This window comes from Pseudoliparis swirei, chromosome 15, assembly GCF_029220125.1.
Source record: "Pseudoliparis swirei isolate HS2019 ecotype Mariana Trench chromosome 15, NWPU_hadal_v1, whole genome shotgun sequence".
Taxonomy (NCBI): domain Eukaryota; kingdom Metazoa; phylum Chordata; class Actinopteri; order Perciformes; family Liparidae; genus Pseudoliparis; species Pseudoliparis swirei.
In genome coordinates, this window is record NC_079402.1 from 6,809,339 (window position 1) to 6,881,427 (window position 72,089).

Genomic DNA, 72,089 nt, shown 5'->3' on the forward strand with positions numbered 1-72,089 from the left:
GAGTCGGTGTGTGTGTGTGAGAGAGAGACACCAAAGCACTTTGCAGAGATTGCAGGCAGCTGCTGGGAAAATACCTTAACGCACACACACACACTCAACAGGGCCTTTGAACAACCAGATGTGGTTGTGCGGCAGGTTGTGAGCAGCAGTGTACCAAAAACAGGGTGAGAGGAGGGCTGGGACTGAAGCTAATAGAATACAGATTTGCGCAACCTGTTTCAGCCTGAGGACACACACACACACACATGTGCAGTCGTCTTGAATGTAGTGAGAGGTTCTTAAAAGGACTCCTGTTAATCATATACAAGCAACGTTTCAGTTGTGGTATCATAGAATTGAACTCAAATCCTTCACTGTGTGGGTCTTTGGCCCAGCACAAGTGATATGTCATTATGGAGAGGCCACAGCTCATTGCCACCATACTCCATAGATAAAACAATTCCATTTTATTAATCAATACCGACTGAACCTCGCTCATTATTACATTTTCTGTTATAAAAACTTGTGAAACAACATGGTCGAAACCCACAGCCAGCGTGGTCTCTGAAGCGACGTTGTGACAGCATGCACGGCCAGCGTTGGTCAGCTCGCAGTAAACGTGCTGGCAGATTAGCCCGCTAGCCTTAGTGCTGGCTCGGTTACCCCCACGGGTCACATTATCCTTGCTCTGCAGGGCTTAGTGGTCCCTCGAGAGGCTCCCAAACTGATGGATGTCTGTAATGGAGTTTGGGTAGAAGAAAAAAAATACCTGCTTCATTATCTCCTTTAAATTAGACTTACCATGGGGGTTGTTATTATTCTGTTTTTAATGAAAGAATCTTTGAATATCTGTCAAATACAAATACAGTATATACAGTGGAAAGTCATCTTTTCATGCACATACTGCATAATCATTCAGTCATGTATATCCATTCACTATTAACTAATTTGTACTAATTGTATTGTATCCACTTCATTTGTAATACAATGTTTGGTCAATGCTGCTTTTTATATATGTATATACAAATACAGTATATACAGTGGAAAGTCATCTTTTCATGCACATACTGCATAATCATTCAGTCATGTATATCCATTCACTATTAACTAATTTGTACTAATTGTATTGTATCCACTTCATTTGTAATACAATGTTTGGTCAATGCTGCTTTTTATATATGTTTAACATGTATTTACTCCTATTTTGTTCTACTTGTGTATATCAGCCCTGTCTATTCGTCTAGCTGTGTTGTCTTTGTCCCAAGCTATAATTTCTATTTTTGTAAAAGTGCATCAAGATTTGGACTCAGTCGTTGTATGTGCAGGCATACGTGGCCAATAAAGCTGCCTTGTCTTTGATGAATCAGCTTTGCTTGCTTCAGATCTTGATTGGTTTTACATTTTGCTTACATTTTGATTATAATAGGATCACATATGCTTCATCAAAACCTAAAACAGGTGAAGGGATGAAGCAGGTTGATATACAAGCATGTTTCCCTGTCTGCTGTGCAAAGTTTTAGTACTTTTTTTTCACGCATTGTTATGCAGTCCCCCTTAACTTGACCCTTGACCCTTGGCCCTGTACCATATTTACCATCGCTATGTGCACTCACTCCAAATGCAATAGGGGATTAATCCTGTAATTGTCAGTTGTTTTCAACAGAATTATTCTTAAAAACAACACAGGATGAATACAAAATAAAGTGATAAGTAATTTTTTTGGTCGGACTTTAACAGAAAAAAGACTGTGTTCTTTATCATTTACATCAGGATATTTTATTTGTGAATGTTCACTTTCAGCCTTTTTTCACACTGAACAGGGAGTCAGAAAACAGGTAATAAGCATCTCTTGGATTCTGTCGCTCGTGCACACACACAAACACGCACAGACACACACACACACACATACACACACCTCTTTTTCGTGTATACATGTACGTCTCCTTTCACACGTCACCTTTCAGTCGAGGACAAAGCGGTGTAATTAAAAGTCCACACAGTCAATTAAGACTTATTTTGAGGTGTGCGTTCACAGAGCATGGTTCTGGCAGGGAGACAGTTTAGTCTGTGTGTGTGTCTGTGTTCGTGTGTGTGTGTGTATGTGTGAAAGAGGGGGGGGGGGGGGCAATGAGGTGAATTTCCACCTTTTCTTCTGTATATTTCTTCTTCTTCTTCTTCTTCATCCTTCTCTCAGCATGGCTCTTCCTTTCCATCTCTTCTCTGATTCCTGAAATTCTGTCCACTGCTCATCCTCCTACTTGTACATGCATACACTCTGCTTTTCCATCTTATATGATATGATATGATATGATATGATATTCCTTTATTCGTCCCACATGGGGAAATTTCAAAAATCACAGCAGCGGTGCACATCAGAGCATCAATGAAAAATAAATATTATAAATAAATCAATTTAAAAAATCTTCCTCTAAATATAATTTTTTTTCTCCAGTCCTTTTCCACATCATCGTTGCTCAGAGCAAGTGGTCTGGAAGTCAAGAGATGGAGCACAAAGAGCGAGATGATAATTATATATATATATATATATATATATATATATACATACACGCACACATTAAACACATTTTCACTTTGGAGGCTCAGATGAACTCCCACTGACATTAATTACATGAACGATAGCAAAGAGAACAATGTAATAGCAGCATGAGCGGATGAGCAACAAAAGAAGACAAAAGCTGTGAAAGTGAGAATCTCTCACCTCAACAGCCTCTTTTTAACAGAAAAAAAATGGTTCACATATCTTATAACAGTCATTCAAACTTCAAATGATTGTGAGAAATGCATGGAAAATGTTTCTGTAAATCTTAGCAGAAAACGTAACATATTTTTATCTGACTAAAGCTTGCCTTTGAAGATATTTTTTACTAATTCGGATTGAATTACACTTTAAAATAAATAGAAGGTATGTACATATCAAACAGAGTTGCGATGTGCAACAATAAATGCAATATGTGATTCCTCATTTCCTTAAAAAAAAAGAAAGTCCATCAGCCTCGAGGTCTGAAAAATAAACAGTTTGAACAGGTGAGAACATTTTCTTCTTCGCTCGCTATTACTTCCTGCTGTGAGGTGGCAAGCTGAAACACACCTTTGGGGGAAACTTGGCAGAACCGATGAAGTAGGCGTGAAGGTGGGAGAAGGAAAGAGTTAAGGAAAGAGAGACACCCTTTGAGAGCATTTTCACCTCTGATAAGGGAGCAGGGTGAGATAAGAGGCCGAGTGAAGATCTGAAGATTGAGCAGAATAAATTGTGTGAGCTGATAATTTGATCTCTTCCTGGGAATTACTTATTCCCCCTCTATTAGCATGTTGTGAAGTTGACAGAGAATAATTGTCCACAACGCTCACCTGAGTGGAAAACTGTTTATTACACTCCAATAAGAAGGTGACACCTTTTACCTAAATAAACCGATTTCTCACTTCGTCTGGGAATTGTTTGTTGAATTCTTCTTCCATTCAATGCCAACTTGTCTGCTGTTTTGATCCACAGAGCTGACACCCTTCGGCATATATCTCTACCGCACCAATATGGTATTAGCACTGTATTATAGAGTGGTCCAAAATGTGCAATCAGCACTGTACTTGTAATAAATATAGTGGTATGACAATGTAATTATATGGTATAATAATGTCGTTCTAATGGTATGACAATGTAGTTCTATGGTATAATAATGTAGTTCTAATGGTATGACAATGTAGTTCTATGGTATAATAATGTCATTCTAATGGTATGACAATGTAGTTCTATGGTATGACAATGTAGTTATATGGTATAATAATGTCGTTCTAATGGTATGACAATGTAGTTCTATGGTATAATAATGTAGTTCTAATGGTATGACAATGTAGTTCTATGGTATGACAATGTAGTTCTATGGTATAATAATGTAGTTCTAATGGTATGACAATCTAGTTCTATGGTATAATAATGTAGTTCTAATGGTATGGTAATTTGGTTCTATGGTATGATAATGTAGTCATATGGTATGATATTAAGTTATATGGTATGCAGGGACGTGCGGTCAGGGGAGGCAGGTGAGGCAGAGCCTCACCTGTCATCATGAGTAAAAAAAGTTTTTAGAAAAAGTTAAACAAAATAATAATGATAACATCAAATAAATATTAATATTTGTCCACCGATCTTTATGTATGACTAATTTCGAACATTTTATAGTCAAAATCGCTGAATTTGCCTATTTCCTGTTCAAATACAAGATGAAACGATAGTTGAGGCAGCGACGAGTCGAGAGTTGAGGCAGCGACGAGTCGAGCCTCACCTCTGATTGCGCAATCCATCACAAGCTGGGTTGATGCATGCAATTGGCCCGTGCGGGTTGCCGTATCTCTGCATGTCGCCAATATAATGTTTGCAGATATGTTTATCTGCCCTGATTTTCCACAGTCTGGCTAAGGTCTTTAACCATTACAGTTTGATGTTTGTAAGTGACATATTTAGTTTTGCTGATGGGAAATAAAACCGCACTGAAAAGGTGCAGGGTGAGGCAGGTAATACTCTGCCTCACTGAAGGGGGCGCTCCTGAGCCAACGGTTACTTGTTGCTGCTTCTTCTACGCTGAGGCGCCAGGCGAGTCAAGTCCGTTTGTTTTTGTATTTTGCTACGTCAGACTGCCAACATGGAAGAGGATTATATATCTAAGCATAAAAATGTCTCAAAACTGGACTTTCAGTCAAAAGTGGACGTGATTAACACAGGTAGACCAACGCCGGAGCTAAAAGGTTTGCTTCAAACTTTTTCCTACTTACCTTACGTATCTGTAATATGTACCGTGTGCGTGTGTGCGCTTGTGTGTTGTGTGGAGAATGCTGATGAGACATGAAATAACCAGTAGCCAATTGAATAAGCTACCCTTTTGGGTTTATATATTTGTAAATCTGACACTAAAGGAGTCAGTGCCTCACCAACCATGAACCTCACCGCACGTCACTGATGGTATGATAATGTAGTTCTATGGTAAAGTAATTTAGTTATGTGATGTGATGTGTGTGCTATTGGTATATGTAATATCATATTGTAATCCATATTGTGTTTATTGTAGCTCTATAGTGTGATAATGTAGTTCTTCAGGGTGATATGGATTTCTGTAGCTTAATAATGTAATATTTCACGACAATAACATGTGTAATACTTACATTATATTAAATTACACATTGCATAAACATATCCTACAGTATGATTTATCTCTAAATAATGAGGAAGTTATATCATACGCTCATGTCATGTCAGTCTGTGCCACTACAGTAAAACATTATGATGTATGCAATGCTTTGGTCCACTTGACATAAGACATATTCATCACTCAGTCAGTCTGTCAAACAGAACTTTATTAAACCACAGACACATTACAGGCTACAGACCATCTGTGTGTGTGTGTGTGTGTCTGTGTGTATGTGTGTGTGTGTGTGTGTGTGTGTGTGTGTGTGTGTGTGTGTCGTGTGAAGTCCATATGAGAGCTTTAATAGAGTAGAGTGGGGATCAAAGGGCTCTTCAGGCAGCCACTGTGGCCTGGTTCACCACCAATACTGACACAGGGAGATGGGAGAGAGTGGTGAGAGAGGGTGAGGACAATACCCGGGCACTTCATTGACACGTTCAACCACATTTCTGGTATACATATGTCTTATTTTCCCTGTTACACATTTTGTTGAGGGAAAAAGAATGTCTAGTTCAGTAAAAAGATGATAACCAGATGGATAAACGGATGAATATAATACAGTTGAACAATTCAATTCAGTTTATTTGTAGAGCCCATTTTCACAAATTACTAATTTGTCCCAGAGTGCTTTACAATATAGATATCCCTGTCCCAAAACCTCACATTGGATCAGGAAAAACTCCCAAAAAACCCTTCACAGGGAAAAAAAGGGAAGAAACCTTCAGGAGAGCAACAGAGGAGGATCCCTCTCCAGGATGGACAGCTGCAATAGATGAAATGTGTACAGAAGGAATCATACACAAATTAAAACACAGTAACAACACAAACAATGAATATGACAGTGTATGAATTGTTGGTAGTCGGCATATTCCACGATCGAGACCTCCACGATCCATCAGGCAGATGGAGGTAGAGAGGAGGAGTGGGCGGAGTCTCAACAGGGCCATGGCATAGTTGGTAGTAGGAATATTCCACGATCCAGACCTCGATGATCCATCAGGCAGATAGGATCTATGACATAGATAGGCAGCCTATAAGCCTATAGCAGCATATCAAGGGGCTGGACCAGGGCAAACCTGATTCAGCCCTAACTATAAGCTCTGTCAAAGAGGAAAGTCTTAAATCTACTCTTAAATGAGGTGACTGTGTCTGCCTCCCAATAAAATTGGTCCAAGCACAGAACTCTGTGACTAACGTTGGTTGTTATCGAGGCTTCATCATTTACAAATACAAACTGAGATCGATCTGATAAATAGGATTTAAACCAACTTAGTGCGGTGCCTGAAATGCCAATCGACTGCTCCAGTCTCTGTAATAGGATGTCATGGTCAATAGTGTCGAACGCAGCACTAAGGTCTAACAAGACCAGTACAGAGATGAGTCCTTTATCTGCTGCCATTAGGAGGTCATTTGAACACGGTTCATAACGACAATAACAACATGCATTTGTGTTGTTAGAATTCAATTCAATTCAGTTTATTTTGTATAGCCCAAAATCACAAATTCTCCTCAGAGGGCTTTACAATCTCTACAGTTCCATGTCATCCGCAGGGCCATGGCAGGAGGCTTAAGAATTGACATGAATTAAAAGGGTCAAATTGAAAAGCATAATCTCAATGACCAGCTACGTTTGAATATCATCACGCCAATCCTGTCACATCATAAGGTAAGCTGGTATTGGCTCCAAAGCGTGTGTTGAGAAGAAAAAAAAGATTCCGATGAATTGACTCACATAGTTAAAGCCAAATTCATGTCTTTGAGAAGGTGGTCCTCTAAAAGCCTTAAGTTATAAAATGATCTAAAATGACATGAAAGAAATACGCATGAAAACGTAGTGAAACACGCAAACCTCATTATGGACCTTATATGCACAATGCACAATGTTGTGCCCCCCCCCCCCCACCCCACCCCACCTCACCTGACACACACACTCATCAAGCCCCGAATGAGGGAGGTCACCTGTTTTTTTTTCACGCTTCGTTTCCTGTATTCTGATGAACTTTTATGAAACAAGTCATGGTGAAAAATGTTTTGTTCATGTTATCTAAAACACTAAATGAAGGGCGTCAGGTTACATTTTCAAAATAAATGTGAAAAATACAGATTTCTTGTCATGTTCCAATTGTTGAGCACATTCAAAACATTCCCCGCATATCTGTGTTCTTGAAAAGCCGTTGTGTTTCACTCTCCTCTGACTGGCACACTGCTCTGTTATGTAAAGGAGGCGGGAACAAAGCCAACAAACACCAATGAAAAACGTTTCTCATCCAGCGGGACCGTGAAGGAGTTTTAACCCTTTGTAGAGGGGAAGTTGTTAGCATTAACGCTAGCTTTTTAGATAATTAGCAACATACATCTGTGCCCTTATAACTATGACAGAATTCCCAATTAGCTGTATTGTTAATGTTGGCTGAAAATTACAGAATATACCTTTGCATTTTCTAATGGTCTTTTTTGCTTTTGATGTAGCTAAGCTAGCACTTCCCTTTTTGTGCAAAGCTTAGCCAAACATATCCGAGACTGATCTCTGTCCCGGATGCACCAAGATGAAACTGATCCATTTCATCATCTGAGATCAGAATTATTTTAATATCCCATTTGCAGGGGCTCAAAAGGTATCGGAAGCTGCTTTGCTTTACTCTTGGGCCGATATTGGCATGAGTGTTGCAGTTAAATTGCTCTGAACCAATATTTTGTTATGATCATAATAAATAACTAGAAGGGCACTCGGAGAGTGCAGACCTCCGCCAAGGCCATTTCCATGAGTGAAAAATAATGTGTGTATCCGCCACGTGATTATGATCCGCTCTACCAAGTTTCATGAAAATCAGGGCCAGTAGTTTTTTTCCGTAATCCTGCAGATAAACAGACAAATGAACAAACAAACCAAACTGAAAGCAAAATAAAAATAACACAGAGCTATAGTATTGGGCCAAATGCCTAAAATATCTTTGTAAATCTTGCTGCAGTTCATGCCAGCCACCAAAAGCGGCAAAAAAAGGTCAAAGATCAATAAGGGGATTTTTGCAGAACAGAGCTGACTGAGGGTTGTGAGAGTCTTTGCTTCAACACACAGCTACAGAGAGAGCATGCATCCGGCTGAATGGTGACCAGATGGGCACACAAATGTGCGCGTGTGTGGCACAAGTTCGGTGTCCAAAATAAATGCTTTGAAAATAATTCAAATGGGAGACAGATTTGATGATGCTGACGTTCTGTACAGTGTAGCTCAGGGGTGTTTTGTGTGTGTGTGTGTGTGTGTGTGTGAGAATGTGTGTGTCTGTGTGTGTGTATTTGCACGCTTATTTGCCTGTATTTGTGTTTGTTATGTTGAGCACCGAGTGCATATCTCAGTGGGGTTGACGTCAGGTGCAGCACAGGTGGGCAGCAGGGGGAAGGGATGAAATGGTCTACAAAATAAACACACCTGATCTCATGGACTCGTAACAGAATGTACAATATATATATTAGTTAGATTGAGTTATTCTTAGAGATAAATATGTTAAGTTTATCCTGCGCATGGTACAGCTCGCTCTTAGTGTTTTGTGGTATTTTTAAGGTATTTTTGATAATGGTTATCAATTCTCCATGAGCCATAAGTTAGCGTGGAAAAGGTGATCATATACTTCAATTTGACCAGTACTTTGTTTCATAAAAAGAAAAAAATAATAATACAACGGAATACATTTTACAACTATGATAAACAAATCCTAATGATGACATGAACATGGCATATTAAATATGAGGCTGTATCGAACCACCAAGAGTCTTTTTCACTTGCTGTGTAAACTTGACAACAGTAAACAATGAACTTACGGAAGTGAAGTTGCTTTTTTTTTAACAGAGGCATGTGTAAGTGTTTTCTTCTAATTTTGTTTATCTGTGTGTGTGTGTGTGTGTGTGTGTGCTACAAGGACAAACAGTGCCCCCTGGGGTTGAGTCTCCTTCTAGTCTCATCTTCTGTTATTTCTTCCTCTTCAGCTTCCCATCTTCCTCATCTTTCCTTCTTCATAATTTCCCCGCATTCCCTCCTTTTTACTCCCTCTCCTCCTCGGTTTCATCATCTTTTCCTCCATCATTCACAACCTCAGTCCTTGTCTCTCTCTTCTCATACCCTCCGTGCCCCTTCCCATTGATGGTCGCAATGGAAGCGGAGGAGAGGGAGTGACATGCTGAAGTTGTGAGGCAGAGTGAGAGCCAGACACATATTAAGAGAGAGAGAGAGAGAGAAAGAGGGGGGGGGGGAGAGGGAGAGGGAGAAAGAGAGAGAGAGGTCATCTGGCCAAAGAAAATCCACCTGCACCACTAAAATAAACATTGTCTCACTCCTCCAATTTCCACCTCATTTTTACTCCCCCTCTTCTCTCCGACTGCTACTCTCAATGTGTCTGTGCTTGTGTGTGTGTGTGTGTGTGTGTGCGCGCGCGTGTGTGTGGAGTAAATGGAAAGGAGGGCTGAGCAAATTTTCCCTAAAATTGAGATAGGTTCTAATACATCACACACAGAGGTTCTGATTAAAAACAGCCGAATACACCTATCGAAAAGAGGGTCAGAGACGAGGATCTAATGGAGGAAGAAATTTAACATTTTACCACTGTGGCAGATAGATTGAGGAAATGTTTCATTCAGAGAACTTAAAATACACTCAGCACCAGGCACGTGCACAGACATTTTGGGGGGCAGGTGCTCAAACCTAAAAAAAAAAGGGCACCCATTGCCAAAAAAAAAATTCTGACAAAGTTGAAGCATAACACCAATGATGCTGTCCTCGACCTGCGTTTCCTCTGGGCAGGATTAGACCGCTAACTTACATTTTCTTGATGAATAAAGATGAATTATTATATAGCAACAGGACAAGCGTTTTGATTGGATAATGGGTCGTCATGCCAGCCACTATCGCCCTCCTCGCCAGTCTGATACAGATCCGTATTGCCCTCTGACCTCATTTTCAAAATGAGCGATATGGATCGTCATCAACAGCCAAGAAGAAATTCAGAAGCAGTGAAAATGTGTTATTGAAAATGATGAAGAGGAGAAACTATAGTTTGGATCACTTGTGTTGTTACTTTACTGTAAATTAAATCTATTTTAGCTGAGCTGTGTTGTTCGTTTTCTATAAGATTGATCGTTGTAAGACTGGAACAGACAAAACAAAGAGATAACACATAAAACAATGATGCACAAGGATAGCATGACACCGAGAGCTAGCATAGTTAGAATAGTTTAGCTCCTATTTTCTGGCTGTGAATTCTCGTGACATTTATAAACATACTTTCAAATATGTCTAAACAGCATTTATACAACACACAAAAGATTCTCTCTCTCTCTCACTCAAACATGACATCAGTAAACAGCTGCAAGGCTTTGAAATCATGGATTTCTGAGTTTTTGTTTGTATATTTTTTTTAGGACACGTCGACCAGTTGTGACGTCATGTTTCCAGCAGCGCTAATGTTGTGGTTGATTTATCACAAAACAACGTTGTGAGCGCCGCGGAGCACGTCGGGGTGAAATTCTCACAAGAACTCAAATAAATGCCCCGTCGGATATCAAATCACATTTGGGGGGAGTTTATGACAGAGAGAGTAACTTTTATTCTTAAATACTGATGAATGAAAAAAATGTGTCTCCAGCAAAAAGCGCACTTTTCTCATCCAGAGCCAAAGGGCTGGTGCTTGAGCACCACTAGGGCTCTATCTGTGCACGTGCCTGCTCAGCACTAATGGGATTCAGACAGAAAGGAAAGGAAGAAGAAAAGGAGGACAGTCAGAAATTTAGATGGAGTCGGTCCAATTGGTGGGCTGGTCTCTGCTGGAGGAGTTTCTGGTGGTCCTGGATACCGTAAACCGTTTAGTCTCATTTCACCCTTATGACGAGCATTCAGAATAGCTATATAGAAATAGACAATCTTCTCCCTGATGGTCTCGTTTACCAGATCCGATAGACGCATCATTAAAACATTGAGATGTTTCACAACCAGTTTTAATTATCTCTCACAAACTTTAAATACAGGCTGAATATTAATCTTTTCCAAATAAGAACACTTGACCGTAACTAAAAGAGCACTAAGCAAAGTGTAACAGAGGAAGGAGAAATGAGTAACTTGGCTGACAAAAGAAAATGAAACTAAATGACAGCAAATTCACTTTAACAATAGGAACCAGGAGAAATATGGAGTTTAATTACATCATTTTAAATTGTTGAATGGTAACAGAAGCTAAAATAAAACCGACAACCACTTTTTTCAAAAAGCTGGTATTGTCCTAAAAAAAAGGGCTAAAGGTTAGAAAGCAAGAAGGAAGTAAAAAGGAACAACAGCAATAACAATAAACATAAACTAACGCCAGTCACACTGCAGAATAGAAATGTGGATTATTGTAGGACGCCAGATTCCACCGCTCTGCTTTGTCGTTACCTCTTCCTCTGTTTACGTTCATCAGCATGTAAACCTCCTAACAGTCCTGCAGTGAACACCCATGTGCAGTTGGGGTGCTCTTTTGACATATTTTGAGGCACTGAGGGAGACAGGCAGTGATGGAGGGAGGTGAAAAAGGAGGAGAAGGAGGAGGTGCAGCCCCCCACCCCATCCTGCCCTTAAATAAATTCCACTGGCGTCTTGTACATTTTTATTTTTGTGGCGCTGCCGCTGCTGCTTTTTTGGCTGCGGGCCCCATCTGTCGGCCAGCTGCTAGATGTTTGGGAGGAGGAGGTGTGTGTGTTTTTTTCTCTCCTCTTAACCCTTCACACACACACACACACACTAATACGGGAGGGATTAAACGCTATTGGATGGGAATGTTTTCAGGTTTATGAATATGCCTAACGGGCGATAGAGGTTTAAATGAGTAGGAAAGGAATCCAGAAGAGCGAGGGGGAGTAGGTGAAGGAATGAAGAGGGGGGTGGGAGTAGGAACAAGGGATGAAGGATGAGCAAAAGATACTAGTTGAGTTAAGAAAAGAGGAGGGAAGGGTCAAGAAAACAACTCAAGAGGATGAAGAGAGAAGAAAGAAAAGGAAAATGTGGAAGGGGTTGAGGAAAAGGGATGCTAGAGGAGATGAAAGAAGGAGCTAGGAAAATGGGAAAGAAGGGAGAGTGTGAGAAAAAAAGAAAAGGGAGAGAAGAAGAGGAAGGAAGGAGGGAAAGGGCTGGAGACAGCAAAACAGAAAGATGATAGAAAAAAAGGGAATGAGTGCGAAGAGAGAAGGGATGAGGAAAAAGAAAAGAAGGCAGCAGCGAGGAGCGAGAGGAAGATGAGAGGAGGAAGTAAGAAAAAAAAGGGAGTGGGTTGGGGGGAATGGATGGATGGATGTGTTTGGGCGTGGTGCCAGTCCCAGGATGGGGGGACATTTGGGCAAGGCATTAGGGGGGAAACAGAAACAGATGGTTTGTGAACCTTTTATTAGGCGTTGCTAAAGTAAAAAGAAAATCACCAAATAAACATGAATCAAGCGCGGCCTGGAAACAGCAGCTACTATCTGTCGCTGTGTATTGTTTTAAGAGGTCCTTTTTTGTATTTGTCCTTTTTTTTAAAATATTTTACCGATTTTTTTTCTGACATGATGTTGACTGAAGCGCAAATAGAGCACACACTTGTACTGTATTTGTCTTACGGGGAAGCTGTGAGACAAATGAGGAGAAAGACGGTTTCAACACTGGAACCTATTTCCCATAATGCAACCAGATATTATCTTTCTTTTTTTTCTTCTACTCTTTTTAAACTTTGTGAAACAAGCATCTTGTTAAAATGTGTCTCACGCCCGAGCCGTACAGACCCTAATGATATCCCTATGATATCATCAGGTTTCTTGACAGAAGACCCGTACCGTGTGCCCAGTCTCCAAATGACGAAAATGTCATCACTCACAAGACGCAAATAAGAATCATCCAATGGGAACGTTTGAATAATCACCACGATTCCCTAAGAGATGACCCACACGGGTTATGACGGACTTTCCACAAACATTTTCCGCTATTCAGATTGTGCTTGATTTTCCAAAGTGGGGCCGCTGCCCAAATACGTCCACTTACCATACATGTCCTCTTTGAAAAACTGCTCTCAACTGCAACAGAAAGGAGGAAATTGTATTCAAAGTCGTATCTTTACTCATACTTTTATACTATTTTAGTGTCATATACTGTTTGAATGACATGCATCAGAAAAAAGTCAAATGTATGCAGGGAATTTTCAGAAAAATGTCTGTGTTTTTTTTTTATTGTTCTTCTTTTAAACAGGTTTTTTGATAAAAGCTTCTGAGCTGTTCACAATGAAACAATATGGGTGTTTGGGTCACTGAAGGATATGGTCCCATAAATAGGAAAACGCACACACACACACATACAACCCCCCCCCCCATACACACACACACGCACAAACACACACACACACACACACACACACACACACGAACATACACAAACACATTTTAAAAAGAAAGAAAGAATCGCCACGAATGGATTATATCAGCCCACTGAGGGAGAGAGAGGATGTTGTGTTTTAGAATGTCCGCTCAGTAAAAGTAGGTCACAAACACGCACACACACACACACACACACACAGTGTCTGACCTGGACCTTAAAAACATAGATTCACAAAGGCTGTGCTGTGTTGATTTCTTTCTCCGTTATTTGCCTTTTTTTGTCTTTATTTCCAAAAGATCATTTTGCACTACAAGCTCAAGCTTCGTGTGTATGTGTATTTGTGTTTGTGTACGTGTGTGTTTCTGAGTGTGTCTGTGCGTGTGTGTGTCTATGGCATGTGTAAAGGGGACATTTTCATATTCATAACAATTTTTTTGAAAGTTGACATTTCCCAAAGTACTGTCACTCCCTAAAAATGCTCTGACTTCAAGTAAAAGTTGTTATTCCAAAATGATGTCTCTCCGTAAAGATGTCGCTTTCCGAAATTGTCATGACTTCAAGGAAATATCCCCTTTTCAAAAATGTCCTCACTCCCAAAGTCACGAAACAGTTCACAGTTTAAAAAAAATAATATTCTTTTGTATTTTCTCTTCCATAATGTCTCAACTTTCCAAACCTACAGTATGTAACCTCTCACCCTAAAAAATTTCCTCAGTTCCCAGAAACGTCCCCCAACACCAATTATCTGTGAATTGTGTCATTGTGCTTTTTGATTTGAAGCGTTTGTAATCTGAGCAAACAAAAAAAGATAAACTAAACCCATTTGCACATTCTGGACAAACCGAATCCTTGATCCTCTATATCGGTTGGAGAGTGACCCGGCCAAGAAGAGTCCATGTTCGATTCAGCAGACATTACATTAGACACCCACATCGGCTTTGGCACCAGAACACAGCAGGTTCTCTGGCTGCGTAACAATTTCACATAATGTAGTTCACCGACCAGCCTTTGTGAACCTTAAGCGGCACCTACACACACACACACACACACACACACATACAGCTACCTACCAGCCCTTTCTTTAAACATATTTTGCTGGTTTGAACGGTTGGACTTTCAGCATCATTTTAATTAGCAATTTCCACCGAGAAGAGCTTAAATGAATCATTAGTCAGAATTCCGTATGCAGTGCCAGTTTTTTACTGGAATAAAAACCCCAGGGGCACCAAACTGGCATTACCTAAACAGTCTTTTTATTTTAGTTTTCCGCCTTTTTCTTTTCCCTGCCTCTTTTTCACTTAACACAACTCCCCCGACTGAGTGGGAGACAGGCCCTAATTGGTGGAATATTAGAAACCATTATTCCTAATTAAACATCACAGAACACACTGTCAGAGTTGGATTGGCGGAGTGATTTAAGACGCGCTGAACCTCTGGCTCCGTCACAGAGTCTATTAGTGGAGACGGACGGGGGGAACGCGACAAATTGGCAAGCAGACGAACAGGCACAACAAAACTCTGCCAGGGTTTTCGCAAGAACAGGTGCGACCGTCTGCGTTTGTGCGTGCACGTGGGACCCTACCGACGAAACACAAACGTGCACACCTTTCTTCATTCCTTTGATAAGGCGACAGAAACAGTTTAGATTTAGTACTTCAGTATTCATGCGTTAATTATCATTAAATCAAATGAGAATCTGTTTCTTGAAAGTGGTCCTTCTTGAATTATTACCAACCGTGCAGTTTTTAGCTGCTTTTAGCACCTCGTTTTGGTTTTCTGGCTCATTTACGTTACTCCTGGTTGAGATCTCAGCGTTTCCAGCATAAAACCGTCCTGGTTGATTTGGCAATGCCATGGTAACAAAGAGTGCAGTTTGCAGAAAACACTCCTTGAGCAGCTACGTCGTCAACGGGTGGAGCTGTTTACAGTAAAGCCAGCCGTTTTTTCCCATCACGCCACGATCAACCGCCATCTGACGGTCTGTCTGTTTGTCTGGTTTTGGCGATGTGCGGCAAACATGTTGTGTTTCGCTATTTTTAAATGTGAAACAGCAGCAGTGCATTAGCAGCGACTTAATTACTGCGTAAAGAGAGTGAACACAACACCGTAAAGCCGTAAAGATTCGGTCAAATTCCACATATGCATCGTTTTCTGGATACTCTCACGCGAGATATTTCAATTGTTGGACTCCGACACTAACAATTAAGGACTCTGATAGTCATAACTGAAATTAATATAATATAATGGCTAGTGCAGGACCATAAATAGTATCACGTCTTGTATCAATGACCCCAATGAAGACCTCCGTCGGCCATTTTAAATACATTTTGCAATGTAGATTAAAAGCTATTGTAATTTTGCACAGATCCTTCACTGTGCCATTGATCATTTTTTAAGGGAACTTGGATTTTATTTATTTTTTCGACCATATTCCACATTTCACAAGATTAACCAAGCACAGTACACCTTAAGGATCCAAAGAGCACCTGTATGTGATGAACACAAAGATTCACATAGTCTTCCCTAACAAAAACAAAGTTTGATTTCAATAAAATCAATAAAAAAACGTCACAAAGAATATAGTTTGAATTGACAAGCGAAAGCGTAAAATTACTTCTCGGCACTAAACTTAAAATATTTGGCTTAAGAATGTGTCAATGGTACAACTGAACAATCAAAATGCTATATATCCATCCATGCATTATCAATACCGCTTCATCCTCATCAAACATATGAGAACTTCTCAGTGAGAATTAGGAATAGTGTTACGCACATTTTAATAACACTTGGACACACAGTGTGAGTTTGTCAGTAAAAAGCGTGGTTGTGCTTTAAGAAAAGAGAACATGGACAGAAAGTATACGTCCATGCAGGGTGTTGTGATGCTTTGGCTGTGTGTAATAAGCGAGCTGATGTCGTCCCAGTGTTGATGATGTTCAAACTCTCCTTCTGCTTTAGTGTCCCCCACGTCTCTCAGGCGCAGCGTGGCGCCTCCTTCATGATTTCAGGTTTGGGTTTATAGGTGCTTTACGACCCTCAGACCTGCTGTCGCACACATTAAACACAGACGCGCACGCTCGTGCTCTCTGCCATACACTCGCATGTGAATCTGGCACAAAAACAGTGAGGAAATGCAAATGTTGCCGTCATTATCATTCCACACCACGGTTTCTTCGAGTCTTTAACGGCACACAGGGCTTGCCGGTGGAATATGCACTGGGAAAAACTCGATTTGGATATAACGTCAGAATGAATGACAGCTTTATTGCAAAGAGAGAGATCAAAACATGTAGTAGATGAAGAAAAACAGGCAAGTGATAAGCAAAGGATGTTATCTACTGCGGGTCATTACTGCTTGTCAGTGCAAAAATGTGAAGGAGCTTCCACTCGTCGATAGAAGTAAAATACTTCTAGTCACATCAAACCCAACGCCATAACATCCTCTACCTGTCAATCAGACAGAGTGTCTTCCTCAACCACCTTTCACCTTCCAACAGTCTCTTTATTAATAGACCCTTGCCAATTAACATTCATGAGCATCGGCAGTAACGAGCATCCTCACTGAAGAGAGCTTGATACGTTTTATGATGTAAAGTGGTTGAATGCTGATTTATCTTATAATATGCAGACCTCCAGACTGCAACCAAAGCAATCAGATGTGCTTTCTGGTTTTTTTGCGACGGAAAACTTCACAAAACAAACGATTTAGCTGTTACAGTGTTTCCTAAGATAAAGCAGTCAAGTTCTGATTATTTAAAAAAGAAACCTGAGGGGGAAGTAGAGGACGCTCGATCTATTACCTTAACCCTCCTGTTACCTTAGGGTCAATTTGACCCCATTCAATGTTTAATGTCCGTGTTCTTTCGGGTCAATTTGACCCCAGGCTGTTTTTCACTATCAAACATATAAGAAATATCAACTTTTTTATATATTTAAAGGGCTATTTAGGTAGTCAACAAACAAACATAAAGTACCTCATACTTAAACTTGGAAAACAATATTAATTCTAATAATTTTTTGGAGGTTTTAATTGCTGGGGTCAAATTGACCCCGAGGGTAAAATATGTCAGTAAATATAAAGGTAACAGGAGGGTTAAACATTAAATGGGGTCAAATTGACCCTAAGGTAACAGGAGGGTTAAAGCTGCTACAAGGAACTTTTGTGTGTAGATTTTAGCGATCCTTGTGGTCAAAAGTAGTAGTGTTTCTGAACCGCAGAGTCTCTTTAGAAAACCTCTGATTTTACTGCAGCCAGGTCTGACCTGGTTCTATTGCGCCTCCCTTCCTTCCCAGCCCTATATCCGGCACTATTTCATGCATTCATTATTAGTACATTTTGTGAGGTAAAAATTACAATATTTCCCCCTGAAATGGAGTCAAGAAATTGTACTCTGAATTGTAGCTGAATCTTTGAGGAAATGTACTTTTCACGACTGAATAATTATGAATTATTATTATATATGCTTTGCGAAAAAGGTGTGCGACCAACCGTGAAAGTTGGTCGCTGGTGTTACCAGTGTAAAAAGTTAGTCTGGAGCCTAGATATGGGCAGAATACCCTGTGTCTGGAACACACACAAACAGACACACACACACACACACAAACAGACATGCACTCTGCCAACCATTCAACAGGTGCAGGTTTGTGGTGGAGATGGTGTGGGCGTTTGTGTGGGAATGTTAATTTCCTGCTTTTTTTGTGTGTGTATAAAATTGCCTGCTGAAAGCCAGCCAGCTGATGTCAGTCTCTCTCTCTCTCTCTCTTTCTCTCTCTCTCTCTCACTCTCTCAAACACACTCTCACAACAGACACTTAAACTCCGCTAACACTTTTCTTTTTCCACTTTTTACTCACACATTATAAACAGGAGCCTTTCACATGGATCTGGCATTTCTCTACCTTTTATAAACACACATAGCATAAACATAAATTACCTGCTCGCTCTCTCTCACACACACACACACACACACACACACACACACATACACACTGACGGACCAATGTTGTTGCCAAAATTCCAATAACCCAGGCTGCTTTTTAAACAGAGCGTGCTGCATTAGCGTCCGGCTGCGTGTTTTATCACGACTAATAGTTTGAAGGTGAATTACTGAGGCAGCAGTAAGCAGTCCGTAGTTATCATTTAATTTATGAGTAGACTTAAGACTTTCCTCTTTAACAGCACTTATAGTTAGGCTGAATCAGGTTCACCTGGTCCAGCCCCTAGATATGCTGCTATATGCTTATAGACTGCTGGGGGACGTTTAGGATACACTGAGCTCCTAACTCCTCTTCTTACTCTCTCCTTATGGATAACTTTAAATCTCTTCATTGCACATTATTAACTCTACTTCTTCCCCGGAGTATTTGTGCCTTCTCGCTTCATAGGGTCCATTGGACCTGGCTCCCGGGTCCTGACCCCTTGCCCCTGCTTCCTGCATCCAGCCACTGGCCTGGACCTGGCCTCCTTCCCAATAGCCCTGCCTCCTTTTCTGTGCCTCCTGCCTCAAAGGCCAAACTCGTTGGTCTTGCCTCTTTCGTGATGCCTCCTCTCTGGTGGGCCTGCCTCCTGCCTCCGTGGCTCTGCCCTCTGCCATGGTCCTGCTGATGCACCCCCCCCCCCCCATCCCCTCTCTGTTTTTGGGCTATACAAAATAAACTAAATCAAATTGAATTATTACCTCAAGCTGTAACTGCAATGCCAAATGAAATAAAGTAAGACTGCTAAATAAGGTTGCAAAAAGAAGTGTGATTGTATAGAAGTCTTTGATAAAATGCTTCTCACTTGATTTATTCCCTCAGTAAACATTGTAAACTTAAGTTTATGGTCTCAATCTCTAGTTTCAAGTCTTCTCCAATAAAGCATGTTGTTGATTTAGTAAATGATGGTCTATTAGAGTGAAATAAACCATAAAGCAGAGTATGGACGGGTCTAACTTGTTATCTAAATTGTGATTGACAGATCTAATGTAAATCTTAGTCGTAGTGGATTAGATTCTGTTAGCTATTTTATAGTCTTTACAGTCAGTAGATTAGCTGTTTGGGGTGAATCAAGAGGACAGGCCTATGTTCTCTAAGCACCTATAATTTGTTTGCCTCATCTTTGGCCCATGTTAAACTCTGTCCATAACTTTTTTAGATATTGCGGCAACAATGTCGGAAGACTGGCTAGTACTCAGCACTAGTGGTTAGCGGTGACATCATTATGCATAATAATTATCATTCATGTTCTTCTGTTTGTTGTAATTTTTGAGCTCGTGGAGGTACTTACCCGAGGGAACATTGGGCTAACGGAACATGGACACACACCTTAACTTTGCAAGAATAACGCAAGGCGGAAATTCGAAGTTCAGTCTGAACACACCGTTACAATTATACTACATTGACAAAAGTATGATATTTTTATTATATTAGCACTAGCAGTAGTACCTACCTGGAGTGGGTATACGTTGTACTAATATTAGCATAAGTATCAGCTGCAAAAGTAGAGTAATAGTAGTAGTAAAAGCTTTAATAATTTATTTAAATGTTCTTTACTTAGTAAAGAAAGTACTCAATAATGCTTAGGTTCCTTCTTATGTTCAGGAGCTGATGTGCTTGTACTAAGTGAATAATCGCACTCCCGCAACTTGATTCTCCCTATCTGAATGTAATCCTCTTCCGCTTTCTCTTTCTCTCTCCACACGTTCACTTGAAATGTAACATATGTTAACTTCTCAGTTGTGATTCTCACGGCCAAAAAAAAACATATTTCAGTCACATGAACAAATCAACAACACACCAACTATTGATTTCCTCTTGGCAATGACTTGTATGTATGTTTGTGCACACGTGTGGTTGTGTGTGGTTTGTCTTTCTGTGCTAGTGTGGACCAACCCTTGGCAGAACCTTTGTTGTGAGGAACTTTTTACTTATGAGGACATTTTGGCTGATACACACACAGGAATAGACTAGGATGAACTCTGATGGTCCAAGTTTCCAAGTGTCAGAAGATGTCATCCTAGTAACATCAGAAAAGTGTTCGTCCGACCGTGCTTGTGAGCTTTCCCCTGTTGAATAAACCATAGTACTGCATGCAAAATTTGATTTCGACGGCAAACCAGCAATCCAATTTTCTGAAAGGCTTTAGTCATGTGAGAACAGGAATGTGAGGCTGCATGGGAACAAACACTTAACAGCCATTATATTGTAAAGCAAATTAAATTAAAAAAAATATTTAAATTTAAAAAAATCATATGCTACCGGCCACGAAAGATAGCTTTAATCCTTTTCCTATAAATAATGTTCTACATGTCTTGACAGGCTGGAGTTTGTGTATCCTAAATAAATACAATAATTAACCATTATTAACGTGAAAAAAAGTATTGCTTATAGCTTCTACTTTACCCTCTGAATGTATGCCCTTATGTCTTGTGAAAGATGAAATATTGCACTGACTTTTCAAATGGTAATTTTTGGGAAAAGGGAAGTTTAACTATTATTAATAAATGTAACCTGCAAGATTCTCTGTCATGGTTTTATCTAGTCCAACTGCTTTCCGACTTCCAACCTTCTCCTGGTCATTTCAGATGTCATGCTTTAATGATTTCTGGTCATTCAAGACCTTTTTCCTCACCCACCCACAGTTAGTTTTCAGTTTTTTTTCCACCATAGACCATCATCTTATCAGTCTCCTGCCCACTGCAATGTATCCAATGTGTTTGACAAATCTAACTCGTAATGATTCTGTCTATCTGTGTCCTTGGCATATCTAGAGATCTGCTGCCCTGCATGGTGTTGATGGGGACCCGAGGATATGCAGTGTTGGTGCAAATTAACTACCAACTGATTCAATATTCCATTCCATTATCCATACCGCTTATCCTCATTAGGGTCGCGGGGTGCTGGAGCCGATCCCAGCTGACATGATTCAATATTAATGTATTAAAAAAAATAAGCAAACGTTTTGTTCAAGCTTGTGAATGTCAGTGTTGGGAGTAACGCGTTACACTGACATAACGCGTTACTGTAATTCCACTACTTTTAGCGGTAACGAGCGTGTAACGAAGTATTTTTTAAATCAACTAACGCAGTTACAGTTACTGAAATTTAAATGAGTTCGTTACTCGCGTTACTCTCTTTTGTGAAAAATGAACACTTGCAGACAAGAAGACAAGCTAGGCTACTTTAGCTGCTTCTGATCTGACATCGCAGGACCTTGGTGGCGCAATGATATTGTAACGTCTCGGACGTTATGGACTGATGACACGGAGACGGGACGACGGTATTATTCCTCCCTTTATTGGGCATTCACCAACACAGACAGCTGCTCCTCTCAGCTCAGCAGCGCGAACATCAACAACAACGGTTCCCGTCAACCACCCGTAACTTCCGTTTTCCGACAGGTTAACCCCGCCTCTCCTCTACTCCGCCAATCACAGGCACGCCTCCCCTCTCCTCCGCCAATCACAGGCCCGCCCCCTCGACCAGCACGCACGGTGCCACACTGTGATTGACAGCCACTTCCAGTGTTGCCAGGTCCGCGGTTTTTGCCGCTGGTTGAATTTCTTGTCCGCTGGTTCGGGTAGACCTATTTTGCATGCAAATTACATGAATATCTTTAAATAAAAATCCATATTTTAAATGAAATAATTTATTTATACCCAAATCCTATCAAACTGACTCCAGATCAGCACGTACACGCCTCACTAGCACCCCCCCCCCCCTCAATTATATGCAGCACCTCAAGGCACCTTTGTTTTCTCTTTTAATTAGTGTTAATACTGTGTTGGCCAATCACTTTTATTTCATTGGGCCTAATGTGGTAAAAAAAAACACTGTTAAATCACTGAGACAGTTATTTTGTATTAAGTTAACTAAAAAAGGGACTTTTGTACTCCTGCTTGATTTGAAGGCCTGTTGCCCTGTTGATTGCAATAAATAGGTCTACAACATATGTTTATTGTGTTTGACTGTTCAGTACTGTTCATGACATTAAAAAAGCAGACATGAAAGTAACTTAAAAGTTACTTTCCCGAGTAACTAATTACTTTTGATATACAGTAACTAGTAAAGTAATTCAATTACTTTTAAAAGAAGTAACTAGTAACTATAACTAATTACTAATTTTCAGTAACTTGCCCAACACTGGTGAATGTACAGAGTGTTTCACAACCTGTCACAGGAAATATTTGCACCAGATACATTTAAAACATAATGTATCACCACAATAGTCTGCCATCCTTTTCAAAGGTGCCTCCATCAGCATACACGTGAAGAAAAACATCCAGATATTATATATGACTGCATGACTAGTCAATAGAGAGGATGTTGATACAATTTGTAATTTCTGTTTTATATGTAGACCGATAGGTGTTCTACCAAAAAACATGCCATCGCAGTTCAAAGTGAAGGCAACTGGTTTGAAGCTGTAAAGGACCAAGTCTCCCTTTCCATCACATCTCAAAAGAAGGAAACTGTTCATATTCATAGTTTATTGTCACGTTAACAAGAAGTAAAACTGAAGCAAATCTTCCAGTATGCAGAACATCTGTATTGTTACACCAACACATTTCGTTTTGTGGCCAGGTTTGTTCTAAGTTGCGCCGTAAATCTCTCCTCTGCTTCTTCAGCAACTTGATCAGTGTTAAGTAACTATTTAAATAGTTGGATATGGCTCCACAGTTGATGGAGTTATTGCCTTTAAAATTAGGTCATTTAGTCATTATCTCAGTGGCAAGTTTTTCTTTAAAACCTTTATATCCCCACAGGGAGAAAGATGTGTCCTCATCTCTTGTTCACATAGCCACAAGAATGACTCAAAATAACTTTGAAAAACGGCTTGGAGACTGGTCCCAAATTATGAGAATTATTAATTTTCATCCCGGTAGCATGATGCTACACGCGCAACTCTTCGCAAAGCATACAACCTACAGATTCAAATGCAACCATCAAAGCTCTTCTCAGTCAAAGCCTTAAGCAAAATATCCACCACTCTGCCTCATTCCAAAAATAGTTTTCATTGCGAAGAAACTGAAATATCGGTCGGTGTAGACGCGTCCACCATCTCCTGGATCACTGACTACCTCACAGGCAGACCACAGTTTGTCAGAATGGGCCGTGTGCTGTCTGGAACGGTGGTCAGTGATGTTGGAGCCCCACAGGGAACTGTTCTGTCTCCCTTCCTCTTCACCCTGTACACTAGTGACTTCCAGTACAACACGGAGTCATGCCATCTGCAGAAGTACTCTGATGACTCTGCAGTGGTCGGTGTATTAGGGATGGACGGGAGGAGGAGTACAGGGCAGTGGTGAGTGACTTTGTAAAGTGGGCCGATGAGAACCACCTGCGGTTGAACGTGGCCAAGACCAGAGAGATGGTGGTGGACTTCAGGAGGAAGGCGACAGCTCCTACACCTCTGAGTGTCCTGGGAGTGGACGTGGACATGGTGGAGGAGTACAAGTACCTGGGCGTCTCCATCGACAGCCGACTGAACTGGAAGGCCAACATTAACGCTGTGGACAAGAAGGGGATGAGTCGACTCTTTTTCCTGAGAAAGCTTCGATCCTTCAACGTGTGCAGCAAGATGCTGGAGTTATTCTACCAGTCGGTTGTGGCCAGTGTACTGCACTTCTCCATTGTCTGCTGGGGGAGCAGCATCGGAGCCGGTGACACCAGCCGTCTTAACAAACTGGTTAGGAAGGCTGGCTCCATCATCGGCTGCAAGCTGGAGCACCTGGAACAGGTGGTGGAGAGGAGGACGTTGAAGAAACTTTTGTCCATATTGGACAACCCGGACCACCCTCTCCACCACCTCCTACAGGGACAGAGGAGTACTTTCTCCAAACGTCTCCCCACGCTCCGCTGTCACAAGGACAGATACAGGAGAACATTCCTGCCGACGGCTATTAGGCTCTATAACAGATCACCTCTTGCCAGATCCTAGTGCAATAACTGTAATAATAACATAATAATTATTACCACTGTACACATTCATATTTACACTACGTTGATCTGCACTTCACACATTTCATTTACACTACACACATACACACACTTTGCATTTTGCACACTTTGTCTATATTTAATTTAATTTTACACTGCAGTCATTAGTATTATATTGTGTATGCATATATGTTGTGTATATATATATATACATATATATTATATTTTATATTTTACTTTGGATACTTTGCACAGTCATTGTATTATATTTGTGTTTGTGTATATATATATACATAGATGTTTCATTTTATATACATATATATACTTCATTTTGTAATTCATATTTTACTTGTATACATCTATATCTTGTATCCCTGTTTTTCATATTTTATATTTATATTTTATTCTCGTGTGTTTAGTTTATTGGTGCTGGTACTGTGACGACAAATTTCCCCTTGGGGATTAATGAAGTATATATCTATCTATCTAAATATGACTTACTTTTAAAATAAGAATTGTTTGCTCTCAAAATGACCGTCTGCTTCTGTCCTGTGAACTCTCTATGAAGCGTTTCTAGTTAAAGACAGAAAGTTAGGTCATTTTCAGTTTCAGCAGATCTAATAAACAACATTTAGTACTTGACTGATTTTGATTGGATATAAGGGCTGTCAGTCTCATTTTGATGACTTTGGACAGCTCCCATAGGCAAAGAAAGGGCACAGAGAAAATTGTTGGTTTATTTACTGTATGTTACTGCTGTATGCATGTGGATGTTTGAACACCATTAGTAATATACAAGTGAAATAAATAATAATAATAAATTTGTTAAATGATATTCCAACATGTCTGTGTAAAACGTAAGATGGCAATAATTGAGAGACCTGGTAGAATGAGGAATGAGAGAGATTTCTAGATTTGAATGGGAGAGAGAGAGAAAGAGAGACATGGTTAAAAAAAAAAAGAGTGAGCAAGAATTAAGGGGACGGAGAAGAGGATAGAGTGCGAGAGCGAGGGATGGCAGAATAAAAAAGAGAGAGATTAATAGACGACTGAGGTAGTTCAGAGAGGACTGCTGACAAGTCTCTTTCAAGTGTTGGAGACCGACACAAACACACACACACACACACACATTCTTGTCCCAGCGGAGGGCAGGTGTAGACAGCACCACCATCTGTGTTTCAAAGCTTCACATATTACTACTGACAAACACATTTTAATATAGTGTGTGTAGGTGTGTGTGTGTGTGTGTGTGTGTGTGTGTGTGTGTGTGTGTGTGTGTGTGTGTGTGTGTGTGTGTGAAAGAGAGATTCATTGGGCTACTTTTCATCAGCTTGGATGAAAGTAAAGAGTTTTTGAGCTGGTTCTTAAAAAGTGGGCGAGTTTTAGTTGTATTAAATGTAATTTTTCTTACAGATGGTAGGTAAACATAACAATTGCTGTAGCCTTGTTTTTTGCCACATCCACCTGCACATTATATGGTACCACCGCTGACTAAAGCCTTTAGAATGACAAAGTGAGGGCCGCACCTGTTCTGTAAGACAAATTACTGTAATGCTGAAATCAGGTCCCATCATGTTGACTAAAAGATACCAAAAGAAAGCCCATGAGCCCTTTTGTCCAAAGGGCCGTTATCCCTCCCGGAAATAAAACAAACCATTGTGCTGATAATTCAAGCTCTCCCTGCAACAAATGGAAGCACATGGCTAATTATTAAGGAGAATAACATCATCGGACCTGATCAGGGATATTTGTCTTCCTACTGGTGAAGGCATGACCCAGCACTCTGCCTCCTCATTGGTTGGGTTGGTTAGGTTTAGGCCTGAGGAGTGAGATTAGTTAGGTTCAGGGTTAGAATATCAGGGTAAACCAAACAACTGCCATTAGGGTCTGATGACATTTCTTTTTTTCATAATAAGCCATTTGATTCTGTTTCAGAGAGAGTTTGTATTTTCGGAGAAATGAGTCTACTGAATAATGGCCGTTTGTTTTCGTGGCATCGGGATGTTGGAGAAATGGGCTTTCAGTACAAAGAGGCATTTTTCAGATTATTGGGGTTTCGGAATAATGGGCAATCGAAACATTTTGTTAGATAACTTTGGCAAAATTCACAGAAGCCATAAAATAAGTATTTCTCCCACATTTCAAATATTTTACTGTGTTTTTTCTGGGGATTATTATTTAGTTTGACTTAACACTCCTAAACTTTAAACTTTAATATTGCATCATGTGACCGTGCCATGTGTATATCTGAAATGGATAAGCCATGCAAAGAGCAGTTGTGCTTGTGACATCACCAAGGTGTAATGAATAATTTGGCATCCGAGCCCTGCAGCGGAAGAGCTAATTACTTGTTTATGTTATGACCCTTTTCCCTCTATCTTGATAAATTCATGGACATAAACCGCATTGCAACAGTGACGAACTGACAAGGAACAAAGGAACTGCTGATATTTGTAGAACGGGATCCAAGTAGAGAGATTGGGAAGCAGGTGGATGAGTGGCTGATGCAGGTTAGGAGGCGGGCGGGTGAAGTTGAGTGAAGTGGAGGCTTGAATTAACTTTCAAAATGATCTTTTAAATACACAAATATCATGTGATCTTCATGGCAGAATTCAAATGAGATCAAAACATTATTTATTTCTCACCGTTGACTGCCGTATATATTTAATATATATACTTTTACGAAATGTTAAGATCACTATTATTGAACAAATTGGACTTTCACATTTAAGTAAATTGAGCTCTGCTTTCATGCCCATTTTGTACCACATTCATGCTACTGTCCACATCTCTGTGCCAAAATAAAATTTGAAAGAAGATTGTTCACCTGAATTAGTGCATTTTCCTTTTGCCCATCTGTTTGATATGCAGCCGAGTTTTCCATAAGCAGTTCACACGTGTTAAACGTCAACATCGGAGCCGATCATGCTCATTTAAGTGTGCGAAGCCAAAAATCTTCATTGCATTTGCTGTTGGATTTCTATAATGATGTGTACGAGAAAACAATATTGAACTAAAGTAATGATAATAACATCAATGATAGCAATAATAATCAAACTAAAACTTAACTAAGACGATGAGAAGGGATCTTAACAGTTCAGTTTTAGAAGTCACTTGAGTGTAGGTAATGGATGCCACACCTAAGGTCACAATGGCGTGCAAATACTTCAAGTGTCCTGCAAGAAGCCTTTCATGCTTAATGTTAAATATTTTACAATGTCTTTGTGTGTGTGTGTGTCTGTGTGTGTGTGTGCGTATGTTTAGGTGTGTGTGTGTGTGTGATTAGGTGTGTGTGTGTGTGTGTTTTCAAACTCCATAAATTAGAATGAGATGAATAGTTAAATATTAAAATATGACAGGCTGGTCGTTTGATGCTTGTGCACATTGACAAGAGACATCTGCCCTGGTCTGTGGAGAGAACAAGATGAGTGTGTGTGTGTGTGTGTTTGTGTGTGTGTGTGCATGTGTGTGTGTGTGTTTGTGTGTGTGTTTAGAGCACAGAAAACTTCTCATTTACATTTATTCCTGGCCATTTAGCTGACACTCTTCATGTGTGCAGTTGCGTAAGTGTGTGTTTCTTTTAGTAGTTTTGTGTATGTGAGCTATTTTGTGTGGGCGTGAGTGTGTGTGGGTGTGCGAGCGAGCACGCCACCTTCTGTCAGAAGTAGGGACGCAAAGGATGAGGAGGTCTCGGGAGAGCGAACGGATGAGCAGACAGCGGATGATGGCGAGGGAGGAACGGAGGGCGGCCCGAGGGCTGAGCGAACGCCGCTGCAGCAGCATCGGTCTGATTAAAACGCGCGTTCTTCTATCTAATACTTTAATGAAATATTAACACAGTTAGTTGTAATTAAATTAAAAGGAGAGTCTGCGCTGAGATTAGCGGCCATGTGAGAACAACCATAGGGGATAACCCCCTCCCCCAAATTAATACCAGGGCATAAGCTTAGCTGCTCGGCGGTCATACACACACCCACACACACACACACCAACACACACGCTCAGGCTCATTATGAGCATTTACACGACAAATTCACAAAGGCAGCTAGACACAAACTAACTAAAACCACATCCATATAGGTATATAGACTAATTTGTTGCCATTTTTCAATGAGTTTTCCCCTAATGCTATTTTGAATATAAGGTCAAGGGTCAAAAGGGCCAATGCTCATGAATATGTGACTTCATGCCTTCATTATAGAGTTTCAGAATGGGAGGAGCCACTGGTTTCAAAGTAGTTTTACAATAGTCTGTATACAAGAAGTGGACGTAGTCGGCGTGATGTCAATCCTTGGTTTGAGGACAATGGTTTTGAAGCCTCGAGTTCGCCATTTTGGCCGTTGCTATTGCATATTTTTTCAAATTATGAGTGGTTTGGCTTTGGAGTGAATACAATTCATGATCTTCACGACAGGAGTCATCACATGAATTATGCAGCCATAATTTAGAAACTTTGGGAAGACATGGGTCACCTTTGCATGCGATGAAGCCTGCATGCCGGCCCGTCATGGCGGGAGCCCCCGTCTGTTGTCACGGACACCAATTTTTCTAATGCCACGTTTTCTCCAAGAACGTCTTCTCCGCGTAGAGAAGTCAATTCCCCTCGTTGTTGTCTTCAGCGGTAGAAGTCTCAGGACTTCTTCTTTTGTGGAGAAATCATCAAACACCATCCGATTAAACATCATCAGTTGAGCTGGACTGGTGCTGTCCACGGACTTGTCGCGCTGGATGCTAACCTACCTGCACTAAGATATAGCCAACAGTTTCCAGTTTCCAGATATAGCCAACAGTCTTCTAGCCATCGTCCTTGCCCCCAGTTGGACATCGGAGAGAGTGGCGATGGCATCTGGACAATTCTTCTCAACTTTGAAAACAGTGTTTGTAACGATCATAATTGCTTCCTTGAAGACCTCCCCGTCAGAAAAGGCTTTCTTCCTCTTTATCAAAGAATGCAAGGCTCCAAACAAAGCGTAAGTTAGTTTTTGTGATTTTCCTCGTGAAAAAAACCCATTGTTTGCCTAAAGCTGGCTTTAAGTCACTGGCTTTTTCTGTCCATAGTCCAAGTGGGTAACTAGCATGGATGCTTTCAGTGGTGTATAGTAACGAAGTAGAAATACTTCGACACTGTACGTAAGTCGTTTTTTATATTCCCAGTGATGCCCAGGATGCTAGCGAGCGACTACATCTACGAGGACTCATTTAATGTCGGAAGCAGCAATGGAAGCACCTGCTACTCCCGAAACCAACAACCATGGTGACCAAGACCAACACCCGTGGCCATATTTGTGCGAATTTTTTTCTTTTGTAGGAGTAAAAGATTCTTCTTACCGTATGAAGTGCCTCTTATGCCTACCGAAAGCTACGGAGATGCTCATCATCCAACCTCAGAAAACACATTGAGGTAAATTTAAATTAATCCCATGAGCCACAATGTTAATGTTTAGTTAGTATAAACCTGTTAAGATATCTAGCAGTGTTCAGCAGATCACATTGACTTGCTGAAATCCTTCCCAGCTGTGTGCAAGCTGTCTGTGAAGCTGAACACACCTCGACCTGCATCAGCAGACTGTGAAAGGCTATTTAGCATCGCAGGACTAGTCTTTAGCCCAAAAAGAGCGAGACTGAATTCTCTCAATTTTGAAAAGAAACTTCTTTTGAAGATGAACAGGATTTTTTTTTAATTTTTAAGTAATGATTGGGTTGTTACTTTTGGTGCTGCTTTAGTATTAAGCGTGTTTTGATATTTCAGTCATTTTGTGAATAATCTGATTTATTTATGATGGCTTTGCATATAGGGTTCAAATTAGGACCTTCATATTATTATATATATATATATATATATATATACATATATAGTATTCATATTGCTAAGTGCATAGTAACTCATTATCAAAAAAAATTACTTTTGATACTTAAGTACAATAAATATCAGATACTTTATGACTTTTACTCAAGTAGTATTCTAATAGGTGACTTTTACTTTTATTCGAGTAATTTTCCAGTAAAGTATCTTTACTTTTACTCAAGTATGGCTTTTGGGTATTTCATACACTACTGGATGCTCTTGTGACAGGTACCAAAGTGTCTCTTTATTTCATTGTTCATCGTTAGAATAATATGTTTTCTTTCGCTTTTCCGTAATGTTTTCTTTTCTATCGAGGGTAAAAAAACGCATCTAGCTCCCCATCATAGCTGCGCCTGCTTTCTTGTCTCAGATGGCGGTCTAATAAACAATTGAACTATGACTTCAGAAAGAAGAGTTAATATATACAGAAAACATTGTTGTTTTGAAAATGTTATATTAAATGTGGTCATCTACATTAATGCAAGCATTTTATATAAATATTTTTTACAGAGTTCTACTTTTTTAGAACGTGACTCACATGATCTCTGCGGGCGACTGTTTGAAGGGGTCAGTCACTGAAATCACGAAGTACCATATGTTGGTGCTAACGAGTAGTGATGTCATACCTTGATGATCATACCTTTGTCAATGTTTAGGCATAAATGCCGACTGTCAGTAGGTTCTTTGAGGCATACCATGAGTTGGTATCAGTGGCTTTCTCAAACAGACCAGAGCTGCCTGACCAAACATCTCATTTAAGTGTTATTGTTCAGGTTAAACTAAAAGAAACACCATATCTGGAGGTGCTTTGTAGTTTGAAGCAGGAAGTACAATAGAAGACTAGCGACCTCAAGCTAGTTCAGCAGCAGCTGGACATAATGGTCCCACAAAGCTGGTACTCATTAGCAATTAGCAATTAACAAACCAGCACTTTGATTTAATTTGAAAGCATGAACTTCGATCAGCAAGAAACTCATAAAGATTGAAAATTAGCATAATAAAACAAAAGTAGAAAGTTATAATCTGCCTTCACACAGTTTTCCTTGGGGTTCTCAAATAACCAGAAAATAATATTTAAAAAACACATCTAAAAGAAAGATCTGTTGAGTTAATCTGGATAAAACAAAGCAACACTGTTTACTTATGTTATTTTTCAAAGAGGAAATATGTTGTCAGATATTGTGTTTTCATTAATATAAGGACATTGTTAACATTTGGGAAGTCAAGAATGGTTCATCCTAAACTTTCAACGATAAAATGTTTAATTTGATTTTGACACGTGAGTTGTGAGTGTTGCTAGTCAAGTGAGTCATTAGTCTGGTGAGTCGTTGGTGTGGCTAAACACAGGAGTCATTAGTGTCATTAGTCCCTTGAGTCATTGGTGTTGCTCGTCACATGAGTCATTAGTGTCATTAGTCCCATGAGTCATTGGTGTTGCTAGTCACATTAGTTATTAGTGTCATTAGTTATTCGTGTCATTAGTCTCATCAGTCATCGGTGTTGCTAGTCACATGAGTCTTTAGTGTCATTAGTGTCATTAGTCCAATGAGTCGTTGACGTTGCTAGTCCCTTAGTAACTAGTCACACGACTTGTTTCACTCACTTATCACGTGTCTCGTTCGGCAGTTGGTAGTCACGTGAACCAACATCTTTAACCTTCACTCAGTGTTTTTGTTTTCTAAACCTTAATTTACAGTGAAGGAAGTTTATTTTTCATGTCATAAATCTGACAGATCAGAAACTGATGCTGGAAGGGTGTAGAGTCTCATAGTTTTAAACTAAAAAATACTCATCATGCCTCTGTATTTGTTGGGTTGGGAGTAAGAATGTGTAAATTTGACGAATTTACAAATTGAGATGTGCAAAGACACACACACACACAAATACAGGCATAATTACAGAAAATGACACGTTCTCTTGACTCATATTGAAATGAGGGGATTTACCTTTGTGTGTGTGTGTCTGTTTATAAGAAAAGGGATTTTACTGTTAATCATGAAGGGTATTAGGCTCTAATAATGACAAGACTAAATATACTCAAGATTCAAGATTCAAGATTCAAGATTCAAGATGTTTTATTTGTCACATACACACACAGGGTGTGCAGTGAAATGAAAGTGGCAATGCTCAGCAGGAATGTGCAAGGGCAACAAGTACACACTATTTACAATAAAAAACAACACAATATTTACAGTAAGTGTGTGTGTGTGTGTGTGTGTGCCTAAGAGGGGCAGTTGTGTGGGTCTATGTGGGGGTCCTGGTGAGGTCGGAGTTCACAATCCTGATGGCCTGAGGAAAGAAACTCCGTCTCAGTCTCTCTGTTCTTGCAGCGTGACTACGGAGGCGCCTGCCTGACCGCAGCAGCTGAAACAGTCTGTTGTTGGGGTGGTGAGGATCCTTCATGATCCTGCCGGCTCTGGTTCTGCACCTCCTGGTGTACAAGTCCTGCAGGGTGGGAGTGTAGTTCCAATAGTGCGTTCAGCCGAACGCACTACTCTCTGCAGAGCCTTCCTGTCCTGAGCGGAGCAGTTGCCAAACCAGGCTGTGATGCTTCCTGTCAGGACGCCTCTACAGCTCCAGAGTAGAAGGACTGAAGGATCCTCTGGGAAACTTTAAATTTCCTCAGCTGCCTGAGGTGGTAGAGGCGCTGCCTTGCCTTTCTCACCAGAGTGTCTGTGTTTGTTGACCATGTCAGATCCTCGGTGATGTGGACTCCCAGGTATTTATACCCGCTCACCCTCTCCACAGTAGTCCCGTTAATCCCCAGTGGTGAGTACGTCCTCTGTTGTTGTACCCTCCTAAAGTCCACAATCAGCTCCTTAGTTTTGGTGACATTCATGATGAGGCTGTTGTCCTGGCACCAGAGTGACAGATCAGCAACTTCCTCCAGGTAGGCCTTCTCGTCGTTGTCGGAGATCAGGCCCACCACCACTGTGTCATCCGCAAACTTGATGATGGTGTTGAGCTGAACCTGGCCACACAGTCATGTGTGTACAGGGAGTACAGTAGGGGCTGAGGACGCAACCCTGGGGATCCTGTGTTCAGGGTGAGGGTGCTGGAGGTGTGTCTGCCCACCCTGACCACCTGTGGCCTGGCGGTCAGGAAGTCCAGGATCCAAGCACACAGGGGTGTTCAGTCCCAGCTCAATCAGCTTGCCGGCCAGTCTGGAGGGACTATGGTGTTGAAAGCTGAACTATAATCAATGAACAGCAGTCTCACATAGCCCCCTCTGGCTGTCCAGATGAGAGAGTGTGGTGTGCAGTACCTGGGAGACAGCATCATCCGTGGATCTGTTTGGGCGATAAGCAAACTGCAGCGGGTCCATGGAGGAAGGGAGGAAGGCGCAGATGTAGTCCTTTATCAGCCTCTCAGCATTTCATGACCACCGAGGTGAGGGCCACGGTCGGTAGTCATTCATACATGCTGGAGAAGCATTCTTGGGCACAGGGACAATAGTGGATCTCTTGAAGCAGGCGGGGACCACGGACTCAGCCAGGAGAGGTTGAATATTGTGGTGAACACTGGAGCTAGCTGGTTAGCACAGGTCTTCAGTACTCGCCCAGATATGCCATCTGGACCTGCAGCTTTCCTGGTGTTCACCCTCAACAGAGCCCTCCTCACACTGTGCTCGGTCACAGAGAGTGTGTGTTCATCCCCAGCGGTAGAACTCACCTCGGCTACGCTTAACGGTGTTGTTGTTAGCCGGCGAGCTAGCGCTGTTGTTGCTAGCCTCAAACCGTGCATAAAATGAGTTCAGGTCGTCCGCTAGGGATGCGTCGGCACTCACCATTGCGCGGGTCTGCTCTGGTAGTCTGTGATAGTCCGTAGCCCCTGCCATAGGCGCCTGGTGTCGCGCTGCTCCATCTGTGATTCCACTCTGTCTCGGTACCTCCTCTTGGCCTCCTTCACCGCCTCCTCAGTCCATAGACCGCTGCCTTGTACTCGTCCATGTTGCGGATACAAGACCGGAGTTATAGGCAGCAGTGCAGGCGTTCACAGCTTCACGGATGGATCTATCAACCCACGGCTTTTGGTTAGGAAAGACCCTAACTTTTACCGTGGGGCGATGGTGTCCGCTAAGCGTTGCTATGAGGCTCATTGCTACGTCCATAAACTCGCTGACGTCACTGGAACTGGATTGGATCATGTCCCAGTCGACGACACGCAGAGCGTCCTGTAGCTCAGCCTCTGATTGGTCAGACCACCGCTTCACGTCCCTCGTCACTACCGCTTCCGTGCAATCTTTTGTTGGTACTCCGGAAGCAAGAAAATGGCGGCATGGTCCGATTTGCCGAACGGAGGGAGAGAGACAGCCTTGTAGCCTCTCTTGAATGGCGTATAGCAGTGGTCCAACGTTCTTTCCCCTCTGGTAGCGCACGTAATGTGCTGGTGAAAGTTCGGCACGACTTTTAGTAGGTTTGCCTATTAAAGTCCCCAGCCACCACCACAGCCGCGTCGGGATACTTGTTCTGATGCCGACATAACACATCATGTAGGTCCGATAGTGCTACGTCGGTGTCCGCTTGTGGTGGTATGTAGACGGCTGTGGTGATGACCGAGCTGAACTCCGGGGAAGGTAGAATGGACGGCATGAGATCGTCAGATGTTCCAGGTTCGGCGAGCAGGAACGAGAAAGAGTCTTAATGTCCTTGGGGTTGCACCACTTGTTGTTAGTCATGAAGCAAACCCCTCCACCCTTAGATTTACCAGACTCTTCCGTTCTGTCTGCACGGAAAACAGAGAAGGACTCGGTTGGGCATATGACTCGATCCGGCACCAGCGGGTCAGCCATGTTTCCGTCAGACAAAAGATGTTACAGTCCCTCATGTCCCGTTGGAATCTGATCCTTGCCTAACATCATCCATCTTATTTTCCAGAGACTGGACGTTAGCAAGAAGGATGCTGGGCAGAGGTGGACGGTGGGCTTGAACTCTCAGTCTGTTCCGAATTCCGCTCCGTTTCCCTCGATGTTTTCGTCGTCTCCCCGTAGTAGCGGCTCCACTGTTGTTGTTGTGGTTCGCTCGTACGATCTCTGCCGGCCACGCTGGATCGATGGAAAAAGTGGACAAAAACCCTTGTTTTGCGCAAAAGTTTATGTCCAAAAGTGTGCTGCGTTCGTATGCTGTTATTGCCGATGTGTTTGTGGCAAAGAAAATATTAAAAATAAACACAAAAACTAAAAGAGCGCACAATCTCCGCGGAGCTACCACGACGGCGTCTGGACACAGCCGCGCCATCTCAATATGGCCATCTCAATATGGCCATCTCAATATGGCCAATATCGCCATCTCAATACTCTGAATGACAAGTAATAACATTAAGCGTGTGTGTGTTTTTGTGTGTGTGTCGGATAAGTCAGCCTGATACTAAATTAAAGCTCCCAATTAGCCGGAACTATTTGATATGCATTCACCAGGCCAGACCTGACACACACACACACACACACACACGCACACACACACACACACTTCTGACAGCATTGTTTGCTTTTGAGTATGTGTGTGTAAGAGAGAAAGAAAAAATATTTGTACTATGGTTAAGAGATGCAACACAAATGAGAGGATAATTCAAAAGAAAAATTGTTATAAAATAGAAATAGTTATTATGTAAATCCATGAATTGGGACACTGGCATTCACATATCAGTTATTCAATTCAATTCAATTCAGTTTATTTGTATAGCCCAATTTCACAAATTACAAATTTGTCTCGGAGTGCTTTACAATCTGTACACATAGACATCCCTGCCCCAAAACCTCACATCGGACCAGGAAAAACTCCCAAATAACCCTTCAGGGGGAAAAAAAGGGAAGAAACCTGGAGGAGAGCAACAGAGGAGGATCCCTCTCCTAGGATGGACAGATGCAATAGATGTAATGTGTACAGAAGGACAGATTTAGAGTTAAAATACATTCAATGAATATGACAGAGTGTATGAATAGTTCATAGTAGGCATATTCCACGATGGAGACCTCCACGATCCATCAGGCAGATGGCGGTGGGGAGGAGGAGTGGCGGAGTCTCAACAGGACAGTGGCGTAGTCATGAGCAGGAATTCCACGACCCAGACGATCCATCAGGCAGATAGGATCTATGCCGTCTCATAGGGTCCGATGACCCCATGAGACGAAAGTCAAAAGGACTTCCGGGAGAAAGCAGAGTTAGTAACGTGTGATTGAGAGATGAAAATTCATCCTTAAGGAGAGAAAAAGAGGAGATAGGTACTCAGTGCATCCTAAAACGTCCCCGGCAGCTATAAGCCTATAGCAGCATATCAAGGGGCTGGACCAGGGCAAACCTGATTCAGCCCTAACTATAAGCTCTGTCAAAGAGGAAGGTCTTAAGTCTACTCTTAAACGAGGTGACTGTGTCTGCCTCCCGGACTGAAATTGGAAGCTGGTTCCATAAAAGAGGAGCTTGATAACTAAAGGCTCTGGCTCCCATTCTACTTTTTAAGACTCTAGGAACTACAAGTAGTCCCGCATTTAGTGAGCGTAGCTCTCTAGTGGGGCAATATGGTACGACAAGCTCCTTAAGATATGATGGAGCATCACCAATCAAGGCTTTGTAGGTTAAGAGAAGAATTTTAAAAGTGATTCTTGATTTTACTGGGAGCCAGTGCAGAGCAGCTAGTGCAGGAGTGATGTGATCTCTTTTCTTAGTTTTAGTGAGAACACGAGCTGCAGCATTCTGGATCAACTGGAGGGACCTAAGAGATTTATTAGAGCAGCCTGCTAATAAGGAGTTGCAGTAATCCAGTCTCAAGTAACGAACGCTGAACCAATTTTTCTGCATCTTTTGAGACAAGATGTGCCTGATTTTGAAATATTACGTAGATGAAAGAATGCAGTCCTTGAGATTTGCTTTACGTGGGAGTTAAAGGACAAGTCCCGATCAAAGATAACGCCAAGATTCTTTACAGTGGTGTTGGATGCCAGGGCAATGCCGTCTACAGAATCCACATCACCAGATAATTGATCTCTGAGGTGCTCAGGGCCGATTAAAATTACTTCGGTTTTGTCTGAGTTTAACATCAAGAAGTTGCAGGTCATCCATGTTTTTATGTCTTTAAGACATGCTTGAATTTTACAGAGTTGGTTGCTCTCCTCTGGTTTTATCGATAAATATAGTTGAGTGTCATCTGCATAACAATGAAAGTTTATGGAGTGTTTCCTGATAATATTGCCCAAAGGAAGCATGTATAAGGTAAATAAAATTGGTCCAAGCACAGAACCTTGTGGAACTCCGTGATTAACGTTGGTGGTTATCGAGGCGTCATCGTTTACAAATACAAACTGAGATCGATCTGATAAATAGGATTTAAACCAAATTAGTGCCGTGCCTGAAATGCCAATCGACTGCTCCAGTCTCTGTAACAGGATGTCATGGTCAATGGTGTCGAATGCAGCACTAAGGTCTAACAAGACCAGGACAGAGAGGAGTCCTTTATCTGCTGCCATTAAGAGGTCATTTGTAATTTTCACCAGTGCCGTCTCGGTGCTGTGGTGTTTTCTAAATCCTGATTGAAATTTCTCAAATAAACTATTATGATGTAGAAAGTCGCACAACTGATTTGCGACCACTTTCTCAAGGATCTTGGAGAGGAAGGGGAGGTTAGAGATCGGTCTGTAGTTAGCCAATACCTCTGGATCCAGAGTGGGCTTCTTCAGGAGAGGTTTAATAACAGCCACCTTGAAGGAGTGTGGTACGTGGCCTGTTAGCAGAGACACATTGATAATATCTAATAGAGAGCCGCCAATTAAAGGCAAAACGTCTTTAAGCAGCCTCGTCGGGATGGGGTCCAAGAGACAGGTAGACGTGTTCGAAGTAGAAACCGTTGAAAATAATTGGTCACGGTTGATAGGAGAAAAACCCTCCAAATATACACCAGGGCATACAGCGGTTTCCAAGGCCATTCCACTTGAGGACAGATTGGCACTGGTTATGGGCAAGAGATTATTAATCTTGTCCCTAATAGTTAAAATCTTTTCATTAAAGAAGTTCATAAAGTCATTACCACTAAGGTTTATAGGAATGCTCGGCTCCACAGAGCTGTGACTCTCTGTCAGCCTGGCTACAGTGCTGAAGAGAAACCTGGGGTTGTTTTATTTTTCTATTATTGATGAGTAATAGGCTGCTCTGGCATTACGGAGGGCCTTCTTATATGTTTTAAGACTATCTCGCCAAACTAAGCGGGATTCTTCGAGATTAGTTGAACGCCATATGCGTTCAAGCTTTCGTGACGCTTGCTTCAGTTTGCGGGTCTGTGGGTTATACCAGGAGCAAACCTCCTCTTCCTCACTGTCTTCTTCTTCAGAGGGCTATCGAGTCCAGTGTCATTCTCAGAGAGCCTATGGCACTGTCAACAAGATGATCAATCTGGGACGGACTAAAGTTAGACCAGGAGTCCTCTGTTATATTGAGACGTGGTATCGAATCAAATACAGAAGGAATCGCTTCTTTAAATTTAGCTACAGCACTATCAGTTAGACATCTAGTGTAGAAACTTTTGACTAACGGAGTACACTCCGGTAGTATAAATTCAAAAGTTATGAGGTTGTGGTCTGACAGAAGAGGATTCTGTGGGAAGACGTTCAAATGCTCAATGTCAACGCCATAAGTAAGAACAAGATCAAGCGTGTGGCCAAAGCTGTGAGTGGGTTTCTGTACTCTCTGACAGAAGCCAATCGAGTCCAACAAGGAGATGAATGCAGCACTAAGGCAATCATTATCAACATCCACATGGATATTAAAATCTCCAACAATAATAACTTTATCGGTTTTAAGAACCAAACTTGATATAAATTCTGAGAATTCAGATATAAACTCTGAATATGGACCTGGTGGCTGGTACAGAATCACAAATTGAATTGGCTGTAGTGTTTTCCAGGTTGGATGTGAAAGACTAAGAACAAGGCTTTCAAATGAGGTGTAGTGTAATTTTGGTTGAGGATTAATTAATAGGCTCGATTCAAAGATGGCTGCTACTCCACCTCCTCGACCGGTGCCTCGAGGAATGTGAGTATTAATATGACTTGGAGGAGTCGATTCATTCAGGCAGACATATTCTTCATGGCTCAGCCAGGTTTCAGTTAGGCAACATAAATCAATGTGATTATCTGATATTAAATCATTCAGTAACACAGCTTTAGATGACAGAGATCGAATATTTAGGAGACCACATTTAATAGACCTATTTTGTTGCACTGCTGAAATAATTGTGTTAACTTGTATAAGGTTATTGTGTACGACTCCTCTTCTGCTTACTTTTGATTTATTTAATTGAAGTGGCCGTGGGACAGACACAGTCTCTACTCTAAAGTCAAGGGTGGGTAACTGCTCGAATGGAAGAGCAGAGAAGGGTGTTAAACTACAACTCTGCTCCCGGTTCCTGATCTGAACCCTGGGTTGTCATAGATTAAGTCCGGTGATCAACTTGGTCATATTCGCAGAAATGAGACGCGCTCCGTCCAACGTGGGATGAATGCCAGCTCCCCTCAACAGATCAGGTTTTCCCAGAAAGTCTTCCAGTTGTCTACGTAGCCCACATTATTCGCTGGGCACCACCTCGACAGCCAGCGGTTGAAAGACGACATTCGGCTATACAATTCGTCTGTCTGCAAATTTGGGAGAGGGCCAGAGAAAATTACGGTGTCCGACAACGTCTTGGCATAAGCACACACCGATTCCACATTAATTTTAGTGAGTTCCGAGCGGCGGCCTCGGCGTCATTACCACCGGCGTGTATTACAATCTGACTGTATCTCCGCTTATCCTTAGCCAGCAGCTTCAAACAAGACTCCACGTCGCCCGCTCTGGCCCCCGGGAGGCACACGACGGTGGTCCGTGGCTTCGCTATTTTCACGTTCCTGACTATAGAGCTCCCGATAACCAGGGTGTGTTCCTCAGCGGGTGTGTCGCTGAGCAGGGAAAACTGGTTCGAAACGTGAAGTGGTTGGTGCACAGCGGGCTTCTGTGTAGACTTACGACTCCTGCGAACAGTTACCCAACCATCCGGCTGCACGGTTACCGCCGGGGCACAGCTAACAGCTGACTGTAGCTCCGCCGGCTACGGGAGGGCGGGCTAACTAGCATAGCTGTCTGTGCTTCGATAGCGCGGAGCCGTGCATCTAACCCACTTAGACCTGCCTCCAACCTAGCAAATAAACTACACTTGTTGCATGTATCGTTATCATTAAGGGAGGCAGGGGGATAACTATACATGAGACACACTGAGCAAGAGGGAGCGGGAGGGAGAGAAGAAGAAGTCATGCTCGCTGTTGAGCTGGCAACCAAAGCTTACCGGAAGAGTGAGATGATGCGTTATACTCATATAGAGAGAGAGCGACAAAGAGAGAGATGGGGGGTGGGTGGGGGAGTAGAAGAATGAGTGTGTTTGGCGTGGTTTAACATTATTATAATTATCAGATAACTCTGGCAGTATTGGTATAGGAATTACCATTGCACTTTTCGGTCTCCTGCAAGTCGTTATTGTCCTTTCATTGTTTCTGTAATGTGATAAGTATTATCGATACATTACAGTAATTGACTCTATGCGATATTTAAATCATGAGCTGCTGCAGTGTAACGTTTTATCGGACAGTGTCAACGCCGTAGCTGTCATTAAAGATCGTTTGTGACAGTCAGACCCATTGATTCCTAATGGGGACGTTATTGTTAATAGATTGTATTTCAGAAGTTGATGTAGTCATTGGCAAAGGATGTCACACGTAGGGGAAGTTATTGGCCACGAACGCGACGGACAAATGTTGGGTGTCCAAGCCAAGAGGCTCTCACTCGGGTGAATTGTTAACTTTCTAGTTTTGGACTGTATTTTGACGTCCAGCTTTTCCAGCGGTACAAAGTCAAACCTGAGCCGCCAACATCAAGTGAAGAGTGGGGATAGATCAAAGTCTGTCATGGTCAAAGACATTCTGTTCCGTTTGAATGCGTCCAAGAGAAGTTGAGAATAGACCTTTTCACATCAAGCGTCCCAGTCATGACAACAAGTCTGATTTGATTTCTTTTTTCTAGCTGTTTTCACAGCTTTTAACAGTTCCACTTTTGGCAACTTGGGGGTCTGCCACGACACCTGGCAGAGTGAGAAGTCTGGGGATTATTTCCAGGGTAACAGAGGTGGAGTTTAAATATAAAGGTGGAGCATTGCACCCAGAGGGAGGAGCCATTTTAGCAATCGTTGCATCGAACTCAGAGCGTTTCCGTTCATTTCTTCAAACTTTTTTGGGACATCGAGAAGCACTTTGCAGAAAAGACAAAGTGAAAACAGTCAACTTTATCAACGGTTTTCCAATAATAGATAGAATTGTGGATAATATGGTATCAAATATTCCCATGACATTAAATCCAGATTTTAGACCCAGCTGATATAGAATTTCTATTTTAATGGAAACAAAGGTATTGTGCTTCAGCATGATGGATCCTTCAGCTACGTCCAAAATGCCATACTTGCATGCTATTTATCAGAATTGGGTGTTCCATTCTTTTGGTGTGTATGCAATGGAAAGAAACTGTATCGCACATTTGCAACAGTGGTCCATCGGCTTAATCACCATTCTTGTATCGCCGTCAGTGACAGTTACCGACTTAAGATACATGTATTTAAAGGAAAATCTTCAAGATTGACCCTTTGAGGAATGCTGTTTGGCTGTTATCAGAAGGCCTTATGTGAACTGGTGGATAATCACTAAATGGAACACGGTGTGTTCAGAGAAAGACGGACTACAAAACACCCAGATGGGCGCAGAGGGAGCTTCGACTCCTGTTTTCCACTTCTGAACCATCCTCCTTGTTTTTTCGTGACGAGCGAGACGTGAATCCGTCGCCTCCCTTTTTTTCCATTGGTAGGAATATCCCGTTCCACCCGGCGACCGGATGGTGATGGATGATGATTGACCGGCCGGATCAGGGTCCGCCGTGTATTTCCATACATCATCCAACTCTCCCTCTCTCTCTCTGCCCCGACAATCTGCACCTGCGCCGCCTCGCTTCCCCCAAAAATACCTCTGATTAATGTCCGGAGCCGGAGAGGGGAGCAGAGTAGGGAGATGCTGAGGTATTAATTAAACCAACCCTAACACCACCCCAACCCTGTTATACATGTGTAGGTGGAGAAGAGAGACGGAAGTGGAGAATTGTGGAGGAGGGGGTGAGAGAAACAAATATTGAAAGAAAGACAAAGGGACAAGTAAAGTGTCAAGAGAAAGACAAGACCGAGATAATGGGGAAAACAAAAGTGGAAGGAAGCGAAATGGGAAGACTGACTGAAAGAAACATGGGGAATGGAAAGAGTGATGGAGGGAGCGAAAGGGAGGACAAGAGGGAATCAGGAAATACAGATTGGAGAAAAAAGAAAGGACTAAAAACAAAGAAAGAAAGACGAAGGAAGAGGGGAGAAAGAAAAAGATAACATAGATATTGCGAATCAAAACTTGGAAAATAAATGTTAATAACGAAAGAGAAGGTTAGATATGGAAGAGAGTGACAAAATATTATAGATATAGTAAAGGAGGTGGGAAATATAGAAACGGAGAATTATAATGTGGATGAATGAATTCCCCTCTGCGACCACTCAGATGTTGCTGCTTCTTGGTCAGGAGACGTACCCGCTAATAATAACATCTGCAGCTAGCTAATCAGACAAAGAACCCTTATCTCGTAAACATGTGTGTGTGTGTGTGTGTGTGTGTGTGTGTGTGTGTGTGTGTGTGTGTGTGTGTGTGTGTGTGTGTGTGTGTGTGTGTGTGTGTGTGTGTGTGTGTGTGTGTGTGTGTAAACCCAAAACCTAAAACTGGCAACATGGAACGTAAGAACTCTCCTGGACTCCTATGGCAGAACCGAAAGACCTCACAGAAGAACAGCACTGATTGCGGCCGAGCTGAGGCGTTACAACATCGACATCGCCGCACTTTGCGAGACCAGGCTCCTTGATGAAGGGTCGCTGATAGAGGAAGGGTCCGGTTACACCTTCTTCTGGAAAGGCTATCCCCCAGGTGGACAACATCTGCACGGTGTGGGACTGGCCATCAAGAACACACTGCTACCAAGACTCACTGAAACACCTGTGGGCATCAGTGAAAGACTGATGACCCTCCGTATCCCCCTAGCGAAGAACCGCTTTGCTACACTTCTTAGTGTGTATGCGCCAACACTGCCATCCGACACTGAGGTTAAAGACTCATTCTATCAGTCACTGGATGAGGCTCTCCACCGGATCCCCAAGACCGACAAGATCCTCCTCCTTGGGGACTTCAATGCTCGTGTGGGGCAGAGTGACAGGATATGGAAAGGAGTGCTTGGCAGGCATGGTATTGGTCAGGCCAACTCAAATGGCATGAGATTACTTACTCTCTGCTCTGAGCACAACCTGACCATAACCAACACCATCTTCCAGCAAAAGACCAAATATAAAACATCATGGATGCACCCACGCTCTAAACATTGGCACCTGATTGACTATGTCATCGTGAGACGTTGTGACATCAAAGACGTTCTCATATGCCGGGCCATGAGAGGTGCAGAATGCTGGACAGACCACAGGATGATCGTGGCCAAAGTCCACATGAGCGTACGCCCCCCCCCCATGCGGAAACATGGGGTCAGTGGGAGACGCTTAGACTGTGCCCGTCTGAAGGATACCAGCACAAGAAATGAGTTCCGATGCTCCCTGGCTGAAAAACTTGAAGAGCTTGAACTCACCTTGAGAGGAGGGAATGACACAGACCAGCAGTGGACCGCTATCAGCTCAGCCCTTCATGAAGCAGCAGCCCACACAATCGGCTATAAGACCAAAAACCACCAGGACTGGTTTGACAATAACTCAGACACCATCCGTAACTCACTGAACGCCATGCACAAAGCACACCAGGCAACCCTAAAAAAACCCTCATTGAGCACCGCCAGACAGCAATGGCAGAGGGCGAGGCGTGAAGTGCAAAAGACCCTACGGACAATGCAAAACAAGTGGTGGACAGAGAAGGCACAGGAAATCCAATCTTTCGCTGATAGAAATGATATGCATAACTTTTACAATGCAGTCAAATCTATCTACGGCCCAACAAACCACTGCATCACTCCTGTTAAAACCGCAGATGGGCTCAGAGTCCTAAAAGACCAGAGCAGTATACTGGAGAGGTGGGCTGAACATTTTAATACCCTGCTTAATCAGGACTCTAAAGCAGACCGCACCATCCTGGATCAACTGCCTGAACTTCCACCGATTGACAACCTTAACCAACCCCCGACCTTCCTGGAGGTCCTGTCAGCCGTCCGCTCTCTGAAGAACAACAAGTCTCCTGGCATGGACAATATCCCTGCGGAACTGCTTAAACAGGGTGGTTACCTCTGTACAAGAGCGCTACATCAACACATCACTAAAGTATGGGCTGATGAAAACATCCCACAGCAATGGAGAGATGCCAAAATTGTCACTATATATAAAAACAAAGGTGACAAGACCATCTGTGGCAACCACAGGGGTATAGGACTCCTTGCTGTTGCTGGTAAGGTCCTGGCCAAGGTGCTGCTGCAGAGGCTACTCAACAACATCACAGAGGCATTGCTCCCAGAATCACAGTGTGGCTTTAGGAAGAACAGGAGTACAGTCGACATGGTCTTCACAGCCCGGCAGCTTCAGGAAAAGTGCAGGGAGCAACATCAAGACCTGTTTATGGCTTTTGTCGACCTCTCCAAAGCCTTCGACACTGTGCAGAGAGACCTACTGTGGGACATCCTGCTCCGGTTTGGATGCCCTAACAAGTTTGTAAACATCCTCCGACAGTTTCATGATGGTATGAATGCTAGGGTGACAATAGGAGGACAAGAGTCTGCCTCCTTCCCTGTGTGCACAGGGGTCAGGCAGGGTGTGTACTAGCACCAGTGCTCTTTAACATCTTCCTCCTATGCGTCACCCAGCTTCTCCATAAGGAAATTGAGGACAACAGCGGGGTGACAGTAGTCTATCGGCTCGATGGCAACCTCTTTAACATCAGGAGGCTGCAAGCAACCACCAAGCTGCACAGAGTGAGGGTCCTTGAGCTGCAGTATGCAGATGACTGAGCTCTGGTGGCTCACACTCCACAAGACCTCCAGGCTGTCCTGGATGCAGCTGTGAAGGCTTACAGCAGGATGGGGCTGACCATCAACATCACCAAAACAGAGGTAGTCTGTCAGTGGAGCACCAACATCCCACCCACGCCACCCATCTTCAGCATCAATGATAAGCATCTGTCTGTAGTACCATCATTCAAATACCTCGGGAGTATCCTCTCTGAGGACAATAACATCGACAATGAGGTCCAGAACAGAATCAAACAAGCATCAGCTGCCTTTGGGAGACTCAGGCGCCGGTCTTTCAAAACAAGAACTTATATCTCCATACAAAAATCTCTGTGTATCAAGCAGTTTGCATCACCACCCTCCTCTACAGTTGTGAAGCCTGGGTCACTTACAGCCGCCATGTGAAGTCCCTGGAGCATTTTCACATCCGCTGTCTCCAGCGAATGCTAGGAATCACTTGGCGTGACCGAGTGCCACACACCGAGATCCTCAGGAGAACAGGCTGTAGGAGCATGGAGGCCACCATCACCCACTACCAGCTACGATGGCTGGGGCACGTTATAAGGATGCCCCTCAATCGGCTGCCTCACAAAGTGCTGTATGGCCAGCTCGCCCAAGGCCAACGCTCTGCTGGAGGGCAGAAGAAGCGCTATAAAGACCAGATAAAAACAGCGCGAAAGAAATGTAAAATCAGACCAGGGGACCTGGAGGGCTTGGCTGCTGACCGTAACACCTGGCGTCAGATGTGCCAAGACGGGACCAAAGCACTGGAGGAGGACAGGACAGCCAGGAGGCAGGAAAGAAGGCATACAAGAAAGACAACCAAGCTTGCCAGGACCACCACTACTACATACGCATGTCCCACCTGCGACAAGACCTGTGGATCCAGGATAGGACTATACAGCCACCAGAAGACTCACCGCTGAAAGTCAGAAGTGGACGTCATCATCGGCTTCGATGGACAACTACAAGCAAGCAAGCAAGTGTGTGTGTCAATCCAGTTTTGGATAACATCTGTGTTTACAAGGTCAGGTAACTACTTAGCCTCATCTGATGACACAAAAACCTGCGAGATTACTGACCTAAATTTGTTAGATCATGATTCATCGGCCCGTAAACTATAAAGAAGTGGGGAACCATCAACGTTTAGGTCCAAGAAAAAAAAAAATCAAAATAATTACTTTACTTTTGATTCATGTTTTTATATTCTCATATGAACTTTTAAAAAACTGAAGCAGCAAAATGGAACGCTGTACCTGGTGGTTTGGAATTGTCCAGGAAATCTGGTACATATTTTCATGGTGCCCAGAGGATGAACCGCATTTCGCACCGAAGCATAGCTTTAGGAAGCGTGCTTCCAAGATGAGGGCATCAATTTGGTTTCCCAAATCGGTGTTCTACTGCATGGACCACGCACACCACTCACGTGGTGAAAAGGGCCCAACAACGCCTGTATTTCCTTAGGCGACTGAGGAAATTCAACATGGCCCCCCGCATCCTCAGAACATTCTACACCAGTACCATCGAGAGTGTTCTGACAGGTTGCATCACCGTCTGGTACGGGAACTGCACCGCCCTGGAGCGTAGGGCACTACAGAGGGTGGTGCGGTCGGCACAGTACATCGTTGGAGGTGAGCTTCCCTCCATCCTGGACATATACACCAAGCGGTGCGTGGCCAGGGCCAAACGGATGATGAAAGACAATAACCACCCCGGCCACAAACTGTTCACCCTTCTACCGTCAGGCAGGCGATACCGCAGTATCAAGTGCCGCACAAACAGACTGAGGGACAGCTTCTTCAGTCAGGCCATCAGGCTGCTGAACAAGGACTGAGACCCTCATTAACACTACACACCAGAACATATTCTGTGAATATCTATGGCCATGGTGTATATTTTATTACATTGTTCATATATATATATATATTGTATATATATATTGTATGTATATACATATATATATATATAGTCTCAAAAAAAGTGTATATTTTATTACATTGTTTTATATATATATATTGCCATGATGTATATTCTATTACATTGTTTTATATATATATTGTTAATACTTTCTTCTTTTTTGTGTGTGGATATTGTATAGTTTATTCTCATTCTTATTCTTTTTTTAGTCTGCTACTGCTGTCGGGTGTTTTGCACATAAGAATTTCACGAACCGATTATACTTGTATAAAAGGGGATGTGACAATAAAAACTTGAAACTTGAAACTTGAAACTTGAAACTTGAGGAACAAAGCAAAGACTTTCTCAACAACCTAATCAATAACGATATTTCAATCATTGGAGACCAGTGCCATAAAGGAAAGATAATTGTTTATTTTTAACAGATGATATGTGATCACAAAGTCTTGACAGAGTCTTTGGCATTTGGACTCTACGGGGAGATTTGTATTTGAGGGCCGCCTTTCCCTGATCAGATGAAGATAAATCCCCCCGTGGAGTCCAGACCTGGTGGAGGCTGATGGGGACGATAGAAGGATGAGTTGATGAAGCTGATGTGGAAATGGAGAGGTGCGTAACTGCAACATGAATAAACTGAAGGTAGAGATTACAAAAAAGACAGCAGCAATATGATAGGCTAATGATGTAATTGTTGTCCTTATTGGATGGAAGAGACACGCTGATTTAAACAGCCGATGCCCCGAATGATGACAGCAAGTAAATAATCGATGAGCGTGTGTTTCAAGTTTCAAGTATTACGTTTTTATTTGTTCGACAATTGGCAGATGTATGATACATCAACTACTGGCTTAAGCCTGCATGAGTATTATCTTCTTGACAGAATATACGCTAGAGCTTCGTATGGCTCGACATCGCCCAGCAGCTGGGATGGACAATGAAGATGGGAATGTGGCTGTCTGCGTTTGTGACGAAAATGGAACACGCCAAAGTGGTTAATTTCGCCAATCCCCTGTATTGACATGATAATAATCCACTATAAATCACAGTAAATTTGAAGTGTTTATAGTAGACAGATGTCTTTTTTATTGGGACAAAGACAGGAAGAAACAGAAGCTGGCTCCACTGAAAGCTTCAGAGAAATGAGTAAACAAAACCAAAATGTTCTCTATCATTGAAAGGCATTTCAAACTTTTTGAAGGGCAGCAGCATCTCCCTATAACCCCCAAAACAATTATAATATTAATCCTTAAAAATGATGAGATAATATATCAGTTTATTAAAAAGCTACAACGATAATCTGAAATGGAAACAGGCAGAAATATATGTATTTATTTTTTTAAGAAAAGCAGCTCCCCCCGTGTGTGAGCGGCTTTGCAGTTTACACCTAGCAGCCTCTGTCGAAAGCAAACACATTAATTTTTTTCAGTGGCATTATTTAAAATGCAAATAGATGCAATTACACTCGCCTTGTTTATCAGCAGTTATTATCAGTATTTTGGCGTCGCCGCGCTGAAGAGGAGCCATATTTCAAAGCGTTCGCCGCCAGCCTCTTACTAATGCAGATAACGAGTTTCCCCCCCTCGCAGATGTAATTACAAAACTCTTTTCTGGAAAACATCTCCAGACACGCGACCCCCACTAACACACACACACGCACGCACACACACACACACAAACAAACATACTGTATGTATATATATATATATATGTATATATATATATATATATATGTATATATATATATATATGTATATATATATGCATGTATGTATAAGACATACATGTGGAAACACACATAATCCCTTGCAGCAGTTCTAAAAAAAAGCCTGCTCCTTACAGATAAAGATCAGTTGATGGATTCAGTGTTATCACCGGGATTAATAATAATTTACCGTGTTTGTGTATGTGTTTGGGGAGGTTTAAACCATATGCATGTAGATATTTGTGTGTGTCGTGAATTAATCATGGTATTATGGCTCGTCATTTTCATGAATGTTTTAAAAAGAAGATAATTTAGTGGCTGTTATTCATGTCCCTACTTATGTAAATATTGTTTTGTGTTGCAACTAAGACATTTATTACCATGGTTTACTGAAGAATAGGTAACCCCAGGTAATCAGTTTTACCTAAGGGGGAATGAAAAAAAAGGCAAGGAAATACAAATAAGCTCCTGATTGTCTCTCAACGTCTCTAAAAGTCATTAGAAAAATAATAAATTGTTCAAATTGAGTTTTGTAATGCAAATGTGTTTTTACACATATTTGTGTATTTATCATTAAAAATAACAAGCAATACAAATAAATCACTCTGCTTTACAGTTGTACAGAAACTCCTCATTTACAAGTCAAACATCCTGGTGAGGAAGTGCAACATGTCCTACTTTATGAGCTGAAAAGGAAGCACCTAAAGACAGCATTAGCTCTGGCTAAGCTTCACCCCTGTCATTCAACAACATTGCATTGTGGTTGAGATTTAAAGGGAAATACATTTTGTCGCATTTTTTTTGGACGCATCACAAATATGTTCCTAGAAGTCAGCATAGAGAGGAGGTCAGATTGGATGGATGGGTCAAACAAACAAACAAAGGACTTTCACACAGGAGACAGTAGTTAGTGTCCCGTGTGAAACCCAAAGTCAACATTGACTTATTTAATAGTTGCTTCAAGCCGAACCGTGATGTTTACTAAACCTAACCAAAGTTTTATTATGTAGACCTAATGAAGAAGTTTTGTCATGTATTTAAACCACATGTTTAAAACTGTTTAAAACGGTGATTGCGAGTATAGTCTATGGTAACTTAATTTTGTAAGACACAGGTTTGGCCTGACTTATAAGCCCTGTGCAAAAGGGTTGGGACTGACTTCTTCATACAGGAAATATTAATTGTTCATACTGAAATAATACGAGCAGCAGAAAGAGATACGACTGCACCTGGTGATGCTGTTAATCTGAGGTAACAGTTTATGTTTTCAGTCCTGTCATTACTATTTTCAAACACTTATTATCATGTTGCGTCATTGACAGCTGTTGAGTCTATAAACGGCAGGCATTGCATTCGTGGATTTCCAGAAAGTAGCACATGTCATGGGCACTACTTTCTTCTTGTTTTAGACTTGTGGAGGGTAAGTACATAGGCACACAGTGATTTATTCTGCAGAATGACATCATCAGAATATTGTCATTCTTTTTTTCTACCAATGCAGGCTTGAATCAACAATCTGCTGCTTTTTATTCGTTGTCATCATTGTTTGGGTTGGTTAGGTTAGTTTCAGGCATGATGGTGAGATTAGTTAGGTTCAGGATAATAATATCAGAGTAAGCCAATCAGTGGCCAAACCTTCGCCATGATAGAAAAAGAAAGTGTGACCAGGAATATAATTCTTCATAATAGTTAGCCTGCTGACAACTCATACCTCAGTATCACACCTGCTTCACCGAGTTGTAAGACCTCAGTGTAATGCAGGCTCTATAATGCTCTATAATTCCTACATTACCCATAGACTCATGAACCAGGACGTAAACGGCTGTCGCTAAGAAAGTCGGGTGACGAAGAAAAAAGAGAGATAAAGTTTGCACAGGGAGTAGGTCTGGGTCGATGGACGTGTCGAATAAACACAGGACTTTCACTCATGAGACTATGCAAAGTCAACTTTGACTAATCTTATCTTACTTTTGTCAACTAACATACGTACTTAACTAATGCGATGTGTGAAAGTTACCAAACAAACATACATATTTGAATCCAGACCCCCATCTCTCCCTTAACCTGCATTGCAGGCGCACTCATCACGAGTGTTGTTGCACTAAAAAATTACTTTTCCAAAGATGTCATATGAACCATTGCATGACGATGCGTTGCTTATTGAGAGACATGGCTCCCAGGTTTATTCAGCTCTAAGTGAAGAAAATACTCCTGTGTATAGCTGTGTAGAGGGTTTTGTTTATTTTTATTATTTTATTCCCCTCTTCTGTCCCTCTTCATTGAGTGTTACATTTCTTTCCACATTTCTTCATGTTATATAAACCGGTTTGCTTTTGATCCCTTCCGAGGATGGAAAAGGATCCGGATGTGGGATCAAATTTGTTTCTTTAGATCGGAATCCGCAGTAATCAAAATACTCCACATGGATCAATAAAGTTTGTTTAATTTGACTCATCTTATTGCTCTTGTATGTGCTTTAAAACTGTTGTCATGTCACCATGTAAAGTGTGAAGTGAAACTCATATGTTCATTATCCGCCATCTGTGCACACGTCAATCTGTCACACGAACGCAGAAGACACCCGACAAACACGCAACTGAAGAACGCACACCTGCACACACACCTGCAAACACGTACATGTGCACATGCTAAAATGTCACAGATATACATCACACACACATATGAAAGCACAGATGCCCAGTCAAACATATTTGACACACACACACACACTCTCTCTTGCAGCAAAGGCGTTGCGGTGCAGATGTGTGTGTTGAATGCGCAGGATGCGACGGCACACACGAGTGGTTGTCACAGCGTTTGGATGACAGATGTAGTACTCTGGTCTAGGCAGGGTTCCAGACACACACACACACACACACACACACACAGAGCTAAAGCCACTCTTCATTTATCAATAATTGGTATTTAATTCCATTTGGCAGCCAGCAGCGCGAGTGGCAGAACAACGGCAATAATTAGTCCATCAGAGAGAAAGAAAAGGAAGGAGAAAAGATTCATTCTTTAGAGCAGTGGTTCTCAACCTTTTTTCAGTGATGTACCCTCTGTGAAATACTTTTTTCAGCCAAGTACCCCCTAACCAGCGCAAATAATCTTTGGTAAAAAAAAGTAGTAATACACAGCACTGTGCCATCAGTGTCGGATTTATTAAACTGTCAACAATGAACATTGCATTAAACTGAATGCTTTAGCATTTACATTTTAATGAGAAACTTGTGCTTGTGCTTCACTGAGGATCTTTGTCAGTCTTGGTGGCAGGGAGGCCACTGCTGTGATTAAGCTCTTCTCCAGGCACAGTGGCTGTGTCTTCTACCGGACACTTGAGCACTTCGAGCACTGACTTTCAGTGCTTAGGGCGCCACACTGACAAAACCAGCAGAATTCAGTGCACTGAAAGTACCTGGATGGCGCACTGCAAACGGGCAAAAAATGCAGTGTAAAACGATGGACACTACTCGCCCTAAACGGGCGCCATCTTGGCTACGTAGCGGAAGAGGAGGAGCCCTTTCGCCAGCTTTTCATTTTATTTCTAAAACAATGGCGGACGAGATGGCTATGGTAGCACAAGCGGTAGACCACGGAGGCTCCTGCCGCGATTGTGGAGGTATCGCAGTTTCCACATGGGGTGGAGAAAGGGGTAAACAAGGGACAAAAAGAGGGCAAGAAGTGCATTCATTTTGTCAGTTTAAGTTTCGCGGGTATCGCAAGCAGATTTGCGTACGTCACTCCCGGCTTAATTTCGCAGGTGCCGTGAACAGATTTGCGTCCGTCACTTCCGCCAAGTGATTAACGTAAGTGTTCCATTTGATACAGCACTTATCAGCGACGGAGTGCACTACAGATGTCAGTGCACTGTATTGCAGTGCACTGTATTGCAGTGTACTTCGTAAAGTGTCCGGTAGTAGACACAGCCAGTCTGTTTCTTTGCTTTGTTTTGATCACAGTCATTGCAGAGAAGGAGGCCTCACATAAATATGTGGTGGCAAAGGGCAGTAGCTGCTCCAAAGCTTTCTGTCCCCGGTCAGGGTGCTCCTGCTTCACACACACCCAAAACTGTGTGAGTGTGGATGTGGCAAACTTCATCTGGAGGCCACGGTCAGATGACACTTCCAGGAGTTTTTCCTGATAAGTGACAGGTAGCTTGCTTCTGTTTGCTTCAGACAAGAGAAATGGGTTTCTCACCCAATCCAGCTGTACAGATTTATCCTCCATGTCAGGAAAGTAGGAATGAAAATCTTTAATCACGTTGGTCAAATGTCCCACTATGACCGATTTGACTGGAGCTCTGTCCACATCCTCACGAGAGAGAAAAGCATCCACCTGGGGAAAGCAGGTGAAATCTCCCTCTGCAGAGGACCTTCTCCACAGCTCTGCTTTCTTCAGGAAGCCACCCACCTTGTCATACATGTTTAAAATGCTGGTCTCCTTGCCCTGCAGAGACACATTCAGTTCGTTCAGTTTGCTGAATATATCTGCCAGATAGCACAGCTTTGCAAGCCAGTCTGTGTCCTGGAACAAGGTGGCATGGGGAGACCTGTGCTCGATCAGAAAGGTGTGTACTTCAGATCGTAATTCCAACAGCCGGTTGAGTATTCTCCCTCGAGAGAGCCAGCGTACTTCTGTGTGCAGCAGCAGTGTTGTGTGTTCAGCTCCCATGTTTTTCACAGAGGCGGCGAAACAGGCGTGCATTGCGTGGCCTTGACTTTATGAAGTTGATCACTTTGACGCTGTCGTTCAAAACGTCATGTAACACAGGGCTCATTTTCTTGCACGCCAACGCTTCCCTGTGTATGACACAGTGAGTCATACTTCATGTCTGGGTTTTCTTTTTTAATGAGTCCTCTCGCGCTGTCCGTCATTGAGGCCGCTGCGTCTGTACAGATGCTGCGGCAGGATTTCCAGCTCATGCCGTTAGCATGTGCCACGTTGGGTCAAACCATCCTGATATGGGGGAGACTCTGGGTTTTTAGGATAATTAAATTAAATTGCCTACTTAATATACAATTCAGTTCATGAACTTACACTTGTGTTTTGTTGAATATTTATTAAATAACTATTTTTAAAGGATTTTTGAATGGATGCTAATTTAAAAAATCTCACCTACCCCCTGGAGTGCCTTCACGTACCGCCAGGGGTACGCGGACCCCCATTTGAGAACCACTGCTTTAGAGTAAGATCATTTTAGTTTTGTTTCTTTAGACAGTTCACAGTAGGGAAATAATTGGAGGAACAAACGATGCTAAAGAGATGCTAAATTAGGTTGTGGAGGTGGGTGCCTCAATCACAAACAGTCCTCCATTTTTTTTATTCAATGACTCCCGCTATGATTTTCGATTCTCAATCCAAAACCGATAGAAATGAGCTTTCGATTTCAACCTTCAAAGTTAAAAGCAGGATTGCCGATTCTCCCAGTACTTTTATTTACTTCGTTTTTCTATCCACACAGGGTAGCTTAACGGTAGCCTGCAGCTGCCATTTTTCGAGACGCCATCCTATTTATTCATATTTATTTTTGGTTGTCGTCATCTTGGTTTCTGGCTGTCGCTATATCTTTTTGGAAGCCCTTAATAAAACCGTTACTAGGGCATTTTTAAGGCAGCCATAAAGTTCAACTCAACTTCCAAGAATTTAAAACACTGTGAAAAGGTTGACGTTGTATGACGAAGACGGGATCTCTCAGGCCAGACAACGTTGTGGTAGCAATGTCTTTATTTGACTCTACAGGGACCACAATAAAAATCACACATGAAGACTATTTTTTACTCCCAAAACAGCCCCGAGAACGTCTCCGTCTCTCTGTCCTTGTGGTGAGCTCCTCGTGACCCGGCAGTCGTTCACATAATCAGGGTAAAACCTTTAATCCTCCACAGAGATCATTCCATGGCCTCAGTTCATTACATTTCATTCAAATATTAACTCTATAGAATTAATTCTAATTAATTTCATGAGCAAAAGTGGAGCAGCCAAACGAGGCTCCGACTGTCATGACCTTTTTGATTTTCAGAACGGCAGATTGCAGACAACACTTGGCCGCAGGGATGTGACCTCGTTTTAGAGTTGAATGACGCACACACCAAACCTTAGAGCAGACAAAATAATTAAAACAGCAATTTTTACTGCAGAGATATTAAAGAATGTCCATCCATCCATTATCAATACCGCTTCATCCTCATTAGGGTCGCAGGGCGCTGGAGCCGATCCCAGCTGACATAGGGCGAAGGCAGGGGACACCCTGGACAGGCTGCCAGTCCATTGAGGGCACATATAGAGACACACAACCATTCACTCTCACATTCACACATATGGGCAATTTAGACATCAATTAACCTGCTGCATGTCTTTAGGAGGAAGCCGGAGAACCCGGAGGGTACCCACGCTGCCACGGGGAGAACATGCAAACTCCACACAGAAGGACCACCCACACCGGGAATTGAACACACGCCACTCTTGCTGTGAGGCGACAGTGCTAGCCACTACACCACCGTACAGCCATTTAAAGAAAGTATTCCCCTCCAATATTGTTGGTGATGTATATGTTACACACTATCAAACACACAGTCAGGTGTTTTAGCCTCCCCAGCTGACATTGTGAACAAGTGCCAACGCTCTCAGAGACCTGGCAGGGTGATAACTCCGAAATGAGAAAGAAGACAAAGAAAACAACATTTAATCTAAATCACAATAATAGCATGCACACTGGTACATTTTTGTATTTAATAAATAGCAATCTCCTGCTGATTCTAGCAGGAGGCCTGAGTCGCCCCAGTTCTTTAGGTTTACGAAATGTAACTAACAGACCAATGTATCCGCATACAACATAAATACAATCTTTTCAAAATAAACTTCCGCCTTAATAAACAACTTACTTAGGTTTAGGCAAAACAACAATGTAGTTGGGCTTAGGAAAAGATCATTGTAGGGGTTAAAATGACTTTGTTAAGTTCCATAACTGAAGTACCTTACGTGACAAATATAGGGAAAAAACAGCCTTCTTCTGGCTTACAGCTCGATGTTTGTTGGAAACATCCACCTTCACCACCACCACCACCCCTATGTTGTAAATATGCAAATGAGGCAATTGAACATGTTCTCACATTTTCAAAACAGCAATGTGTACATTGGATGAAGCCAGGTACAAAATTCATGTTTTATTTTGTTGACAAACAAAATATAGATTTTTAAGAGGCAATTTGGATATCTTTTTGTATAACTTCATAAATCTGAAAACAAATTCTAAATCAATTTTCACCATGTATTTAGTAATAACATCTTCTAAGTGGCTATCTTCTAAGTAGGCTATGCATGATGTACAAACACATCTCCGATGTGAGGTCCTGGGCACCAGTGTAACGGACTTGTACTGGGCAAGGAAGAAGTCGAGTCCGCAGGTTTATTTTCCAGGTTCTATTCCTGCTGGCGACATCCATACACTCAAAAAAACGATTCAAGCCCTTCTTAGAGGTGACACATTTAAATATTGTTTGATACATTTAAATAAATCAATTACAAAACGAAGATATTTATTTTGAATGGGTGTAACACAAAATGTATGACTACTTTCATTTATTAGATTTATTTAGGTTACACTCACAAAAGCGATTCAAGCCCTTCTTCGAGGTGACACATTTAAATATTGTTTGGTACATTTAAATAAATCAATTACAAAAATAGATATTTATATTTAATGGGTGGAACACAAAATGTATGAATTCTTTCATTTATTAGATTTATTTAGGTTAGATGGTGTGCATATCAACTCAAAATAAATGTGTTTCATTGAGGACTACCTTTTGCGCATGCGCCAGCTGAAAATCAGTTGTTTACAAGGTGAAGACTCTTTCAGGGCTGTATGGTGGTCTAGTGGCTAGCACTGTCGCCTCAAAGCCAAAGGTCTGTGGGTTCAATTCCCAGTCAGGGCTTTCCTTCTGTGTGGAGTTTGCATATTTTCTTAGTTAGTTAGTTTATATTTTGAGTTGGACAAACACAAATTAATTTAATTTAATGGATATCGTTATTTTATTTGAGATGTATTTGATACAAATGAGTTGGACTAACTTAATTACATTGTATTGCACTGATGTGCTAAATTTGAGTTGGAGTTGCATATAATTATTGGATGGAAAACCTGCCAACAATTTAATTGAGTTCATCCAATGAGTCATTTCTTTGAGTGTACTTCAGTCGTATGTGTACAGAGTGTAAAGCCCACTGAGGCAAATTTGTAATTTGTGATATTGGGCTGGACAAAATAAAAATAAAGTAAACCACTCTGTTGCCTTAAAGAACACTAGTTATGTAGAGAAACCCATTATGTATAAGGTTTTCGAAACGTGGAAAGGAATATTATAACTACTGTCTGAATTCTTAGATGCCCAAAATTCAGTTTCTTTGTTTTTTAAATAACTAGTTACTGTCTTTTATTGTCATTGCAATGTATTAAATATTCAACAAGTTACAAGTCCAATCGCATGGGAAACGCTAAACTTTAAACAAGTCAGCAGTGTCTTTTGATTGGTTTGCTCGCTCCACACTTAACCCTTTGAGTGCCTGACCCTGTACAACACAGCTGTCCTGGCACTTTCCCATGGAATGTTTCCAGTTACGAGTCCTTGAGGTGAGAAATTGGAGGATTCAGATTCCCCTGAATACTAATCCCTGATCCTGTTCACACATAAGCCAAATGCAGGATGTACTGTCCTCACTAAAGGTTGTTGTAAGAAATGTATTATTCAGCTATACAGCCAGCTTGACTATATATTCTCCAAGGAAAAGACAGGTTGTTGTGTTTGGCAGATTTTATGGATGAAAATATGTAATTTAGTCAAACTGAAAAAGAGCACAAAAGACAGGCCTTTGTAAGTACAATAATACATACATATGTAGTTGATAGTATAAAAAAAAACACAATCAACAATACTGTATCCAAACCAAAGAAATATTAAGCTCAAGGTGTTACTATAACTGTAAATAGTAGATAACTTACGGATAAGACAAATTTTGTTTTACTTTAAAGGAAGGATTGCGAAGATCGTAAACTCAGATTCTCACTCTGTGAGTTCATGGGCAAAAAAAACTTCCTGAAAATCACTTCCGGTTACTATATTTACGATTAGCTCGCTTTCACTTTAGTGCAGCTATTCACAATCACCTCTATATATTGCTAAAGGACATATACAATAAACAAATACAATGGTCCTTTCTAACATACAGTCACTCTCATGCAACATACATTCATTCTTGCCATTTACATTTGCATAGAGTAAACATTACCCCCATGCTTTATAATACATTAATAACAATATCAATATTCTCCCTAATATTTCCTATTATAATATCTTTCTATATGTATTCATTTAAAGCATAAGACTTCTGCACATGTTATCAAAATAAACTATTACAACCTAACAGGCTCGACCACAGCTGTATTTTTCTCTGGAGAAAAAATAATTTCATTTGCGTTGTGGAGTTAGAAGAGTGCTTCAGGTCTGTCTGGTTTGGGCCGGCAGGTTAATCAAGTTAGGGACAGTTAAAGAGCAGCACGTTCCCCTTCTCTAATAAGCATCTCCTAATTATCCATGAGCAAAGGTCTTAATCAGGCCGCAACCTCTGGTTCTGCCGAGTCATGCCGATGTGGAAGTGTCTTAAATCTTTCATCATCAGAGGGCGACTCCTCTGGTTGTATTGAAGTCTATAGAAAATCACTCTACTTCTCTCTTGATTTATTCCCTCAATAAACTTTGTAAAAATGAGTTCACAGTCTCAATCTCTAGTTTCAAGTCTTCTTCAATACAGCATGATGTTCATTTAGTAAATGATGGTCCATTTAGAGTCAAAACAGACCATAAAGCAGGGTATGCTTTAGGACAGGTCTTACTGTGATTGGCTACCAAATATGTAAATAATGTCTCTACGTTACTCTTCCTCATGCTAACTTCCGTTTATTGGTTACACAACATGACAACGGCTGTAATCCAAGATGTTGATGGCAGAATTGCTGAACTCTAGACTTCAAAATGACAAACCAATTGGGGATGTCACGATTACTACATTCACTTCTTATATACACTCTATGGCCTTAACCCTCAAGTATTGACAGAGGTTATGTTATAGAGATTGACAAAACAGTAACTTGCGTTAGGTTATCATTTTATTCTGTTTGTTGCTGATTTTAAACCTAACCTGGCCAGACACATCTACACAGAGGTGCGTGTGCGTGCGTGCACGTGTGCATGCGTAGCTACATGGCCAGATGTTCATCCCCCCTCCCCATCCCCCTCCCTCATATTTTACCACTGCTCTTCCTTTATCTTAAATGCCTATCCGTTCTCTCTTCTCTATTCATAGGTTACATTCATTTAATTTCTTATTTTGTCAATACAACAGAAATGTGAAACTTTTTCACTGGATTTCTGGTTTCATTCGATAAATTTATTTCATTGATTCAATTTAGATTCAGCCCTGAGATGGACTGGCGACTTGTCCAGGGTGTACCCTGCCTTTGCCCAATGTCAGCTGAGATCGGCTCCAGCGCCTGTGACCCTAAAGAAGGATAAGCGGTTTGGATAATGGAATGGAATTTAGATTCAACTTTATTGTTATTGCACAAAGTACAGGTACAGAGACAATGAAATATTGGTTAGCATCTGACCAGAGCAGTGCAAAGAGAGCAGTATATATGCAAAAAATTGCAATGCAAGTGTCTTTATGTAAACATATTTATGTATCTATCTATCTGTCTATATATCTATTTATCTATCTTTAATTTTTCTTCTTGTGTTCCTCATCTCTTTCCTTTTTCTCTCACTTACTCATAACCACCCATTACACACACACACACACACACACACACACACACACACATTCCTTCATTCACAGCAGCAAGTTGAACAGCTGTACCTGCAGTCTGACAAAAGTGGGGGTTGTGCATATGTGTGTGTTTACATACTCCCTGACCTCTGACCTCCAGCTGCCAACCCATTAACATCAGACCGTAGAAATGGTAGATAAATCAAACCACGCTCTCCATCTCATTCTTTCTTCTCTTTTAAATACAAATATTATCTGTTAAATAATATACTCTATGAAGAGCTGTAAACTTTCCCAGTGGCTGCGCTGCTCAAAAACAGCCACAATATGAAGATGGTGTACCGAACAGACCGCATGTACATGATTTCACCATAGAGCCTTACTAGTGGAGGAGATCATGTGACCTGAGGCTGACATTAGAGGAAAGGTCACGCAGCCATTCAAGTCTAAATGGTTCATCCTCTGAGGTGCGGGGAGGAAATCTATCGTCTCGGTCTAACGCAGTGGTTCTCAAACTGTGGGATGTGCCCCTCTAGTGGGGCGCTGTGGTACTAGAGGTGGGGCGCAGGAGGAAATGCAGAAAGAGTTTTATTGAGAACTTCACAAGTTCAAAGTACACAAACATAAAACTAAGTCATTAATAAATACATGTTGAAATGCCTGTACCTTCGTGTACATGTTTAAGTTACGCCGTTAACAGGCCACGCTTGTCCATGTGTGGATTCTTGCTGTTATTTAAAAAAACTATCTTGTGAGATTTGTTGATGCCCTTCTAAACAAAAGCTCAACATTGAGCATGAATTGAGATCGGCGTTTCTGCTGTTTCCCTTCAAAACAAGAGCTCAACATTGAGTATGAATTGAGAGCCTGCAACCCCGTTTTAAAAAGTGGAAAGCAGGATCCTTGCAGCCACTAATACTAATACAACTTGACACACATATTTGCAATAATTTTGTTTTGCAAAGGTTGCACATTATTGTTTTTGAAAATATAAGCAGTGTAAAACTCATTATTGCCAAATATTTGAACTTGTTTCATTTAGTTTTTCACAGGTTGCACTTATTGTTATTATGTTGAAAAGATATCTAGTGCAAAACAGGATAATTGCAGATTCAATAAGCTATTTCTTTGCCAGTGTGCTTTTTTGCACAACTTGATTTGCATTGTTCTACCAAAGTGATTGCACATTTGGTTGACTTGAAAGTGATGTATTCTATTATTTGAAAAAGCACAGATGGAGGAGTCAGAAAAAATTATTTCAATAAGAAGTCAGCATAGACCATTTTGTTGGGGTAGTGGGGCATGAACATTTTTCATCCTCCAAAATGGGGCACGACACAAAAAGTTTGAGAACCACTGGTTTAATGGGGAATGAACCTCCGGGGACAACAAGCTATATTTCTGGGGTTCTGGTGTAGACAGTGACTATCCGGGCGAAGACTTCTTTTACCATGCACTGCTTGTTGTTTACAGTTCGATAGGCAACATGAGATGCGAGACTAGAGTTGGATTTGAGAGACGACTTGTTGGACTGGGTTGTTTCACAAGTGGCCAGTCAAACCAACAAAAACAGTAATCCTCGTCAGGCGAGAGGTTTCGAGATGGCATTTGACTAACGCATTCCAAAGCTTGAATTGGTCAGTACTACTCGGAATACAAATGCATTCAATATCCAGGGTCCATTCAACACAAAAATCTTGTCTCAAGAACTTTCCAGAAAATCTTCCTTTCAACCGAAGTTTAGACAGAACCCAGTGTTGAGTGTGACCCTCATCAGGCAGTACGCCTGCAAGGAGATGAGAACCGAATCAGTATCAGATTATTTCATATTATGAAAATTTCATTTTGTTTGAGTCATTTGGTGAAACATGTGTCACATGTTGCAGCATAAAAGACACATAGTAGTGTAGCTGTTGGATTAAAGAAGAGTGCGTTTTGGACTTCCGTTCATCACAACTACAGTGGGATGATCATGCTACTCTTGTGTCCGCCGCATGCTGCAGTATATTAGTGTTCGCTAATAGAGAGCCAGAAAAACGTAAAATTTAAAACACACTGTATGTCAAGCTGCATCTGTAAGCTTTTTGTCGAGTACATCTGCCGCTGTCACTGTTGTTTCTGACTGTGAGAAACCGTGACTTGGGACACAAGGAAGCACCATTGGAATGAACATTTTTCAAGAGGGAACACCACAGGCCAAGCATTCAGCCCATTCTAAGAAAGGGGTGTTTTCAACAGTCACTAACAATCAGTGGCCTTTAGCACTGAGGGAGCTGTGTGTCTGATATTCAGAACTCTGAGCCTTACGGCGGAAATGTAATAAATGTAAACCTGCAGGCTTTAGGATAATCCATTTCCCATACAGCTGGTGAGAAAATATGCCGTGCTATCCGATCCCTTCCACACACACTGGAGCGGTGAGGAGAAGCAGCTGTGGAGAAAGAGAGACAAGTAGATATAATCAGGGAGAGAGGGACAGTGTAGGTCATCCTGACTGTATTGAGGCTTAGGGTTCTTTCTTTCCATCATTACTTGGTTTAAACAAGAAGAAAAGTCCATTGACCTGATGTGTCAAAGTGTATCCTTCACAAAAGTAATTGTTGAACATTGAAGACACGATAGACCTTTCCACACAACTTTTCACCCTTCTACCTTCCACTCTGGATTTAAAGGCGGGTGGTAAATGGTAGTCTTCCAACTACTCACAAGGTTGAAACTACATTCTGTCAACATTCACTTATTTAAACTGTTTCTCATTCACACACCAGTGCCACAGCCTTCAGAAGTAATGTGTGGTTCAGGTTTGTTCGTCCTGCATGTCGAACAACAACATGCCAGAAAGCAACGGCTTGCATACAACTTTGACAAATTGACAGATTGGAGAAAATAGGTTGGAATTATGCTGCATTCCACACAACACGGAACTCAACAAATTAAAACTAGAAACCCCACAATGGAATATTCCACTCTAAATCTGAGTTACTACGAGGTGGCAATCTCCTGTTCTGCTGGGGATAGCCAATGCGGAGCTGCCTTAAACCTGCATTCTAACTGTTGACCATCAGGGAGCGACTCCTCTGGTTATTAAAAACAAGTCTGGTTGTATAGAAGTCTCGAGACTTCAAAAGTGAACACTACAAACCAATGGTTTCTACCTGTGAACTTGTGAATCCAACTACCCCAACTAAAAAGCAGTTGTCTAACGTTACACTACAGTGTGAAAGGCAATGTTCAGCATGTATATTATCTTTCCTAAATATGTTATTATGTTATTTAGACCTGATTATGGCAAATAATCTCTGAAAGTTGTCTTCTCTGATTCGGTAAGAAGAAAAAAAAGGTCTGAGGGCAAAGAATAACCCTGAATAGTTTGGAGAAGTGGCAATGTGTCTGTTGGGAGGGACAGAAAATGTAAGAAGAAGACATACAAGTGAGGCCGACATGGTGAAAATTGTAGAAAGTTTAACACTCAAAGTTGGTAGTAAATTTGGTTCCAGTGGGTTTTGAGAATACATTTTAATAGCGACTGAAATGATGCGATAGCTCAGTGACATATCGGTGCAAACAAGACAGAAACTCAAAGTCAGCATCCTCACCAGTTGATGATCACTGAAACTAAGACAAATTAGCCTGATAGATTTAGTTTGAGACTTCATTTGGGCACGAGGTGAGACATCCAAAGGAGTGACTATCATTGTGTGGTTTGTTCTGCTCGGTGGTCCGAACAGTATAAAGCTCACTGAGCGGAGAGAAAGACATACAGATGGAGGGAGGGAAATAAATGCATAGAGAAAGTCAACTTAAGGACACACCAGATGTCCAGAGGGTGAGACAGAGCCCTCAGCCATCAGTTCACCAGTTGAACAAACTCCTCGCGTCCTTAAATATTTACCCGGTCGCCATGACAACAGACATTCTTCCAGTCCCAGTATTTTGACATTTGGGTTTCCCTGTCTGGAAAATGTTGCTGTGATGAATGAGGGTATCAGATTTAAATCTGACCGCTGGTGACATTACGTTTTTGTCTTTATTTTTATTTCTCCCCCAGAGCAGGTGTGTAAAGGATTGCATTGTCAGCTTAAGAAAATGTTGAAAGGTCAGGTAAAAGTTTCTGCCTAGTTTCTAAACTCTTGTTGAATTTTCACTTAACTCTCACTTTGTTCCCAAAATGCATGTGTACAATTTTTATTATATCTCCTTCAGAATATCCTATCAAATTGTCAGACCCCAGATTAAATGCCTCTCTTAAACTACTTTTAAATCACTGAGGTAAGCATCCATTCATTTGGCGACCTTTGAATCATCCAGAAGGTTATTTTTCTAAAATTACTCCTGGTGTAAAGGTAAATTCCAGAAAGATAAAACTTTGAGATGAAAAAACTATGTACTGAAAATTATTTTAAACCATATCCTCAAGTTTTTACCTTTTTTTCCTCAAAGTCTGTTTCCCGGTTACCATGTTGAAAGCAGCGGAGAAAAAACCAAGCCTCGCCCCCCGGCCAGAGAAAACATTCTCATTTTAGAACCAGAGAGTATACACTAAAACTTAATGAAAACATTTTGAGGCCAGTGAGAGGCAGTTAAGTAACATAATCTAAAAGTAGTCAGGAAAGTAGTCTCATGTGTCTATGAGGGGATTGGATAATTCCCAGACATTCTCTGGATTTCTTCAAGTCCCTCTCCCTCACCCGCTCTGCCCAGACCTTCTCTCTCAACATTGATGGCTCCATCGTCACCCCCTCCACCCAGGTCCGCAACCTCGGTATCATCCTCGACCCCACCCTCTCTTTCCTACCCCATGGCAACCACATCACCAAAACTGCCTTCTTTCACCTCAGGAACATTGCACGCCTCGGCCCTCCCTGTCCTCTGAAACCACTGACATGTTCATCTATGCCCTCATAACTCTCCAAAAAACAACTCTCAAAGAGCAAAGCTCGCGTCCCCGATGAACCACACCTCCCAACCCATGCTTGACACTCTCGCAGCTCTGCACAGCTCCTTCAGCCACCGGCTGATTCATCCCCGGTGTCTGAGGGAGAGATACCACAAGTCCTTCCTTCCCGCTGCTATCAGGCTGCACAACAAACTGCAGTAGATCGCTGGAGATCCTGGCAAACTCAGCACTTTATGTTTCCTCTGTATATTTAGAATTTTAGTATGAGTATTTAATACTCTGGAACGCCCTCCCCATCCACATCTGTCAGGCTCCCACCCTATCATCATTCAAGCAAGGCCTCAAAACCCACCTCGTCAAACTCACCTTCACCTGCTAACCCCTCCACCCTCTACTGCATGACTCATTCCGCATAGCTTCTCTGTTTTTTTCCTTCCTTTTTGACCCAAAATGTTCTGTGTGTTTGTTTTGCCTGCTCTTCGTTCTTTCTTTTTAGGTGTGTTCTGTTTGTTTATGCCTTCTGTAAAGCGTCTTTGTGTGTCTAAAAAAAAAGCGCTCTTTCAATTTGAAGTACAATTATTATTATTATCATATATTCAAGATATTCATGAAAAAACAAATCTAGATGCAATCCAGTTGCGAAGATGATTATGTCATATTATCATATAGCTATTTACATTTGAAACAGTATTACCAACACTACAAAAATAAACTGTACTCCCACATTAGTGTACAATAATAGCACTAAAGGAAACTGAATGGAACAAGATGGTAATGGACCAGAAGGGAAACAAAACCCGGTTAGGAAACACTCAAATGAATGAGGTGTTTGGGAAACATTAGCCCTTCTCCTTCCTCTGCTCTTCAGGCAGAATAGTGAAATGCAAAATAAGTGCATGAGTAACCACCTAAGTATTACTTTCCTCGAGAAAAACAAAGAGTAAAAATATCAAATAAAAAAAGAAAATTACCCTGCCATCCATCATGTAAAGGCTGGGGAGATGAAAACACATTCTTCCTAGCCATGAACAGGAAGGGAGACGGAACAGTTCCCTGTGGGGCTCCAACATCACTGACCACCGACCCAGACGGCACACAGCCCAGTCGGACATACTGTGGTCTGCCTGTGAGGTAGTCAGTGATCCAGGAGACAGCGGACGTGTCGACCCCCACCAACCGCAGCTTCTCACTCAGCAGCAGTAGTTGGATGGTGATGAATGCACTGGAGAAGTCAAAGAAAATGATTCTCACAGAGCCACCGGTTCCATCCAGGTGCGACTGAGCTCGTTGCAGCGCTGTCCACTCCCACACAATGTTGGTAAGCAAATTGCAGAGGGTCCAGTGAGGATTTCACCTGCGGTCGGAGGTGGGCCAAGACCAGCCTCTCCAGCACCTTCATCACATGGTATGTATGTCCATCTTGCACTTTCCTGTCCTTATACGTTCCGGTTAACTCTGTCTCACCTGCTCCTGGTCACATGCTACTCTTCTTCTACACACAGTCTGGATGTTTTAACAGAGACATGTAGAAGTGAAATCTACCCGTCAGAGATTTGAATAGTAACCATGATTGGGATGAGTGGGTGCTGACCTCATCAGGCAGGTAACCACTCAGTCTCGGGGTCCTGTGGGTGAGACCCATTAGAGGAGCTGAGGCGCACTGACGTTCAGGGTTTGTGCGGCGGCTGCATCTGTCATCTTGCATGGAGCTGCACGCTGCAGCAGAGCGGCGGCAGCAGCTGGTGATTGGCAGCTCTAATGACATGCGGCAGTATTCAAACCAGAACGGAGGAGAAGAAGAGGCTGTTTCTTGGACAGATGCCAACATGTCCCTCTCCTTCTCTTCATCCTCTCCTTTGTGTCTCCCTTTCTACCACTTGTTCAATGCTCCTCTTTTTCCCTCCACCTCTCCCATCCTCTCACCTTTCCTTTTTCTTCCTCTCCGCCTCTTCTTCCAGTCCTTTCTCTTTGTGTTCATTCCTTCAATATTGTTCACCCTTCATCCCTCCCCTCCTTTAAAGACTTTTGTTGTTCTTCCTTCATTTTCTTTTCGGTCTCTTTATTTGTAACCCTTTCTTTCCCAATTTCAATTTTTCAATATTATCTTTGCTTTTTCCATTTCTTTCAACTTCCCTTCTCCCCTTTTCTCTCGCTTTCCTTGTTGTTCTTATTTTTCCCATCCATTTCCCCCCCCCCCCTCCTTCTCTCCACTCTGTGTGTTTGTGTGTGTGTGTGTGTGTGTGTGTGTGTGTGGGTGTGTGTGTGTGTGTGTGTGTCTGTGTGTGTGTTGCTGACAGCTGCAGATCATTAGTGTGGCAGGTAGATGCACACATACACCAACAACTTTACGCATACAAACACGCACATGGCGGACAGACACACCGCTGCACCTGGCCTATTGCATACAGAGTGCATGTGTGTGTTGGTGTGTGTGTGTATGTGTGTGTGCTTGTGTGTGCATGTGTGTGTAAGAATGAGTATGCAGAGCAAAGGATGACAGAGATAAATAAACATTTTGGGGAAAAAATTTAAAATGGGCTTATTTTTAGTCAAGGCAACACACACACACACACACACACATCTGCATGTTCAGATACAGTCTATAACCTCTGTGTAGCTAAAAGACACAAAACAGGGCAAGATTAATGTTGCTACCAGACACCAGAGACTATTACACACAGGCTACACCGCCACGCGCAGGAAACACACACACACACACACTCCTTATCTGCTGACGTCTACATTTCCATTGTGGAATTTATGCTAAATATGCATATCTTAATTGCATTATCTGAAATAATTAGCCAGTGTATTTTTCCCGCCCGTTCATGAGCTGAGCAAACAGTGCCGCGCTGCAGGGGGGTACTGGCCGCCGCTTTGACCAAATTAATCCATTCCCTGTTTGCTAATTATTATCAGTTCTGCAGTGCGGTCACACAAACTGGGAGCCAGGGGCAGATTCAAGGGAACTATCCATCCTTTCCTTACGTCCTTCCTCCTTTCAAAAGGTAATAGAATAAAAAGTGAATCAGATGCAAGGAGGGAGGACAGAAATAAAAAGCGATGGAAGGGAAGTTTTGAAGTTGTTGCATCCATGACACAATAGTAACAATTTCTTAAAAAAGGAAAGAAATGGAGTAAAGTACTGTAGGATAGAAGTGAGCAGAGAAAAGTTGAGGGATGGAGTATCATCATATGGATTTTTTTTTAAAGAATAATGAGAAAAGTAAAGATGTGAATCTGAAAACAAATGGAAACGGGTCAAATAAAATAAAAAGTAAAGTATATAGTCTACATATTTACAAAATAGTAATAATAATAATATAAACATTTCAGTAGTTTTAAAGATATTGATTTCAAAGATTCATTCATGCTGAACATTTTTTACATGAACATTGTTTTTAAAGTCACCCACAAAGAGAGAATGGAGGAAAAACCTTAAATTCTGATATTTCAGTGGTACTTGAATGCAACCGCAATTGCACATTCAATTCAATTCAGTTTATTTTATGAAGCCCAATATCCAAAATTATGAATTTGCCTTAACGGGCGTTACAATCTGTACACATACGACATCCCTGTCCCACATCGGATAAGGAAACACTCCCAAAAAATAAACCTTTCACAGGGAAAAAAGGGAAGAAACCTTCAGGAGAGCAACAGAGGAGGATCCCTCTCCACTGATAGACAGAAGCAATATATGTCATGTGTCATGGAGGAAGCATTTCAGAGTTACATATACACATTCAATGAGTATGACAGAGTGTATGAATAGTTTGTAGTAGGCATGGTCCACGATCCAGAAAGGGGGAGGGGGGCGGGGCACATTAGCACGGCCATGACAGGAGGCCGGCTTGCCAGGGAGGAGGCATCAGACACAGCCAGGTCAATGAAACCCTGTGTCATTAAAGAGTATGCTGGATTATCATAAGTACAGACTGCTGCAATATCAATAGCAATTCTAAACTTTTTGAGTTTTTACTGATTTAAAAAAAAAGTTAAACACATGTTATCCCTCATTAGTTGGAATGCTTCAGCAGACCAACTATAGTTCTTCACTTCTAACTTATTCTATTTCTTCTGTACCTTTTTTGTACTTCATCTAGTCCTTCATATATTCAGCTATAGAAACTATTCAAATATTACAAAATTCAGCTACTTCAGGAATCAAGTGGAAATACTTTTCATGTTTCTAACTGTTCAACTCTTCTTAATGAATATTTTGTGGTTATTATTTTGAATGGGATCACGAGAAAGTCGTCAACTTTAAAAGCTTCTAAGATCTTCATACTTTCATCTAAAGACACCATTCAAATGTTCTAACTTTGAATAAACCATCAACTATTACTGTATATTTTCATATATTTCTTATCTTTTCAAATTTCCAAATGATTAAATTTGTGTTTGTGGGGGAGCTTAGAGCTGTGACGTCATCGCTAGATGCCCTGGATCTTACGAAAAAAAGATTTGTATATTGTCACTACGGCCGCAATTCTCACTCTTTAGGCATTATTTTCTAATATAGTAGTTGGGAATCTTGTGCTTATCGTACAGGTGTGCCAATGGACTCCAACAGTAACTTGTTTCCTTGCTGCAAGAAGACATCGACCACTGTAGTGTACAGTAAACGAGATGCTCTGCAGAAGAAAAAAACTGAAGCGGAGTTGAAGTGGAAGCATTGAAGAAGTTGGAGAGGAAGTTGAAGTGGAAGAAGTCCAGGTGTTGAGTTGAAGTTTAACAGCTGAATGATATTGAAGTGTCATTTGATGCACAAAATTAAAGTAGCTGTATACTGGTATTTGATAGGCTAAAGGTTGTTGCAGTGTAATAATGTAAAGGGCACTTTACTAGCCACTATAGCATTGACACAAACCACTAGCGTGATACTCTTGAGGTGACAGAAATTGAAACTGTAGTTGATGTGTAACAATTGGGCTGAAGTATTTGATTTGTAATGACATAAAGGATTAAGAGTGGCTGTTTTGGAAGAAGCGCCAACAGATGGAGGGTGAGAACATGAAAGAGATGAAGAGGCATGGAATGAAGCTGCACAGTCAAAGGAGCCATAACTGGAATGCATGAATATGAACAGCGAAGTGTAAGCACAAAAAGAGGGCTGAGTGCCAGTTGCAGCCTTGAAAAGTTCAATAGCCATTTTAAGATTCAAGATTTGCAACATTAATTGATGTAGCCGTTGCAGTGTAAGCACTGGAGGGAAGCTGAAGTGAAAGCACTGAACTCATTATTATAGCATTATAGCATTATGAGCAATACAGTAGCAACAGTAGCAGTAGTCACACAGGTGTTAGTGCAAGTGACAGCAGATACTGGCGGGAACATGCACAAAGGTCGTAAATTAAAGAAGACAAATGAAGAAGGCAGCTTACAAAATAAAACCAGAAAAACAAACCCGAGGACCATGACAGTAGGTTGGTCTGTACCTCGTTAGGTTCAAACCAGAGATGTGGACTCGAGTCACATTACTTTTTCTCGAGTCAAACTCGGGTTGAAAGACTTTAGACTTGACTTTACACAATTAAACAATACTTCCAACTAAACAGGGACTTCAACACCTATGGCCCTATGGAGTTGAGCCTTTTGACGTTAAAATACTTGATACCTCCAACTTCAAAACACAAAGATTAAAAAATATGTTATTTAGAGTATATTTTATGTCTTTTGATTTCCAGAATCAACTAACGTTATCCCTTCACAGCAGTATTACAGTTATTTCAACAGATCTAGTTTTATGACTAAGTTTAGTCACACTTGTTTTAACAAACTCGTTGAAAAGCATTATAAATGTATTATATTGTACCTCTGTTGGTGAAGCACACATTGACTTAAAACTTAAAACTCAAAGTGTAGGACTTGATACTTGATTCAGGACTTAAATGAAAATACTTTTGACTTACTTGGGGTTTGCAAAGCAATCACTTGGTCCCAACTCTGGTTTATATATCGCAGTGGCGGGCCGTCAGGGCCAGCAAGGCCTTCTCTGCTGGCCTAAACATCATCAGAATATATATTTTTTTCTAAATATATTTCCCCACAAATATGTATTCAATTATTTCCCAGAGTAAGAGTTATTCTCTTAATTTCATAGCGTTCCTCTTGGTTGCGCTGCTGCCAGCGCCAGGTTGAGATTTGGAGGGCTGGTCTTTATGTTAGATCTTTTATCCAATCATATTCAGCCATCGTGTGTTGCCAGGGGGCTAACATCTGCCCTTAGGCCTTCAGAATCAACATTGAAGGCGATGGTAGCTTCAAGTGAATGGGAATGACGATGTTGTGTCAACCAATCAGCTTTAGAGTTGGCTCCTCTAGGCCTTCTCGAAGGCCCCGGAAGCGGCACAGGAGCCAGCTTGCAGGCGGAGTGCTGCAGGTCTTTTGATTGGATTACCAATATTGAGAGGCGGGTCCTATGGGCAGGTAGATGCAAAACCTCAGAACTAGGAAACTGAATTTGATAAAGGAATTAATTCGCGGACTACAAAGCTGTTTTTTCAACCCACAATGGCGGAAGGAGGAGAAGATGGCGATTTGGTCGAGCATATACTTGAAATCTGCTTTGGGTGCGACAATGCCCTGTTTAGTGAACAAACGAGTGCAAGTGACTTTTTCTTCTTTTTCTCCGTCATGATGCGCGCATTCTGCAGCGGGCGAGACGGAGAGCCGAGAGAAATGACATGCTGTTGTGTAGATACGATCAACATCAGACGGCTGTTTAGTTTAATAAATGAACAAAGACGTGCTATAGAGAAAATGACGGGGGCGGGCCAATTTTTTTTTATGTCATGCGATCTACCAATACTACGCCGTGATCGACGTATTGAGCCCTGGTCAAGAGCCATGGCATCATAATGATAGTAATAAGAGGTGGATTAATTCGGGTGGGACTGTGTAGGACCTCACTGAAGGCCCAGGCCCCAGGCCCACGGCCCGCCACTGATATATCGTACAATAATAAACAGGATCCTGATTAATTCAGTAGCTAAATGTAAATTTTTATATCAGAAAGAAGTTGATTCAAATCTTTGGTCATTTTTCAGTCTTAACTCAGTCCTGTTGTTCAGATGTTTTGCATTATTTTGAAAGGTGAATTTCAATGTATGATGTATCCCTGATAAAGGACTGCAGTGAATTAAGGGAGGGAAAAAAAAACATCCATCCACTTCCTCCAAGGCGACCGTTCTGGGAACATGAAGTTGATCGCTCAGACTTCAGAAAACTCAACAATTGATCACAACTCCTGATCACATCGGGTTTTCTGCCTTTAGAGGGCGTGATTTAAATGGACCTATAGCGGATTTAGGTCACATCCACTGTTCTGCTCTCTATGATTATTGGCTGTTCCTGCTGCCATGACAACTATCTC